The sequence below is a fragment of the Pistacia vera genome, unplaced genomic scaffold (genome assembly GCF_008641045.1).
Source record: "Pistacia vera cultivar Batoury unplaced genomic scaffold, PisVer_v2 Contig359, whole genome shotgun sequence".
Classification (NCBI taxonomy): Eukaryota; Viridiplantae; Streptophyta; class Magnoliopsida; order Sapindales; family Anacardiaceae; genus Pistacia; species Pistacia vera.
In genome coordinates, this window is record NW_022196178.1 from 389,853 (window position 1) to 450,800 (window position 60,948).

General features: G+C 34.2%; 7 protein-coding genes across 10 annotated transcripts; 4 read left to right on the top strand and 3 right to left on the bottom strand.

Moving 5' to 3' along the window:
• The first annotated feature begins 5,796 nt into the window (after positions 1 to 5,796).
• LOC116139729 (NADPH-dependent diflavin oxidoreductase 1) lies at positions 5,797 to 13,363 on the top strand. 4 transcript variants are annotated; one of them, XM_031425391.1, is made up of 12 exons: positions 5,797 to 6,222; positions 6,915 to 6,992; positions 7,110 to 7,214; positions 7,821 to 7,912; positions 8,851 to 9,035; positions 9,701 to 9,798; positions 10,153 to 10,227; positions 10,370 to 10,480; positions 11,315 to 11,434; positions 11,547 to 11,666; positions 12,127 to 12,343; positions 12,447 to 13,363. In XM_031425391.1, the coding sequence occupies exons 1-12, from the start codon at positions 6,067 to 6,069 to the stop codon at positions 12,974 to 12,976; spliced, it is 1,887 nt and encodes a 628-aa protein (XP_031281251.1). In that variant the 5' UTR covers positions 5,797 to 6,066; the 3' UTR covers positions 12,977 to 13,363. The 4 variants fall into 4 exon arrangements, with proteins under 4 accessions (XP_031281251.1, XP_031281252.1, XP_031281253.1 ...); XM_031425392.1 differs by lacking the exons at positions 5,797 to 6,222; positions 6,915 to 6,992; positions 7,110 to 7,214 and having other exon boundaries at positions 7,829 to 7,923; XM_031425393.1 differs by lacking the exons at positions 5,797 to 6,222; positions 6,915 to 6,992; positions 7,110 to 7,214; ... (2 more) ...; positions 9,701 to 9,798; positions 10,153 to 10,227 and having other exon boundaries at positions 10,378 to 10,487; positions 12,447 to 13,362.
• Positions 13,364 to 14,941: 1,578 nt separating this feature from the next.
• LOC116139787 (UDP-galactose transporter 1) lies at positions 14,942 to 18,457 on the bottom strand. The gene is made up of 5 exons (XM_031425442.1): positions 17,963 to 18,457; positions 16,861 to 17,110; positions 16,547 to 16,754; positions 15,780 to 16,011; positions 14,942 to 15,339 (listed from the first exon to the last, which is right to left on the bottom strand). The coding sequence occupies exons 1-5, from the start codon at positions 18,068 to 18,070 to the stop codon at positions 15,115 to 15,117; spliced, it is 1,023 nt and encodes a 340-aa protein (XP_031281302.1). The 5' UTR covers positions 18,071 to 18,457; the 3' UTR covers positions 14,942 to 15,114.
• A 4,813-nt stretch (positions 18,458 to 23,270) lies between these two features.
• Positions 23,271 to 24,480, bottom strand: LOC116139804. The gene is made up of 2 exons (XM_031425458.1): positions 24,088 to 24,480; positions 23,271 to 23,625 (listed from the first exon to the last, which is right to left on the bottom strand). Exons 1-2 carry the CDS (start codon positions 24,383 to 24,385, stop codon positions 23,573 to 23,575), a joined length of 351 nt encoding a protein of 116 aa, XP_031281318.1. The 5' UTR covers positions 24,386 to 24,480; the 3' UTR covers positions 23,271 to 23,572.
• A 1,380-nt stretch (positions 24,481 to 25,860) lies between these two features.
• On the top strand, positions 25,861 to 27,304 carry LOC116139739 (sister chromatid cohesion protein PDS5 homolog A-like). Its single transcript, XM_031425404.1, has 3 exons — positions 25,861 to 26,091; positions 26,732 to 26,965; positions 27,086 to 27,304. The coding sequence occupies exons 1-3, from the start codon at positions 25,996 to 25,998 to the stop codon at positions 27,302 to 27,304; spliced, it is 549 nt and encodes a 182-aa protein (XP_031281264.1). The 5' UTR covers positions 25,861 to 25,995.
• A 309-nt stretch (positions 27,305 to 27,613) lies between these two features.
• Positions 27,614 to 29,743, bottom strand: LOC116139740. Its single transcript, XM_031425405.1, has one exon. The coding sequence runs from the start codon at positions 29,741 to 29,743 to the stop codon at positions 27,614 to 27,616; it is 2,130 nt and encodes a 709-aa protein (XP_031281265.1).
• Positions 29,744 to 31,161: 1,418 nt separating this feature from the next.
• On the top strand, positions 31,162 to 54,598 carry LOC116139798 (sister chromatid cohesion protein PDS5 homolog A). Its single transcript, XM_031425452.1, has 28 exons — positions 31,162 to 31,392; positions 32,033 to 32,266; positions 32,387 to 32,568; positions 33,028 to 33,148; positions 33,392 to 33,613; positions 33,791 to 34,007; positions 34,108 to 34,250; positions 34,351 to 34,508; positions 34,586 to 34,732; positions 34,805 to 34,853; positions 35,255 to 35,443; positions 35,889 to 36,062; positions 37,168 to 37,307; positions 37,969 to 38,095; positions 38,923 to 39,063; positions 39,218 to 39,286; positions 47,607 to 47,743; positions 48,755 to 48,860; positions 49,557 to 49,694; positions 49,794 to 49,987; positions 50,101 to 50,248; positions 50,337 to 50,477; positions 50,551 to 50,637; positions 50,743 to 51,213; positions 51,606 to 51,692; positions 51,973 to 52,721; positions 53,634 to 53,707; positions 54,230 to 54,598. Exons 1-26 carry the CDS (start codon positions 31,297 to 31,299, stop codon positions 52,021 to 52,023), a joined length of 3,969 nt encoding a protein of 1,322 aa, XP_031281312.1. The 5' UTR covers positions 31,162 to 31,296; the 3' UTR covers positions 52,024 to 52,721; positions 53,634 to 53,707; positions 54,230 to 54,598.
• Positions 54,599 to 55,143: 545 nt separating this feature from the next.
• Positions 55,144 to 60,709, top strand: LOC116139793 (small glutamine-rich tetratricopeptide repeat-containing protein 2). The gene is made up of 10 exons (XM_031425449.1): positions 55,144 to 55,408; positions 55,610 to 55,851; positions 55,953 to 55,986; positions 56,493 to 56,629; positions 57,545 to 57,611; positions 57,991 to 58,090; positions 58,949 to 59,112; positions 59,314 to 59,360; positions 59,450 to 59,500; positions 60,130 to 60,709. Exons 1-10 carry the CDS (start codon positions 55,330 to 55,332, stop codon positions 60,508 to 60,510), a joined length of 1,302 nt encoding a protein of 433 aa, XP_031281309.1. The 5' UTR covers positions 55,144 to 55,329; the 3' UTR covers positions 60,511 to 60,709.
• Positions 60,710 to 60,948: the final 239 nt, after the last annotated feature.

A 60,948-nucleotide genomic window follows, 5' to 3' on the forward strand; every position in this document is an offset into this window, starting at 1 on the left:
CTTTCTCCCATCATGGACAACCTCCCTATCATATTGTCATGACCTCCCTAACCACAAGTTGCAAGCATCCATGGTATCACATCACATCTACCTTATCAATGTATCTCTTGCCTATGAAAAAGGGAACCACAACCTGTTTAGTAACATTTATTGTGCTCTCATTGCTCAACAATTTTAACTTGTAAGGATAACTACGGTTTTGGGTGAGAAGGTTCAATTTTTCAACAAAGGTAGTGGAGGCAACATTAGTACAACTCCCACTATCTACAATAACCAAACATACCTTCCATTTGATAGTGCAACGAGTTAGAAACAAATTTCCCCTTTGTTCTTTGGTGGAATCAACTTATGCATGCAAAACTCTCTTCAAAATCAATGCATCTCCAATATTGGCTTCTTCAATAACTTTTTCACGACTCTCATATTCTTCCTTTTCACTCTCTTCTCTTGGATAGCCTCTTCAATTTCTTGTATCTCCTTAATTGACATGACTTTCTTGTTAGGACAATTGGCTTGGAAGTGTCCATAGCCATGACATTTGAAGCACTTCTTGTCCTTTAAGTCTTCTCGTATACCTCTTCGAATCATAAACCATGGCTTCTCCTTGGTAACTTCACTCAAATTTTCATTACCCTTGTATTTGATAGTGTTGACATAGGGTTTGGAATAGGATAAAGAACCCTTGTAGTTGGTGCTACCTTTAAAGTATGTCTTTGGGGCCAAGAGCTTCAAGCTTTGTAATTTCTTCTCCACCTTGTTGGCTAACTTGCATACATCCCCAAAAGAATGGTAAGGTTGTAACTCCACCTTGTGAGTTATTTCTCTTTGCAAAACTCCCAAAAATCGAGTTATAGTTTGCTCATTTTCTTCTAGAATATCACTCCTCATCATAAGGCCTTCAAATGCCCTTATATACTCCTCTACTTTCTTTTCTCCTTGCTTGAGATTGAAAAACTCAAGTAGACATCTTGCTTGTAGTTCTTGGGCAAGAATCTCTTTTTTATTATTCTCTTCTACTTGTCCCAAGACCTCACTCTAACTTTTCCCTCTCTCTCTTTTTTTCTAACATTTTCCCACCATAAGGAAGCATATCCCTTGAATTTTAGAATGGCCACCTTATGTTTCTTTTCATCCAAGTAGCCTTTGAACTCAAACACCCTTTCAATCTCACTCAACCAATCATTGAAGTCATTAGGATCTAGACTTCCTCCAAATTTGGGTATATAAATCTCAAGTCCCCTATCATCATTGTCATTTATCCGCCTTCTTCTCACAACAACACCAAAATCATTAGAGTCATTTTGAAGACTAGTTTCATCTTCATGGGAATGAGGTTGATAGACTAGACATCTTATGTGGGGTGTGATTCTTCTTGGAGGTATTTCTTGTTCAAGGACAAGTAGTTTGGTTTCATAGGGAGATGGTTGGTTTTGAGAGGTGTGTGTAGGTGGTGTGTGAAGGGCTATGTGAGTCATAATGATTTGGGCAATTTGGTTCACTCTTTCTTCAAGTCTTTTAAAGTCTTCTTGGGTTTTGTTAAAAGCAACCTCGCAAGGGGGCATTGCAGAAGAAGATCCACTCTTGTTTGACATGAAGAATGGAGTTTTTAGCTACTGTGAACAATAACTCCAAGAGTAAACAGTGAAATTTTGGGTATGGAATAGTGATATTTGAGGTGGTAAGGGTAAAAAGGGGAAGTTTGGGTAATTTTAGTTTAGGTGAATAGTAATCAGTGAATAGTATTTGGGATTAGGGGTGATTAGGCAAATGGGAAGTGTTTAGTGTTTGGTTAAGGTTTAATGGTAATTTAGTTGAAATGGAATTGGTTTAGTTGGATTTGAACGGAATTGTTTAGGTTTGGATGAGGTGTAAAGTAGTTAGTTAGGAGTTGGTGAAGTGTTTGAGGAAAGAGAAAGTTTAATGCAATGGAAATGGAAAATTAGGTCATAGCCGATTCTACCATGCACTCAACATATTCAAGCAACCTTTTGATCTCCACAATCAACATTCAACACAAATTCCACTCCACAACTGTAGCTCTGATACCAAATTGATGTGAAATCAAGTCACCAATTCCTACTTCATCTCATGCCATCCATGAACACAACAAACTAACACTAAAGCACACAAGCATCACCTAGCAACCATTCGACCAAGGCAACCTCAAGCACAGATAATCCCTTTCAACAACTTAAATCTGTTAGTGTATATTATTGTATGCCCTAGAAACCATTTGTGTTGTCGGTTTCAGAGCATTTTGTCTTGTATCTATATATCATAAATAATAGAAGAAAGAGTTCTTCAATTCATATATATAAATTACTTCCTCTGTTCAGTCATGCATTTAAAATAAAGTATGTATATGAATTGTCCAGATAATTCATTTAATCGGTAAATGAATTATCAAAAAGGGTTCCCTACAGAAGCAATATAATTTGGGCAACTATATTGCACAGTAGGCATATCGAATGCTTCCGAAAGATATCATGAGTTGATATAAGTACGGATGACGATGATAGTCATGTCACTGGGGCATTGGTATGGATTAGCAGTTGGTGAACTGTTTTTTGAACGTGACCGAATAACGACAAATCACTTGGAAAAACATGTAGTCAATGATTTATCATTTGGTTATATCAGTGCACGATATAGTCCTTTGACCTGAGACATTGTAGTCAAATTCGATACGGATGCATATGGTTCATACGGTGTATAAGTACGAGACTAATCATGTTTCGAATGATAAAGCCTATTTGGCCATGCGTTGTTCATATATGAAAACGAACGATGGTCAAGAGGGGATCCATTAACTCGGAAATATAGGATCGGGAGTACCGCTGACTCCATCCGAATTCGAGTTGTTAGACGAACGTCGATAAATGTCAGAAATCAGAATCTCTGGCCAGAGTCTATTATTAGTCATACAAAAGCAAGTTTGTGATGACGAGTTCCGAACATATTGATCGATGATTCGGTAGAAGATCGAGTTTAGGATTTTGACATTCCATGAATCCGTGCTCGATCAGGATATCTCAATGGAGGAACTTTACCTGCATGGTACGTATGAACTGAAATGGGTTCGATGAAGTATTTCTTCATCGTGGTTTAGGGACTATGGCACATTGTTAGATGTTTACCATAGTCGTTGGGCCTCCGAATAGGTTTCTGGATTCATCCAGAATTGGCTCACGGCTAATCCATGGTGGACCTACAGGTCACACCAATAGCCTTGAGAAGTTAGAGAAGGATGAGAGAGAGAAATGATTATCCAAAGAGGGCTAGCACCTTCCAAGGGTAATGACGAGATTTCTATGGTAATAGTTACATAGAAAATTGTTTGTGACATTTTAAGGGTTAAAATGGTCAAGCAATAATTAATTATATTTAATTATTATATCTTAAACATTAAGATTAATGAGATGAACAAAAATAACCTTTTAATAGTTAAAGGGTAAAAGGGTAAATTTATGGGTTGTTAATGTAAACTAGTTTAGTTTACATGGGCCCTTGAATAATATTGATTATTCAAAGGGTAGCATAATAAATTCGTGGGGTCCCTTTTAAAATAAGATTTTATTGGGCTTGGAAGTGAAAAACAAATAATTGCAAAATTGCCCAAGTATATATAAATGCAAAAGGTTGCATTTTAGTTCATTCTTCACTTGTTCACTCAAAAACAAACTAAAACTCTCTCTCAAACCCAAGGTCACTCTCTAATCTCTCAAGGTGGTGTTAAAGTGTGGAGGTCTTATTACTTTGAGGCTAATCTTCATCAATCCAAAGCAAAGGAGTAGGTATAATCTATTTTCTATGCTTTGTTTAAAAACCCTTTTTTTTTAATCCATCCTTTCATGCTTTCTTCTCTATTTCCACCACTCTTCATGCATGCATGTTGTTCTTTCAAAATCAACATATCTAATATGCTAACAATCCCAAAAGAACAACCAACTCGAGACAACTCAACAAGTTAAGCAAGAAATTCAAACACAAGCCAAAACCGAGAAGAGGGAAATAAGGACCAACGGTTAGGTAACTTACTAGAATAAATGGCCAAGAATCATTCAAGCTTAAAGGAAACTCCACCAGCTTGAATTAATCCACCACTAAGTCTAGGCCGAACTTGGATAAAGGAAGAGCCAAAGAAGGTTTCAATCTCCATGGAAATGTTATTCATCATGTGTCCATTCATGGCTTTATAAAATGAGAGTCTTGTCTTTATACAGGCATTACAAATATTGGAATTGCCCTTTACAAGATATTAGAGGTTGTTACAAATAAAAATTAAGGGCTTAATTCTCTACCATACATTCAAAACATAAGGCCGTGACCATCTAATGGTAAAGGACAACCACTTTCTTAAATTAAAGATATATGTCTCTAACCTCTAATTGACTTGACTAACTTCCCTCAATTTGAATCAAATAACACCCATTTATTGGACTTGGGGCAAAGGGATCCCTCTACACATGAAGCTCACGGTTTGGGCCAATAAAAAAAGCTTGAGCAATATCTTGAACCTTCAGCACTCCATGGATAAGTTTGTAGACTTCCTTGAGGGAATTAGCTTATTTGTGCACTTCTTGCAAAGCCTAAGCTTTTTGGCTTTTCAATAGGAACTCTTGCACAACTAAGGCATTAATTTGGCCTATAATCTCATCAATTTCAATTCCTATTATTTATCAATGATACAAGACACATTCCAAGATGAGTTTGGGATGATAGGCAAGGCTAGGATCAAGTTTTGTAACATATAATACAAAATGAGTTTGGATGGAAGGCTAGCCAAGACAATAGAAAAATATATGGTTTTATTAATTTTATATTCATTTTTTAAATTAATGACATTAATCTCCCTTAAGCATTATACAACAACAAAAACTCTCCCAACATTTTGAAAACTAGAGAAATCACGTTGTCTTTAAGTTCTAGATGTTAAAATAATATAAGAGGACAGTAACATCTTCTTTTGTATGAAAAATTTTATATATATTGTATATAATGTATTACTGAATTATTTTCAGCTACAAATTTATCATTTATTATACATTCTTTCCATACAAACTATATCTATAGGCGTTAGCCCAATGGCTCTAATCTAACCGAAGCAGATAGTTTTCCTAAATGTTAATCATGAGAACGCATTTTTCATGTACCTCCTTATTTGAAAAAAAAAAAAAAAAAAAAAAAAAAAAAAAAAAAAAAAGCCTTTTGTAATCCTTGGAGTTTGGATATAGCTCCTCAATAATTTACGACTAAGACTCGTTTTTCACTCACAAATTAATCTCTAAAACTAACAGCCGTTATCTAAAACATATTTTTATATAAAGTCTAAACTACCCCTAGAAAACCATCCACCCTCCTCGCAAAAATTAAAACCACAAAACAGCCACTTTCACCACCGTATAAACTACCCAAACAAGTTTGTCTGTCAACCGTCTATTGCCACAGAGGAAGAGAAGGATCTTCGGAAAGGGCCCCTAATTCCGCGAGACCTTTCGATATGCTCTAACCGCTACTGCGCCTGTGAACTTGGAAGCCTTTCACCATTCCTTTCATCCAACTCAACACATTTCACCAATTTTCTTTAATCCAAAATCTGATTCGCTTAAAAAATTATGCTTGGGGTACTCATCTATTCAACAGACGGAGATGATGCGAAGTTGTAAAGTGGCTGGGCCTTCGACTCGACGTTGGAGAGTGCTGGATTGTCAACGATTGACGATTGAAGGGGTACGAAGGGGTTTCGTTTTGAAGTTACGGTGCTAGACTTTTTTTGATATTGTAATTGCGGGCTTGGTTTTTTATTTCTTCTTTCTATTAAACATTTTTTTTTATTCTTGTAAATTTTAAAATTTTTTGGCGGTTTTCTATTTTAAAAAGTTTTAGTTAATGATAAAAGTCAGATGTGTACTCGCTCCGTTTATTTTAGGCTAACCGCTAACGTTTGTCAGAGACGAGTTTACGAGTAAATATAATGGGGAACCAAATAGGGATTACAATGTAATTAACCCTCCTTAATTTGATTTTGGTTCTTATGCTAACTCGCATTTAATTTTTGCCTCAATTATGGAGCGAAGAATGGAGGATCAGAAGTCAAATAAGCTGCTGATACTCTACGCCTCGCAAACCGGTAACGCATTGGACGCCGCCGAGCGTGTCGGCCGTGAAGCCGAGCGCCGAGGCTGCTCCGTTGTTATTCGTTCCATGGACGACTTTGATGCTGTAAGTCTATTTTTCAATTTAGATTTCTCGGTATTGCTGAGAAAAATTTAGGGAAAGATTATTTTACTTTCTCTTTTGTTTCTAGAACTCTAGTAACGCAAGTTTTCTTTTGTATTTTGTTACATGAACCTTCACTTCATTTCATTTCATTTAGCTACAGCAAAGCCTGTCCAATGTATATTTTGTTAAACAGCTCATTGAATTAGGTTTTCGTTTTGGCCTCTTTTGAACTAATCACTCTGCATGCAACAATATGTACCGAATTTTCCATCCATTAGCAAAAGAACTATGATACTGAGATAGTTCTACACAAGTCTTACTGAAAAGACATGTCCGGTGTCCTATAAGATTATTATCAAACTCGAGAGGTATGAGATTGTTCCATTTTACAGAGGTTGGGATTAATATTTTATATTTATTTAGGCTTTTTTACTTTATACAAGTTTTATTGTTGTTTAATATAAAACAATTATTGAAATTTGTACCCGTCATCACACATTACATAATTTTTAGGACTCTTTACAGAAGTTGTTAGAGGTAATAGTTCCTTATGATAAAATAATCTACTAGTTAGATTCTTACAATTACCATTAACAGAGTGCCTTAAACTTTACTTTTTCTTTTTGGTTAATGATTGCCTGATAGTTCATCAATTCTCATATTTACACATTACTCATTTCCTTTTGTCTTAGGGATCCTTGCCTCAAGTGGACACTGCAATCTTTGTTGTTTCTACCACAGGCCAGGGAGATACTCCGGATTCAATGAAGGTTGGATAGAATTATATCCTGAATGCCACTTTCGTATACTTCCTTTTCCTTTGCATGTCACCCAAATGGTTGGGTTTAGCCCTTTGTCTTTACCAATGCCTTCCATTATATGTGTAGGTGTTTTGGAGGTTTCTTCTGCAGAAATCTTTGAAAAAGCAATGGCTTAAAGGTGTTCATTATGCTGTATTTGGATTGGGTGATTCTGGCTACCAGAAATTCAATGTAATAATTGTTTGAATTCTTTTTATAGTTACGAAATTACCGTATTTTTCCTGTGTTGGATTTTGAATACGTATAATTAAACTTGCATAGATATATGTTTCTGGTTTCTCCTCATTTTTTAATTTTATAATACAAAAATAGGTTCTTTTTCCTAAAGAAACAAAGAAAGGCTATATATGTCTGATTTCTGAATATCACACTATTATCTGCATAATGAGAGGAATCATTGTTGTACCAATAGTTTGTACATTCTTCGTTATCTTTTTATTCAATCTGTTTAATTGTTTGTTGAATTGGATTTCCTTTGTGTGAAAAATACTTGGATTTTATGCTTTCCATTTTATGATTTATAAATCATAATGTTTTAAATTTCTATGATGCTATACATTCCAAGTTTTTATCACAACTTTTATTTTCCAAGTAATGTGGCACAAGTCAATCATTGTCATATCCTTTCTCATATTATTTCATCATCTATGTGGCACTAATCAATTAATAACATATCTCTTGGGATCTAGAAATTGGGATACATAGTACTATTCAATTTGGAAACTTTGGTTGACATAACATTTCAATTTTGAGAAATCTGTTTGTTGATGGCTGCAGTTTGTTGCAAAAAAGCTTGATAATAGACTTTCAGATCTTGGGGCTATGGCTATTGTTGAAAGAGGTTTAGGAGATGATCAGCACCCTTCTGGGTATGGTTACGGTATAATTTATTTTAAAAGAAAAAGATATTGCTATATTGACAAGGTTCATGACTATTTTCATCTTTCAATTTTTTTTCCTGCTTACTTTACATGTTTTGGATTGAGTGATTATGATTAGCTGGCACTGATGCTTGACAATATGATTTGTCATTTGGAACGTGGGGAATACATCTTGTATTGGTCAATTGAATTGAAACCTATGTGTGTTCCTAATGATGATAATTGCATGGAATTGGATGCTCTTTATGATTAATTATCGACATATAAAAATTTGTTTCAATTTTCATGAAGTTATCCTTTCTGCTGTAATGATTATGCCCTTCAAGTTGCATAGAACAGTGCACATGATGACATGAAGACTGATTTCAGGACGAAGCAACAAATAGTTTCTTGATTGACTACTATATCTGACTATTAAGTGTTAGAAAACTTATAAAATGTTAAATTTTGTGCTGAAAATGGTTAAATTTTGAATGAGATGATAGTCATTTATGTGATCTGGGCAAATTTTGGACCTGTGTAATATTTTCTTGTTTCTCACTATTGCATTCCAATGTAACCATATAGAAGTTGAAATGCAGAGGTTATGATCTATTACATTGTTTCTTATAAATTATCTGAAATAGAGATCAAAATGAATTTTATGTTTTGATGTAAATTGAAGTGATGATATCAGATGATTGTGGACATAAAAGCTGCTCTATAAATTCAAATATATATTTTGTTATTTAGCTTTCATGTCCCTAGAATATGGTCGGCATTATTTTACTTGCAAAGGGAGTGGATATGTCATAAATTCCAGTTGTTCTTCTCTTGTTTCTAACATTTGCTGCAACAAAAATGTGTTTTGATTATTGTTCTCTCAAGTTAAGTGCAATGTCTTGGGATGAAAAAAAATTAATTGAGAAGTTTATTTACTTCCATAGGTATGAAGGTGCTCTGGATCCGTGGATGCAATCTTTGTGGAGTAGGTTGCATCAAATTAATTCTTCATTCTTCCCACAAGGTCCAGATTTTGTGATACCGGACACAAAATTAATTGGACAACCAAAAGTTCACATCACATATCATATCATTGGTAACGCAGATTCCCGATTATCTATTGCCTCAGGTAACTAAAATCTTTTGATTTTCTTGGTGATTGCCAACTTCATGTTTTATTTACCATGTCATTTGTTTCTTGTTTATAATAATTTGGTCACCTATTCTTATGAGAGTGGGCTGTTTCTTTTATTGTTTCTGGTAAATGATGTGTGTTTTAAAGTCATTACACATGTAAGGACAAGTATTGTGGTTTCTTTATTTGAATGTGTTGTTTGGAAGAAAGCAAAAAGATATTACATTTTGAGGTGCTGTGTTTTTTTAGCATTGTGCATCATTTTATTTTTGGTGGCAATTCAAATTACCACCATAATTTTGTGTGTCGATTTTTCATCCATCTACATTCTTGAAAATTGTGGCATGTCACTCTCTTTTTTATTATTTTATTTTCTTCTTCCTTTTTTCACTCAGATTGTCATTTATTTTTAATTTTAAGTGAATAAAAAAATGACTGGACTCTTTAGCTGTCAAACCATGTTATGACTGCCACTTTATGTTGGGGAGAGTTGTGATTAACTGTTAACTTTCTCCTTCACGGCCTTTCTTCAATATCTGTGAAGCTATTTTCTGAATTCGGGCAATGCTGTTTGATTTGAAAAATGTTTATATTCATTTTTTAATTTCTAAGTTACATAAGAGTAACTATTAACTTCTAACTCCTGTTGTTTATAACAGATTTTAAAGGTATCCAGACACAACTTGAGAGCGCACGTTCCATGTCTCCTGGAATATTCTCCAGTTACAAGAATAAGCCTGATTGCTTTCTTAAAATGGTATTGTAGTATGACCTATTTTGGTTATTTAACATTATGCTGTCATATTCCAGCAACTCTCAATTGTGTTAGCCGATATATGGTGTGAGATATATGGTGTGATGCTTTTTGTTGCTGAATTTGTGGTATATTTTATGTAACACCTTAATTTTGAGTATTATTCTTCTTGATTACCTAGTCTTGTGCGTTAGGAACATCTTTGTATATATGTGAAAGTGTGAATTATGTATATATTTAAAACCTGTTTGCTCTCTCTCTCTCTCTCTCTCTCTCTTTGTCCACTTCTCTCTTAATATCGGCAAACCAAATTAGTTTTCTTATATCTTTTTGAATTCTTTAATTTTGATCCTTTAGGTAAAAAATCAACCATTGACTAGAGAAGGGTGCGGAAAGGACGTGCGTCATTTTGAATTTGAATTTGTTTCAGAGGTCAGTTGTTTTCCATGTGGTCAATTTAATTTCCCTACTGCTTGCCCTTTAGGTCAAGCCTTTGTATACTGCTTAATGTTGAACAAATAAAATTAAATGTCAGTTTCTTCTTTGCAATTGATTCTTCATTCTATATTTTCAGGTCATTGAATATGAAGTTGGTGATGTTGTTGAGGTTCTCCCTTGTCAGGATCCTGCTGCAGTAAATGCTTTCATACAGTGTTGCAACTTAGATCCAGAAGCATTTATCACCGTAAATAGTACTTTCCTATTTGAGTGCCTTTTTCTTTCTTTTTCTTTTTTGTGAGGACAGGTCAACATATGTATAAATGCATGTTTCAGCTTTTGGCTTCAGTTATACGTGCAATTGCTGTGATGAACTTTCATGCAAATGTTTTATGGAAGGACAAAAAAGTACCTGACATTTTGAATCTCATTCATGCATTCATATTTTCATGTAATGAAAAGTTCTGTCTTCTATTCTACTGTACTAATCATACTTCAATGTAGAAGTAAGTCTTTACCATTGACATCCATCTACAATGCATTCAGCAGCCTTCATATTTTCTTGTTTGCATGCAAATTCCCTAAGAGATTATTCCATGTTGTCGTTTGGCCAGTAAGTGACTGTTTACTCAGGTACAGAGTCTACATGTATATTATATGCCTCCAGCAACTAAGTGGGATTTGTCAAGTTGTCATGTCTGTGTGTCTTTCTTCTTCAGATACATACATAACATCTGCATATGCTTTTCCATTTTTGCTTGGCCATGATATGTTACACATACAGAGTCAGTGCATTACAAATCTAATATATATACTTGTAAATGTATGTGCATGCATGTGTGTGACCAGTCCGATTGCATGGCCAAAACTCGTATATGTACATGAGTGCATTTGTTCGCACATTGACAAGCATATACACCCTCTATGTGGCTGTATATACACATCTAGTTTGATTATATATCTCTTTTGCCTCCTTAATGGACTAACTTTGTGGTATTCTGGATGTCATGTGTATAAAGAAAATGAGTGAAGTTGCTTTGCACTGTGCTAACCTGTTTATTTTGACATATGCTTATTTCAGGTTCATTATAGAGAGATAAATAATAATCTTCCTACTACAGAGATCCCAATAAAATTAAGAACTTTTGTGGAATTGACTATGGATGTTGCATCAGCTTCCCCTCGACGCTATTTCTTTGAGGCAAGAATCCTTGATATTTTGGACTTCATTCTAAATGTATTTGTTCTCATTCATGCCTTTTGAATGCCTGTTTGCATCTACTGATTTTGCATACTAGGAATTTCTTTTCTAGGTTATGAGTTTTTTTGCAACAGCTGAACATGAAAAGGAAAGACTTCAATACTTTGCCTCACCTGAAGGAAGAGATGATCTGTACAAATACAACCAGAAGGAAAGAAGAACTGTTTTGGAGGTAAAGTCGAGAATGTAGTTGATGCTTTTAGCTGTTCCCTGCCTTTTTTTTTTTCATCTATAAGCATCTTTTGTTCTGATTCTTCACAGATATGAAGACTTTTTGTGTAATTTGTTGTAATGTAGTGTGAGCAATCATTGCAGGAATTACGAAGAAAATTATTTTGAATGATTTTGAAGCTGTAGGATTTGTATCTACTTTTCATTTTGTGCCTTGCCTTGCATTATTAATTGCTGTGCCGATAGTCTTCTCCATGATAAATAGAAAATTGATTTTTCAAATGTTGTTTTGTTGATCCTTTGTTAAATGCTTCAGAGGAAATCCTTCACATGGAACATTTAAGCTTATTCTAGTATTGCTGAATGCTCTAAAGAATCCTATGAATTGTTGTTTTTCTTTTCTTTTGCAGACAGCATGCTTTCTCCTTTTCAGTATTTGAGTTCCTTTCCTTGTAATGTAGGTACTAGAGGATTTTCCGTCAGTGCAAATGCCATTTGATTGGCTGGTGCAGTTGGTTCCTCCATTAAAAACAAGGGCTTTCTCCATTTCTTCTTCCCTTTTGGCACACCCCAATCAAGTGCACTTGACTGTCAGTGTTGTGTCATGGATGACACCTTATAAGAGGAAGCGGGTGGGTCTCTGCTCAACGTGGCTTGCAGGTCTTGATCCTCAACAAGGTATGGATACAGTAAAATAATTGATCTTATCTAAAGATTATTTCAGTGAATCAAATATTCATCTTATCTATGGATGTGCAAAAATTTATTCTGCTGTAAACAGGCACATATATTCCAGCATGGTTTCATAAGGGTTGTCTTCCACGTCCAGCACCATCAGTTCCCCTCATTCTTGTTGGACCTGGAACTGGATGTGCACCCTTTCGTGGATTTGTGGAAGAAAGAGCCATTCAAACTTTGACTGGTGCAACTGCTCCAATTATCTTCTTCTTTGGTTGCCGAAACGAGAAGAATGACTTCTTATACAGAGATTTTTGGTTGTCTCATTCACAAAGCAATGGGGTACTTTCAGAAGCAGTGGATGGAGGGTTTTATGTTGCCTTCTCAAGAGACCAACCAAAGAAAGTTTATGTGCAGCACAAGATGCTGGAACATAGTCAGAGGATTTGGAATTTGCTTCTCAAGGGGGCATCTATATATGTTGCAGGCTCGTCAACCAAAATGCCCGCAGATGTTTGGTCAGCCTTTGAGGAAATAGTATCGGAAGAAAGTGGCGCTCCAAAGGACTCTGCTGCAATCTGGCTTAAGTCTTTGCAAAGGGCTGGTAGATACCATGTTGAAGCATGGTCTTGAACTATGCTTTTATTTATTAATTTTCTTTTGGTTACTGGCAATCATTCAAACAGGAAGGAGAAAAGGTACTCCAGATTAAATTTATTCCATTGAACTGCAAACCGATTACTTGAATTTGAATTAGATGGCCATTGATATAGGTAAAGGAGATATTATAGAGTGTTGGAGAAAGCTTGCGTAACAGTAGTCGAATATTGTAAAATGGCGGAAACTGCTTTATATTTACATTAAGGCTATGTTTCATCAACAGAGGGGACTGTCGGAGAGAATTAATGCTTAAGTATTTGTCTTTCTTGCGATGTTGTTTTGAAAGTGTTAGAGCAATAATTTATTAAGTTCAGAAATTGGAACCAACTCAGCATCTTGTTGTGTCAAGTTATAATTTATTTTAGTAATCTGTTATGATCTCAGGATTTGGACTGACATTGAAGTTTTTGTCTTCTGTATCATTTTAAATTCAGCCACAAGAGTTGGCAGAAGGAAATGCATCACTCGATAAGAAAAATGTTAAGGAAATCGTTTAACACACTAATACTTCAAAACGAGGCGGTTTTGTCGTGCATTGCATTTAAGATTGTTAGGAGTTGTTTGAGTAACACCATTTTAAATGTTTTAAAAAGCACAAAAGCACTTTTTTTCTAGGAAAAAAAAAATAGTACATAATATTTTTTTTCTTTTAAATTGCTTTTTAAGTAAGGTTTGATACTGAGATAGAAACTAACATTTTTAAGGCAGGGATGGCAAAATGCCCCACGGCCACGGGTTTTGGTACCCGTGAGGAACCGTTTCTAATGGGGCGGAGGTGGGAGAGTTTACACGGGGATGGGATGGGTTTGAGGAGAAAATTAATTCCTCATGTTAAAATGGATAGGGGATGAGTTTAGTACTCCCCACCTCGAACCCGCTCCATTCTCCATTCTCCATTACAAAATTAAATATAAAATATTTTTTTATCATAGAAATGTAATTTTATAATAAATTGACAGCATTTTATATTATTTTGTTTAATATTTTATAGGAATGAAGAGTTACTGATTCCTGAGGAAGAGAAATCAAGAAGAAGCGGAAAAATAAACAATGCCATGACACATTAGAAATTTTTTTTTTTTCGTAATTTTTTTGGTTATGATTTATTTAAATTCTTACTTTGTAATATTGCTACAATAAGTTATGTTTATCTTTATTTAGAACACTAATACTATATACTAACGATTTACTTAATTATAATGCTACTTATTTTTAAGAGATTATTTGTATAATTTATATATAAATAAATTGGAGAATGGAGTGGGTTTGGGGAACGTGCTCCCGTCCCATGTGGGGATTCCTTATTCCCGCCCGGCTTAAATAATTTGGGAAACAGGGTGGAGAATGGAGGAGCCTCCCCGCCCCGAACTGCCGCATTGCCATCCATAGTGGATTGTGTTCATACTTAAATATTTAGTGTAAATGCAGACAAGAAATGCTTATTCTGGAACTTACTGTTTTTGCTCAAATTTATTTCTAAACTTTCTGCCTCTCTTATTTCTGTTCCCTTTTGTAAGTCTTAATTAAGGCTATAATTAATTTATTTTATTATTTTATCAACTATAAAAAAAAGTAACCTGTTATAGACCACAATAATCTCATGCTTAGTTTTTATTTTGGTTAATTGTAATAAATGTATCATTATTTAAATTTTCTTTTATAATTTAAGAAAAGCAAAAAAAGTACATTGAAATCAATTTATTATCTTCCTACCAAATAAAACTCAAGGCTCCACATATTCATCACATTTAGTGAAACAGCCCTCAGCTTTTCTCCTTTAACTTGGACATTAGGCCTTCAGGTGCTGCAATTTGATAGAGAGGTTGAACTTGAGCTTATGTTATAAAAATATTAGCCTGCTACTTTCACGACATCGGAAAAATTGGAGGCGGCAATGGCAAATGCGAAGTTCTTGCACATTAAATCTCAAGAACCTCATTTTTTTTTTTTTTTTCTATTTCTGAGCAAGAAAAAAATATATAGTAAAAATTCTCAGGTGATCTGGTGTATGGTCAAACATACAAAGCTGTGGTGTTTGGTTTTCTGAATTTTCTGTGTCATGTAATACCCCATTTCCATCAGCTGAGAACCTCATGTATGCCCTCTTAAAACTAGACCTTATCATCTAATTTATCATTTACAAGGGGAAGTAGTTCCATCCTATTCCTTGGCGTTCGGGGTGTACGTGGTGTTCCGGGTGGTGGCTGCTGAGCAATCAAGTGTCTCACATATCCATAGAACGTACATCCAACAAGCGTAATAGCACATCCAACAGCATTCAAACCTGATATCGGATTCCTGAATATCAACCAGGAAATCAAGACGGCAACTGCAACCTGTACAGAAATAAGCATTACAGAATTAAGAAATACTCAGTGTGAAACATCATAATCAGCTATCACAACATTAAATCTTGTTTGCATCATACTACAAGCACATCTGCACATGTACTTAATGCTATCCCACAACTTATAGGTTTCAATAGAATAATGTAGGGAAATAAAGAAAGCAAGAAAGTCAATGCAATGTGAAGAATAGTTAGAAACATGCTGAAAGATTAAAGAATTCTGCAGGTAAACAAGGAATATAAGCAAGTTTGGGAAATGAAACTTATTAATGGTGATTTATATGTATGCCTACCTACGGGGTAGGATAATTTTTTAGAACTAAAGTAATCAGAAACGCTACCCCACAATTACTGAGAGGTTATACTTATTAAGCAATGAATCAGTAAATCAAAAACTATGAAGGATCACATCCTTCCCATTCATCTCACCTTAAGATTTCCGGCAACATTAAATGTGACGGCAGTTGTGGAGTGAATCACGTAAAAGATGGAGAAATTAAGACAGAATGCCAACACCCCAGAGCTGAAAATTATGAGGAGAGAAGACCAAGGTGCTGGGTGGGCGTTAAGCCAATCCAAAACCCCATTACCTTCAAGTAACAATGCTGGAATTCCCAAGATCATAGTAGCAAATGGTGCCATGTAGTACACTGTGTTTATGCTTAAGTGGTTCAAAAAAAAGAGAAGGAATAAAAGAAATCAGTATAAATTGTTCAATGATAAACATGACAGAGAGCTTTACGCAAGCACAATTCCAAAATAGAATGATCTCAGATAACCATTTCCAATAATCGGCAATTGCATAGCTGTCTTAAGTATCAAACAGAATCTAAGCAAGCACCGGAAACAAAGATGTATGATTTCTACACAAATAAGGCTATATTTTAAAAATTCTTTATTTCATTATACTTCCTCCTAATTCTACCTATTTTAAATTTCCTCCAGATTAAAATTGGCTTCCCTCATCTTCATTAAACTTACTCCTAAGTGTACCTATATTTAATAGTGAATATTCGGCAGATGATACAGTCCACGATCACACAAACAATAATACAGTCTGATAAAAATAATAGGGGCTAGAAAAACTTGATCTAAACAAAATGAAAAAATTCAAGGGAGGCTTCTCCCAGGCAGCAAAGAAAATAGAAGAATGAAAAGGAACAAACTTTTATGAAAGCAGAAGATAAAGGCACTACCTGTCAAACTTGTATCCATGAAGCAGAGACTCTGCAAGGATAGTCTTTGTAGATGTAGCCAAACATCCAAATAATGCAGCACAAAATCCAAACATATTAAAACTCAGCTCTGTGACGGATGTGAGAAGTATTCCTCCAACTATGGGTACCAAAGAAGCCCAGATTCGCCAGTCAAAGTACTTTCTCCAAACCATCCACTGCAAAACAACTGCAAAATCCAACAGATAAGGAACTATTACTAAGCAATCACATGAAATTTACTAGAATGCATAGAAGAAAGATAATAACTCATGATACCAATTTTAGAATCAGACCTGTAGTTGCCGGAGTGAACGACTTAATTGTCTGCATAAAAGAAACCGGAATGTAGCGTAAACTCACATTCCCAAGCACAATGTTGATACAAAACACAAATGACATGGGAAATATCCTTCTCCATCTATCTTCAGGGTCAACTGTTATCAAGGGTTTAAGTTTCAGCACCTTGATTACTGTATATGCTCCAATGGACGAGCATATGAAGTGAACACATGACACTGTTAGAGGAAATTTGAAGTCCAATTTCTGTAAAAGAACCAAATGGAGAAAAAAGATATCGTCAAATTAACGCAGGTCCAACAAATTTTACACATAATAAGCAATCCCCTTCCCTAACTATCAACATTTTTAAGCTATAGTTTAGATCTGAAATTCTCTCGAAGATAAATTGCTCATAAGCGAACAAAATAAACAGCCTATCCATAAGCTGTTATCTTCCATATACAGAAAAGTGATTTTCGGGAGAAGATCCCATGTGCAAATGTGAAAGAAATTCAACAATAAAAAAAAAAAAAAAAAAAAATTAACTACAAACGGATCAACTGATGTTTCATGGTTTTTCAGTAGATTAATGAGCTTTGATAACATACCTACAAGAACTCAAAGCAGCAATAGAAAGGAAACAATATTTTCCTCTATGGATCCAAACAGACAGACTGTGTTTGGTCGCATGCAGTTAATGCTTTGGCGTCATAAATTGAGAGGAAATGGAAACGCCATCCCTCATTTAAAATAAAAAAAACAAAAAAAAAAAAAAAACAAGAGAATCATAACAGCCAATCCCAATGAATTCAAATTCCGTGCAGCCAAACACAACCTTAGATCAATTACCAAACTTAGAAATCAAAGCCAACAAAAAAAGGAACTCAAACATGATGATCAACACACACCAAAAATTAAGCTAACCCCTAAAAAAAAAATCAAGATCACCGTACAATAACAAGATAAAACTTGGGAATTGAGAATTACAGCAAAATCAATCTGACGCACGAAGCAAACTCCACACCTGAAGAAAATTAAACCGACTCGGTTGAGCCGGCGCCTCCCAATTTAAAAGAACTCACACAAAATTACACATAGAGAGACGGAAAAACAAACCTGAAAGATCCACTTGTTCATGATAATCACGGTAACGTTGAAAGCCCACCATTGAAGAATGGCCGACAGAGATCTGAACATACTCCACTGACACAAACCCTCCTCCATACCTCTCTCAAACTCAAAACGCAGAAACCAGATCAACCCAGAAATCAAAATATCAGGGTAAATGTAAGTAGGAGCAGCTACAGGCAAAGCTGCTGCCAATAATAACTTAATAAGCAAGAGGGAGACAGAAGAGTGAACAATTGTGTAAATAGAGAGACGAATATATAAATAGATATTAAACGAAGGTGAATTTTAATTAATTAATTTAACTTAATTAGAATAATTGACACTGATTTCTATTTACGAAAAAAAATTAGAAACCCTAATTAAATACGCAAAGAAGAATTAAAGAGGGGCTGGCTCCACTGTAACGGTTTAGGCAAACCGCCTTCTTCCACGTGATTTGTATTTGTTTGTTGTTAGTCTCCCCTCAATTCCAAATCCAAAAGTCCCCCTCTGTCTCTGTGTTTTGGACAATTACGTTTAACAAACAGTAGCTTTTTGTTTGTGAGTTAAATCAAATCAAGGCCGCGCTTGGCTTGGGCCGGATTAAGACTTTACATCGTTAGAAACGTTTCCAAAAGCATTTCTTTCCTATAAATAATTTTAATCTTATTATTATTATAATTCCACTCATATTAAATTTATTAGATTGAAGACATATATCATGGATTGAAAGGGCAACCAGAAATGTTTATAGTTTAACCCAAGGACGTTAACAAATTTTTATTTTTATTTTTAATTGGGTGCATAAATAATTAAATGGGACCCCTGAAGAGGAGAGGAAAATTCTGCTTCTCCGAGGTATTTGGGAAGGATGGGGTCAGATAAATCGCAGCCATTCATGAATGTAGCAATTTTATAACATTGATCGTTGACTAGAATTTTCTACAAATCCGATGGCTGGGAAAGGTCAGTATGGACCGGCCTAATTTTATAAGAGTGTACAAAACTCATCGCTGTGAGCGTTAGTTCTGTCTGTACCATGTATCATGGTAGCCAGATTCAGAATCGGAATCGGAAGGTTTTTTTTATTGGTGTCATCAGTTATGTTTTATCTTCTCCCCATTAAAGTAGAGATTTTGTATAGGTTTTATTAGTTGGGTTTATTAGAGATGATGATAATATATAAAATTAAATGTATGTAGTTATATTTGGTGAAGGGTTTAAATAGTGTCCTTAATGGTCTATTTAAATAGATGAATGATATTAAGATGACTTTTCAACTCTCTATTAAGAAAGAGTTAGGTAAACCGTGAATGAAGGGTTGCTTTTGAAGCCTTTTTTTTTTTTTTTAAAATCAAAAAATATTTAACTGTGCGTTAAAGTAATTAACAGTATAGAAAGAGTAATCATTTTTAGTACAATTACTCTGAAGCTTCTTGGAAGAAGCTATGTACAGTTTAGTCTCCCATTTAGCACAAAATAATATGCCAAAAATATGCTTTTCCCACTGATGCACTTAAAGACAAAACCTTTTAACATTTATTTACACAAAAAAATAAACTGTTTAGAGAAATTTAAATCAATTCAGTAGTTGCAATTTAAAGGATAGGCTTATAATATAATTTTTAAAAAGAAATAAAAACGTTTTATGTTAATATATGTGGAGCATGATTGTTGAAACTGTTTTTTGACTTTTTTCTTAATAATTGAAGAAGGTATTTTCCATTAAGATAAAAGAATTATTTGTTTTTGATAAATCAGTTTTAAATCAATGTTTTCCATAATATAATTAACATAGACTTTTGTGCCTCTCACGTATATAAATATTTTTTCTTGCGTAACCTTCCTTCCATAAATCAAAACGTAGAATGCATGACACTGAATTGAAGCAAAAAAATAAAATAAAAAAATATGCAGTAAACATCTGATATGATAATGTACGCAGTAAGTTAAGCTTAAAATGATAAAACTGTTAATCCTACAGGGATAGGCAGCGGCGGATCCAAACAAATTTTGTAGGATAGACCAAAATAAAAACTAATTACATATTAATATTTTTGTTAGAGTGGGCCGAAATCTAAAAATTATGTATATTAATATTTAAAAAAAATAAATTTAGGGTGGGCCATGGGCTGGATCCGCCCCTAGGGATTGGTGTGACAGTTAAAAAAGTTTGTGAACATTGGAGTCACCTACCACAAATATAATATGTGACTTACCTGAAATATTAGGTTCCTCAAGTATTTAATGAACTCTACAAATTAATCGAGGTATGCGTAAACTGATCCGAACACTCCGATTAAAAAAAAAAAAAAAAAAAGGTGAAAGAGTGGTGCAGAAGCCATAGGTTATTTTAGACTATTTCATGTGTTGGGACAAACAGGGCACATGGGGTAGCTGCTAAACCATTGAAAAATAGATGTGCTTTTTTCCTAACTCGTGGGGATTCTCCTCATGCTCAGATTACCCATATAAATAAATTATTAGTTAAGATAAGACCATTTTAAATAAAAATAATACTTTACTCGTGCTCAGATTACCCATATAAATAAATTATTAGTTAAGATAAGACAATTTTAAATCAAAAGAATACTTTAATAATTTGATACGTATACTATTTCCTGGACAAGCTTGAAAAACGTTGTTGTCATAAATTATGCTTTCACTGTAAATCATTTTTTGTAAGAAAACACTTGTAAAATGCACTCCGACTAGAGATGAGATGATTGATTGATTTTGATATTAAACCTCAATTTTGTTTTAAAATTTGATAAATAATTAAAAATATTAATAAATGCCCTAAAAATTAAAAAATGTGCCATTGGATACAAATACTAGTATGAAACCATTGATCCAATCCCAAATTTGTGGCATTAATAGCTGCCCACGTTAGTAATACTAAAATTGATGCCTAATTTCATTTGAAATTGGTCTCTGTTAGGTTTACCGTCACAAAAAATTCAAAAACTAACTTTGATTCCACATTAATGATGGGATCTTTAATGCCATTTGTTAAATGCCCCATACGAGATACCATATGATTTCCACAACTGCAATAATAATGATCTAATTTGGGAATAATATTATAATTACATTAGTGTATTACTACAATTATACGAAAATTATAAGGTATAGTCTAAGTCCATTGATCTACCATTACTTTTTTTCTTTTTTATTGAAGTATATTTTACCAACAATCATACGTACTATCATTGGACTGAAAGTCATGATAGGGAACTAACTTTGGATGGTAGAATAGTTTGATAAAAACTTTTGAGTGTATTACTTAAAAATTTCTAAGTCTGAATCTCTCATTGGTTGTTAATAGGAATAACTATTGGAGCTCTTATCCGATTGATAGTTATACGTAAACTGGTCCGAACACCGTCGGTCATAAAGAAAAAAAAAAAGGTCATAGTAGGGCATTTTTATATTATGAACTAAAAAATAACAATCCCAAAAGGCAATGAACATTTTACAGACCAAGTACGGGGTGACAACAAAAGCATTGGTTGGATTTTAAATTTCATTACCCACTGGCCACATAGTTTATTTGGTAATGGTAGATAACTCCATAATTTAATTTCCCTCTTTCTATCTATATATTATGGCACATTGGATAATCGAAAGAAGGTCGGGTACACATGGATTACAGCCAAACACTACACAGTACATCACATCGCAATCCATGTGCCTGCACCATTGATTTATAAACAGGTAATGAAAGCAACTTGTTCATTTTATGGGTCACTTTGTCTTACTCACCCAAACAAAAACTTATTGCTTGCAAGACTAAAATCAACTTAGGCACTTTTGGGTTATTTTATACAAGTAAATAATACACAAAGCATAGAGTGAAAAGCACTTTTTTTGTTTTTTAAAATGTTATTCTTTGTTGAACTCATATTTAAGAGAATGTGGCATGAAATATAGCACTAAAAATCCAAGTGAAATTTTCAATAGATGATCTAGAGTGGAAAATGACCAGACATAAAAAAAATTGGGGGACATTAATCTTGAATTCAACATCTAAACTAAAAATGAAAACAACTTGTTCAATTTTCTACTACTCTTTCAATGCAATGTTGATATGACAATGGAAGATGGGTATATTAGAACGTGAACTTGAATTAACAGTCATTTTGTCAACTCAAAGCAGCAGATATAAATCATGGCTATTTAGATTTTGAAATGAGTAATGGGACACTGAAGTTTTACATCGAATTTTTGTATCGAAGGACATGACAACCAATCAGACGTGACTACACTAGAGTCTTTCGTGAATGATGTCATCCAATATTTATGGACACCTACTTATATTTAATGGACTTCTGCTCATATTATATGAACAGTTGTTCATTTACTATAGACAGACGTCCATCTTTATTTATCCTCTTGCTCCATTCAATAATCTATTTTTATTTGTCCTCTTCCTCAATTCAATACAGTTTTTAATTTTATATTACACTATTACCACAATATTCAGCTCCAGTCCTACTTGTGCCCGCTCTTATTCAATGTTAACTCAATAGGTCAAAGTGATACAATTAATGCTCTAGTCCTGCTTTGCTTGCCCTTATTCAACACTAACTAATCACAATTAATGCATTAAATAAATTAAAAAATTTTAAATTATGAAGGGCACCCATTCTAGGTGAACGACAGTTCATATAATATGAACGAGAGTCCATTTCAAATGAACAACTATCCAATAACAATACTATTCATTCGTTAAATATTTGTTAACGTGATACGTAGCTCATCTGATTCAATAGATACGTTGTTTAGTTTAAAAATTCGGTGTAAAACGTCGGTGTTCAAGCATTTTTCTTTTGAAATAGCTCAATATGAAGAAAGAAATGAATCTAGCAATTAAACATATTCAACCAGCCATTCATTATAAACTAGAGAACAGCCCATGAGGGCTGTCTAGAATAGGTTGAAGTCCATACATAATATAATCTCACCAAAAAATAACAAAAACGATTTTTGGTTTTGTTATCTTTATACTTGATTTAAAAGTTCTAGTTTGAAAACAAAGAGTTACATATTAACCGCATATCAAATCAGCATTTACAGGGATTTATATTGGTTACATTCCAGTATAAATGTTTGCATAATTAACTTTTTAAAATTGCCATATTGAACACAGATTAAAAAGGTTGAATCTAATGAAGGTCTAATTGAAGTTGACTAGTCATGTTGGGTAGAGTCAAGCAAAGATGGTGCCATCCATTTAGACTCTCAACTATCAACAGTCAACACGCTTTTAATTTAGAAGGTGCATAACTCAATGAACAAGTCTAAAACGGTGAATGCAAATGCCCACAGAGTCAACTGTCAAAGTTTCCCCTGTTGTACACAATATTACCATCATAAACGCTGTATCAATCTATTTCATTATTTGGCATTCGCACTGAAGCTAGAGAAGGATAAAACAATCACATTACTATATCACCAAGAAATTAATTGGCATTGGTTTAACATTTGTTGTAACATTAAGAATTCTTAGGTAAAAAAATCTTACATTTCTTCCTTAAAGATGATCTATTCTATTTCCTCTCAGCTTTGGAGGGACAGCTCCAATGTCCCTTCACAAAAATTAGTAACATAACTTCAGACCACAAATTCGGTTGCAGAAGATTTTGCATCTTCATTCAAACCTCCTCCTGGCACAACAAAAGAGATTCAAATGAATTACAGTGAAAACAAGCCACGAAAGGATCAACAATCACAGAACCAAATAATCACATCACCCATTAAGCCTACTGGAAGCAAACTAGTTATATGTTATTAAGCTTTCTTCACCTAATAAAAATCTATACATAGCATTTCCAGAGAAGAATTTAAACACAGCTATTTCTGATACAGGGCAGCCAGTGGTTAACCATCAAAGAAACTATATACTGCTCAATTGCAGATTCGATACATTCATAAATGTTATATCGAGTAATAGTTTGATAATGTTACCTGAACAATTACATTGTGAAAATAATAACATTTTACTTACGGTAATCTTGTGTTGGAATTCAAATTTCGTTACTAAAATCATTACTAGTTTTGCATATAAATATTAATTAACAAATGCAAACATAATATAAACAAGTTACAAGATTTATATTAGAGATTACCAGGTGAGGGTGCTGGGGCTTCGCCGTAGATGGATTTGAGTCTTTCAAGTGGAATCAAAGCGGATTCGGAGGCGGCTTCGGCGAAGAGTGTTTGTTTCCAATCCCACATGGTCTTTTTCATGGCTTTGTTGGCCTTCACCAGTGACTCCTTTTCCGATTCCAGAGCTTCTATGTCTTTTTGCTGATACATCGATCTCACGGTTAAGGCCGCGAACGACGCACCCAGGCATGTGTTAACTACTGCGTTGCTGTTTACGGCTTTGATCGCTGCATTTGCTAGTTTGTTTGCAAACTCCATTCTTCAGGGTTGGAGGCTTCGGCTTTGTGAAGGGGTTTTTGGAAGAAGAAGAGCATTTGTTTTGCTGAAGGTGAAGAGATGGGGATGGATCATGGGCTTGGAGCCCAATTTCTCACGAGTTGGCCTAGTTAAGCAATTGTCTTCAATTTCACCGATCCATTACTATAAAACATTAAAATGTAAATACTAAATACATATTACAAAATTTCATTAATGCAGTTACTGAATAGTAAATACTGAATACATATTAGTTACGGCAACTTATTATTTTGTGATCGCCTCAAAATTATAATAACCATATCGATATTTTTAGAAGTTTGTTTTAAAAAGTAAGCAGTTTCGTGGAGGACCAATCTCTATGTATAAAATATGATTTAATGTACATCAAATCCTGAAATATATGTAGAGAATACTTAGAGGATGCGATGCCTCTTTTTATGAAACTTAGTAAAATAACTCCATCACTTTTAGAGAAGGGGTGCCTTTGAACAAAACAGATTGTAATAGTTAGATTTAAGCGTCTGTTTATCGAATATACAAATATGTAAAGTGATAAGACAACCCTAAAGGGTTGGTTTGACAATGAAGGATATTTTCTTTCCTCCTTGAGTTATTGACTTCAAATATTGGGACCATCAATCATAATAACATTGTAACTTATTTGATCTTATAAGCTTGTAAAGTGTTAAATGAATTTTGGGCATTAGTTGAGGTATGCGCAAATTGATCTAAACACCCCAATTACCACAAAAAAAAAAAAAAAAATACAAATACATAAGAGTTAAATCTTGTCTAATGTTCGAAGGTCACGGAAGTTCATGACCCAAGACGATAAAAAAGTTGACGATTGAAGCCTTGGTGAACGAAAACCATAAATTAACATATTATAGATCACCCTCTTTACATTATGGTATTTGAATCATTTGAAGAATGGACTTTAGCAAACAACATATTAAAGCATTGAGTTATGAACATTTTAATTCTTGAGGACCAATGAAAGTGAATTTGTCCTCCAATTTTTAAATAAAAACTAATTAGTGAAAGATAAAGTTGACTGTTAATGAATAAGTGCCACATATAAACATCAACTCATTTACCTTTCATCTTCTTCATTTCACCAATTTCTGAAAGTTAGGTATGGTGCCGAACTAAGAGCAATAATTTACGATTAATCTTTTATTTTTTGTTTTATTATTATTTTTATTGTAATAATAGGATAAAAAGATGATTAAGGGTATTTCAGTATTTTGACATGATTCTAACAGATTTAGACGGTAAGGAAGTAAACGTCACCATCCTAAAACTGTTGGATTAAATGTAACCATCACTTGAGGATGGCGTGTATTTTAAACTTTTAAGCACCCCAACCTCATCAGGCGCGTGAACACGCGCACAAAAGGCGGGATCCTGCCCGCTTAAAGCACTTTCTCTCTTTCTCAAATCTCCCTTCACTCATTTCTCTGCTCTCACACTTTCCTTGCAAATTTCAAACACAACACGACAAACCACTCCCAGAACCCCCTCACTCTCCACTGAAATCAGTAAATGCTTAACCACTAACCTTAAATTTAAAATAGGGTTTCTTCGTTTCTTCATTGCAAAAGAATCGAATGGCCGAGTCACCGTTGCAACTCATCTCCGAAATCGGTACCGAACTAGTTCAACTTACTCGCTTCAACAAGAGCGTATTTCTCAAATTGCTCAAAGTGAGCCATTCTTCCTCATATTGGTTATTGTGTATTTTTATATGTACATAAAACATGCGTAAAATTCAATTCAGTTTTGTTATAATTTTGGAGTAACTAAGCTTCGTGACTTGTTAATTTGTAGTTGCGGGTTAATAAATTTAGAGTGGTTTAATCCGAAGTAGTTGTTACCGTGCAAATACAGAAAAAAAAAAAAAAAAATTCAATCCAATTTTTTCCTCACATGCGGTTTACAATTGTGAAAATGCTATAGACTCGCTGATTAAATGAGTGGAGTGACAATCTTTGGTGGCTACCGCTTATCATGTAAGCCATAAATAGATTCAATTAATTTCTACCGCCTATGTATTGTAATGGTGTTGGTTTGATAGACGATGAAAATAGATGTGGTATGTGTATATGTAATCAGTTATTGCGCTTGGAGTGGACTGGGATTCAGTATTCCTTTAAGCTGAATGTAATGAATTTGTAACCATATATTGTTTTTAGGAGTTTAGTTTTCATGCTGCACATTACTAATGGGTATTCTTGATAGAGATGTTTTTATGATGTCTATAAGGTGAGTTGAAATTCTTTTGGTAGCAACTTGTGATGTAATTATTTTTCTAGTTATCTATGCTTATAGAATTTTCTTTTGCAGCAAGCTGTCAGTGTTTTGTCAGAAATTGAACAGCCTGTAACACTGGAAGCTTCCAAAAAGCAAAAGGCTCTAAAGGAGCTAGAAATTGCCACAAAGCCTCTGAGGAAATCTATCCTTAAGCATGGCCTGATTCGAAAAAATGATAAAGAAGTTAGACTCTTTGTGGTCATATGTGTCAGTGAAATTTTTCGGATCTTGGCACCTGAACCACCCTTTGAAGATAAATATCTTAGGGTAAAAGTTTTTAAGCACGAGTGTGTTTAGTTTGCTTTCCTCTACCTAAGTGGCAGAATTATTGTTTATCCTCCTCTGCTTTCTGCAACTTGATTTTTGTATTTTTAATTTAAATTTCAGGGATTTTTTGAAGTTGTTGTTGGAACTTTTAAGGAGCTGGGTGATACTGCGTGCCCCTTTTTTTCGAGGAGGGTTAAAATATTAGAGACTGTTGCTCGATGTAAATGTTTTGTGATAATGCTGGATATTGACTGCAGTGATTTAGTTCTGGAAATGTTTAACAACTTTTTCTCAATTGTGAGGTCGGTTTCTTTTCTCTCTCTTTTCTTCAATTACTGAACTCACCTTTGTTTAAATTTTGATCCTTGCTTTATCAGTTGACCATTTGTTACTGCTGTTCATTTTATTCACTTGGTCTCTTTCATCTTGATGCATTAGACTTGGGCGTACCCAGAATTTGACATTTAGAACCAGCTTAATTGTATTAATTCCTTGATTTCTTAATAAGTTGGAAACTTAGTAAAATAACCCCATCACTTTGGAGAAGGGTGCCTTTGAATAAAACGGTTGTAATAATTATATAATCATCTGTTTATCAAATATAGGAATAGCAAAGTGATAAGACACCCTAAAGGGTTGGTCTGAAGGTCAAGGATGTTTCTCTCTGTGTCCATCATGTGTCCTGAAAGCAGTTTTATGGACATCATTGGGGTTCACACGAATTTGGTGATAACCAGCCCTTAAATCTAGTTTGGAAAACACAATAGCTCCTTGGAGCTCATCTAATAACTCATCAACAGTGGGTATGGGGAATTTATCTTTTATTGTAGCTTGGTTCAAAGCCCTATAGTCCACACAAAAGCGCCAAGTCCCATCCTTTTTCTTAACTAAAAGAACTGGAGATGAATATGAACTCTGACTCGGCCTAATTACACCAGTGCGTAACATTTCTGAAACTAGCTTTTCAATCTCTGTTTTTTGAAAGTAAGGGTAACGATATGGTTTCACATTAATGGGTTTAGTTGATGGGGCTAAGTGTATGTGATGGTCAATTTCTCTAAATGGGGGTAATTCTTTTGGTTCTGAAAAAACCACAGCAAAATCATCCAAGAGTTTAGAAAGATCTTTATTAAGAGTACTTACATTGGTTTCTTGAATCGGAGGAGGTAAAGCACAGAGATGAAAATAACTTGCCACTCCATCAGTCTGGGTTAGTTTCCTCAACTGGGACATTTGAATCGGCTGACATTGCAGTAGGGGTTCTCCTTGTAACTTCACAGTCTTCCCATGCCATTGAAACTCCATGCACAATTCCTTGTAGTCCATGATGACTCTTCCAAGAAGCTCAAGCCATTGGACCCCCAAAACAGCATCCGCACCTCCCAAATTCAGAACATAGAAGTCAACTAGGAATTCTTGATTATTTAACTTCAGCGATAATTGAGGACAATAACCTTCACACTCTAAGGTATCACCATTGCCAATCAAGACCTTGAAGTGCTTAGAAGGCATGATAGGAATATTCAAGTACCTTGCTACCCTTTCTTGGATGAAGTTATGAGTACTTCCACCATCGATCAAGACTTGTACATTCATGCCTTGTATAACCCCAATCATTCTCAAAGTTCTTGGATAGTGTTGACCCGCCAATGCATGTAGACTAATGGCTGGAATATCAATAACCTCCTCTGTAATAGCTAATTCTCCAGTAGTGATTTCTTCGTCCCTAGACATAGAGTCTTTATCTTCCTCATCAGTTAATAACAACAAAAACACTCTTCCCTTGCACCTATGACCCTTATGAAATTTTTCATCACAATTATAGCAAAGCCCTTTTTCCCTTTTTACCAAAATCTCACTTGGAGTTAGTCTTTTGACAGGAAAAGAAGAGGATTTTGAAGCATCATCAGGGGCTACTTTAGTACTGGGTGATGGAAGTAGTGGTGGCAAATTCCTATTCCCAAAAGTATTACTCCTGTAAGTTGAGGCTTTCTCATTCCAAGATTTGTACGCCACTCTCTGTTCTTCAAACTTCTCCTCTTGCATCCTAGCCAAATGCATGGCTTGGACCAAGGAATAAGGAACTTGGATCTGTACCTCAGTCTTTATGTGTGTTTTTAACCCAACCACCCAACAGCTAATTAAGGCTATCTTTGGTACACCCTCTACTTTTGTAGTGAGTTTCTCAAACTGACTACGATATTCCCTTACCGTCCCAGTCTGTGTTAGCTTGGTCAATTTGCCAAAAGCATCTTCATACTGAGAATCCCCAAATCTGTGCTCAATTGACTTCATAAAATCTTGCCAATCCCTTAGTAGATGATTTTTATGCAACCATTGATAATGTTCTAATGCCTCTCCTTCTAAATGAAAAGAAGCAATAGACAATCTTTGATGTACTGGAGTGTGGTGAAAGTCGAAGAAATTCTGAATTTTCATCAACCATCCTGAAGCATTTGCCCCATTGAATCTTGGAACCTCCACCCTGATCGATCGCATCCGAGGTTGGGTATCCTGTTGTCCGTGACTCGAATTATGAAATTGATGCTCATGATGACGAACTGGTGTTTCTTTGTGTCTGAAGCTCTCTTCAATTTCAGTAATTCTTTTGGCAATATCCTGAAGAGTTTCCTGTAACTCTGCGATAAGTTGAGTCTGATTCGCAATCTGCGTTATGCGTTGATCTTGAAGGTCATTGTGAACTCCAAAATCACGTCGTAAAGTCGCAACGACATCTTCCAATCTGGCGACACGAGTTGCTCTAGTTTCGTCCGCCATTAAATCAACGAAAGCACCAAATTGATAGACAAAAGGTGTTGACTTGGTTCGAGATAGTCAGTCTCCAAGAAGATGAGTAGAGAGAAGAGAAAAATTGAAAGACAAACTAGTTATCTTTTTTATTCCCCTCTTATTACAATTACAATCAGTTATATATCCATATCAAAACTAACTTCAGTTATCTCTAACTGAATATAGGTAATTTGTTTGAACTATGGTTAACAAACTCAACTTAGTTCTAATATCTTATTTCTCTTTAGTTGAGACTACACATAGTCTTCCAATGCTTTGGGTTTCTTCCTTAGTCTTCTGAGCTGACGTTCTACAAGCTCTTTGACTCTATCATATATGTAGAGAATACTTAAGAGGATGCGACGCCTCTTTTTAGGAAACTTAGTAAAATAACCCCATCACTTTGGGAGAAGGGGTGCCTTTGAATAAAACGGGTTGTAATAATTATATTTAATCATCTGTTTATCAAATATAGGAATATGCAAAGTGATAAGACAACCCTAAAGGGTTGGTCTGAAGGTCAAGGATGTTTTCTCTCTTCCTTGAGTTATTGGCTTCAAACATTGAGATCATCAACCATAATAACATTGTGACTTACTTGATCCTTGGGGCTTATAAGGTGTTAAATGAATTTTAAAGATTAGTTGAAATACGCGTAAGTTGGCCTAAATACCTCAATTACCACCAAAAAAAAAAAAAAAAAAAGAAAGAGTTAAATCTTGTCTAATGTTCGAAGGTCACAGAAGTTCATGACCTGAGACAATAAAAAAGTTGACGATTGAAGCCTTGGTGAACAAAAACCATAAATTAACATATTATAGACCACCATCTTTACATTATGGTATTTGAATCATTTGAAGAATGGACTTTAGCAAACAACATATTAAAGCATCGAGTTATGAACATTTTAATTCTTGAGGACCAATGAAAGTGAATTTGACCTCAAATTTTTAAATAAAAACTAATTAGTGAAAGATAAAGTTGATTGTTAATGAATAAGTGCCACATATAAACATCAACTCATTTACCTTTCATCTTCTTCATTTCACCAATCTCTGAAAGTTAGGTATGGTGCCGAACTAAGAGCAATAATTTACGATTAATCTTTTATTTTTTGTTTTATTATTATTTTTATTGTAATAATAGGATAAAAAGATGATTAAGGGTATTTCAGTATTTTGACATGATTCTAACAGATTTAGACGGTAAGGAAGTAAACGTCACCATCCTAAAACTGTTGGATTAAATGTAACCATCACTTGAGGATGGCGTGTATTTTAAACTTTTAAGCACCCCAACCTCATCAGGCGCGTGAACACGCGCACAAAAGGCGGGATCCTGCCCGCTTAAAGCACTTTCTCTCTTTCTCAAATCTCCCTTCACTCATTTCTCTGCTCTCACACTTTCCTTGCAAATTTCAAACACAACACGACAAACCACTCCCAGAACCCCCTCACTCTCCACTGAAATCAGTAAATGCTTAACCACTAACCTTAAATTTAAAATAGGGTTTCTTCGTTTCTTCATTGCAAAAGAATCGAATGGCCGAGTCACCGTTGCAACTCATCTCCGAAATCGGTACCGAACTAGTTCAACTTACTCGCTTCAACAAGAGCGTATTTCTCAAATTGCTCAAAGTGAGCCATTCTTCCTCATATTGGTTATTGTGTATTTTTATATGTACATAAAACATGCGTAAAATTCAATTCAGTTTTGTTATAATTTTGGAGTAACTAAGCTTCGTGACTTGTTAATTTGTAGTTGCGGGTTAATAAATTTAGAGTGGTTTAATCCGAAGTAGTTGTTACCGTGCAAATACAGAAAAAAAAAAAAAAAAATTCAATCCAATTTTTTCCTCACATGCGGTTTACAATTGTGAAAATGCTATAGACTCGCTGATTAAATGAGTGGAGTGACAATCTTTGGTGGCTACCGCTTATCATGTAAGCCATAAATAGATTCAATTAATTTCTACCGCCTATGTATTGTAATGGTGTTGGTTTGATAGACGATGAAAATAGATGTGGTATGTGTATATGTAATCAGTTATTGCGCTTGGAGTGGACTGGGATTCAGTATTCCTTTAAGCTGAATGTAATGAATTTGTAACCATATATTGTTTTTAGGAGTTTAGTTTTCATGCTGCACATTACTAATGGGTATTCTTGATAGAGATGTTTTTATGATGTCTATAAGGTGAGTTGAAATTCTTTTGGTAGCAACTTGTGATGTAATTATTTTTCTAGTTATCTATGCTTATAGAATTTTCTTTTGCAGCAAGCTGTCAGTGTTTTGTCAGAAATTGAACAGCCTGTAACACTGGAAGCTTCCAAAAAGCAAAAGGCTCTAAAGGAGCTAGAAATTGCCACAAAGCCTCTGAGGAAATCTATCCTTAAGCATGGCCTGATTCGAAAAAATGATAAAGAAGTTAGACTCTTTGTGGTCATATGTGTCAGTGAAATTTTTCGGATCTTGGCACCTGAACCACCCTTTGAAGATAAATATCTTAGGGTAAAAGTTTTTAAGCACGAGTGTGTTTAGTTTGCTTTCCTCTACCTAAGTGGCAGAATTATTGTTTATCCTCCTCTGCTTTCTGCAACTTGATTTTTGTATTTTTAATTTAAATTTCAGGGATTTTTTGAAGTTGTTGTTGGAACTTTTAAGGAGCTGGGTGATACTGCGTGCCCCTTTTTTTCGAGGAGGGTTAAAATATTAGAGACTGTTGCTCGATGTAAATGTTTTGTGATAATGCTGGATATTGACTGCAGTGATTTAGTTCTGGAAATGTTTAACAACTTTTTCTCAATTGTGAGGTCGGTTTCTTTTCTCTCTCTTTACTTCAATTACTGAACTCACCTTTGTTTAAATTTTGATCCTTGCTTTATCAGTTGACCATTTGTTACTGCTGTTCATTTTATTCACTTGGTCTCTTTCATCTTGATGCATTAGACTTGGGCGTACCCAGAATTTGACATTTAGAACCAGCTTAATTGTATTAATTCCTTGATTTCTTAATAAGTTGCTTTTATCTGATAATAGCCTTCACTGAATTTGTTCAAGATTTACAGTTAGAGAAATATTTTAGGATAAAGCTTTGATCATACAAATTTCATAATATTGGCTTAAATTTTAATCTTTTTATTTTGCTGTTGCATTTCGTGTACCACGGGTATCCTCTGTAGCTTTGTTGCAGTTTAATTTGTACTTAAATAGTTTCCTTGTCATTTTCATTTTAAAACAATAATGATTGCCTTATGTTTCATCCCCTGCAGTGAACATCATCAACCATGTTTGGTTAATGATATCTTGTCTATAATGATGCATATTTTGAATGAGGAACCTTCTCTGCCGCTTCTGGAAGTAGTTTTGCAAAATCTTGTAAAGCAGGAAAAGGTAAAAGTGTCTGTTTACACTGTCCCTTGGGGTGCAGGACCAACATAAACTTTGCTTTGTTCCAATTTTATGGACATGTTTAACACACACACACACACACACACACACATATATATTTTTGTCCTCCTTGTTTTATCTTGTTGATTCCTGTTAGTGAGAGTATTTTATGCAAATAGCATGAAATTTCTTTTTGTTGGTTGAAAATTGTTAATACATTCTTTTTGTTGTTTCCCTCCATCACAGGGTGCACCTTCTGCTGCTTCACAGCTTGCTGTTTCTGTCATTCAATGTTGTGCAGAAAAACTGCAGCCCTTTGTTTGTGGGTTCTTAACATCTTGTTTTCTGGACAGAGATGCCACATGGAGTGAACTCAGAGAATTGTATCATGAAATTATGTTTAAAATTTTTCAATGTGCTCCTCAGATGCTTGTTGCTGTCATCCCAAACTTGATTCAAGAATTATCTGTATGGCTTCCCTCTTTTCTGTTTTCAACTTTTTGTCTTGTCTATTACTTAGCATGGATTGAGCATTGTGGGTCTCATGCACTTCTTTTCAAACTACTGCTTTTTGTGCTCTTCTTTCTCATACTAAGAATTGTGTCCTTGTTTGTGTGTTTACTAAATCTTTGAATTTTCATGTAGATTGATCAGGTTGATGTCCGGATAAAAGCGCTTAATTTAATTGGAAAACTCTTTGCCCTACCAAAAAATGGTGTTGCAGAAAGACATCGTGACCTTTTTGTAGAGTTCTTGAAAAGGTTCTCTGACAAATCTCCTGAAGTTAGGATAAGAGCTCTGCAATGTGCTAAAGCCTACTACTTGGCCAATCCATTTGGGGCAGAATCTCATGAAGTTCTCAGTAAGCCATTCAGGATGCCTATATATTTTTGAGTCCAGTTTCCTGATTCTAGAGTCTTGAAAATTTGATTATACATCTATATTTATAACTTTATTAGCAGCTGCCCTTGAAAGTCGACTGTTAGACTTTGATGACAGAGTGAGAACAGAGGCAGTGATTGTTGCTTGTGATCTTGCCAAGTCTAACCTGAAATTTCCACCTGACCTAATATTTAATGCTACTGAGAGACTTCGGGATAAGAAGGTAACTACGCTGTGGAAAGTTTATGATTTCACTAAAATGCTGAAGCTTTCTGACATTCTTTTATGGTTTTTCATTATTTTATTTTTATTTTTAAATGAAGATAGCTGTTAGAAAAAAGGTCTTGCAAAAGTTGCTGGAAGTATATCGAGATTATTGCAGAAAGTGTTATGAAGGCCGCATGACAATTTGTGATCATTATGAAGAAATTCCATGTAAAATCCTGATGCTTTGCTATGATAAAGATTGCAAGGAGTTCAGGTATGCTCATGTGCAGCCTCTGGCTGACCAAAACCAGTGTTTATAATGTCTAATGTAGTTAATATTCACACATGCAGGTCCCAAAACATTGAGCGAGTTCTTCTGGAGGATTTATTTCCCGTTCTTGAAATTGAGGAGAGGACAAGGCACTGGGTTCATTTATTTTCTCTTTTTGAGCCACTTCACATGAAGGCATTGAACTCTATTTTATCTCAGAAACAGAGGTATTGGTATATGGTTATTGGTATGATCTGGCTGAAAAGTGTTTGATTTCTTACAAGTTCTAATGTTTTCAGGTTACGAACTGAAATGCGATGTTATTTGTCTTTACGAAAGAAAGAGAAGGTATAGTTTTGAATGTTTAAAAGTAATGAGAGGACAATATTCTTACTTCATATTATAATTGCATTTTAGCCCTTGCACTATTAACAGCTGTTGGCAAACACTTAACTTTATAGTGATGTTTATGTCTATAAAGCCATATGCCTAAGCAATTAAATTAATGTTACCTGCAAGAGTTTGCTTTTTCACCCACCAAAATTTTCTTTCTTGGTAAATATTTGGGCTTTTTGGAGATTTATTCTTTGTGATATGCATTTGGATTTCCATTTTTTTTCCAATGATATTGTAAAACAAATAATTAGTGTTAATCGGTTATGCTCTAATAGTTTTGAGGTCTGCAGCTTTTTGGGTTTTAGTTTGTTCTTGGTTGTTTTGATTAATGAAGCATCATATATATGTTGCAGGAGAAATCTCCAGAAGAAACACAGAAGAGAATTAACAGTTTATTTATGAAAATGTCGGCTTCCTTTATGGATCCTTCTAAAGCAGAAGAGTGCTTTCAGAGGTTAAACAAGTTGAAAGATAATAACATTTTCAATGCTCTGGATGAATTATTGGATGAACTGACAATTGAAAATGCCAAGACTGCTAGAGTGCGTTATCTACTTGTTCCCTTCTTTAGTTTAATCAAATAATTTCATGTACTTCCCACATGGTCTTTCAGATATTTTTCTCATCACCGGCAGAGCACATTAAATTTTCCATATTGTCTTATTACATGCTTTAAATTCTTTTCATTTTGCATTTTTTGTCATTAGATAGAGTGGTCCAAGTAATATACAGAACAAGAATATCCTATTTGACTTATATCTTATTGCTTTCCTGAATATCTGTCAGGCCTATATTTGATATTTGCCAGAAAGCAAAATTTTATTTAAAGTGAAAAATTGTTTGGATTCTCACTAAGAGGATGGTGTTTTGAAATTGATGAACTTTAAAGTTCTTATGAACATTTGTAATATGTCATCCCCCATGTTTTTCCATTTCACTCAAATCTGCTTTATTCTGTACTTTAATTTCATGGTGCTTCTCTTTCAGGATAAACTTCTAAAATTGATAGGAGATAAACATCCGGATTTTGAATTTTTGCAACTGCTCTCCTCAAGATGCTTGTATATTTTTGATTCGGATCATGTTCACTGTATTGTGGATGGTCTTTCCAGCAACAGATTCAGAGATAATCAGTTGGAGGCTGCTCTTAATCTTCTTCTGGTAAGAACAACTGCTTGGTGGATCTAATCAGGTTCTTCCTTTCAGTTTTCTAAACAGCATCAAAGTTTACACTTAGCTTGGGATCCAACAGTTATGCTAAGTACTGAATTCAAAACCTAACCAAATAATCTGCATTTTATGCACTGATCAAGGATCGTCAGAAAGTGATAAATTCATGGAGAGTGAGAAATAAAATAAACTAAGTTTGAGTGCCTTGATATTGATAGCAAACTAGGTGTGTGGATCCTGAGTCGATCACTCATTCTTTAATTTTGTAATCCTTTTGTTAGATATAATTTTTTTTTTCAAGATTCTTTTTGGAAAAAAGGTTCAGATATTGATAACCAACTGTATGAGGGATATCATCATTTGTGATCATTTCATAATAAGTTAATAACAATGAATGTTGCAACTCTAATTTGAAGCCAGTATCATTGGAATAGTTGTAGACACTCCAGATGCATATAGTTTTGTTGTTGCTGCAAGATACTCAACTAGTTTTAGAGCCTGAATCTGGTAAAAGTTGTAAACAGAAATGAACTTGCTAGATTGAGAGGAAAACTATGGAGCTGTTCTTGTTGGGCTTGCACAAGAGTTATGTGTCTTTTGCATAGTATGAATCTATGGGCATGCAGTTTTTAGTTAATGGGTCTCTGACCTTGGGATTTGGGCCTTTGGTTGCATAAAAATGTGAGTCAGAGCATAAACCATTTTGCTTTGTGAAAATAATGGCGCAATTAGTTGTTGCTTGCTGCATCAACTTAGTTATACAATGTGCATTTCCTCTGCTGCCAATTGTTATAACTTTCACAGTGTAGGTTATATATTGGAAGAGGGCAAAATATTTAAAATTCTTTTGAACATCAATAAGAAGAACAGGACTGATTTTTGACAAAAATGTAATCTTAAATATTTTACTTAAGAGAAGAGTGTAGAACAGAACATCGAGTTTGAATGAAGCAAGTCATGTGAGGCAGCATGATTTTCAGGGGGTGTAATGGTATTTCAACAAATTTCAAGTATACTCTGTATGAAGGTTACTCCTGAATAAGTATTATAAATTTGACTTGATTGCTAACTGCTGCTGTTATTTTACCTGATGTAGGCTATTGTCAGTGTGTTTCCTTTGCTTCTGAGAGGTTCAGAAGAGAAGTTCCAAAAGTTGCTAAAAGGGAATGACATGATTAATGATAAGCTGATTGAAGTCTTGGCAAAAGCCGGCCCTCATATTTCTGTCAAATTTAGGTAAACTTCTGGAGTCTTCTTTATATTGGTTGTGGTGTTTTTTTTTGTTAGAATGGTACACGGAGAAGTATGACTATGAAGGAAGTTAGTTGTTTATGCTTTTTCTTCTATATATTTTTGTTTAAGCCAAGGCTTGAATGGTTTATGATGCTCACACTGTTGGATGAAACATTTTAGTTGTTTATTTTTTCATCTTCTGAGAAGTATTTATCTTTTTTATTTGTAATAAGGGTTTATCATACTACTATTTTTCTTCTTGGTTCATTTTTGAGCAACCAAAATTGTTGGGGAATAGGTTTCAGAGGTACTTTTTCAGCTTAACCCTCTCCCATCCCTTGAATTCCTACTGTGAAGGCAGGATTCAATCTTACCTCCTTGATATGACATTAAGAAATTTTAACAGATAAGCTAGCTGGGCTTTAAAGAATAGAGCTAATCAATGCTGATAATAACATTAAACACTTCTTAAGAATATAGTCTTTTAACCTCAAAGGTATAGGCAAGGTTATGAATGATCACATATATTTTTATTATGTTTCTTTTTGGGGAACCTTTTTCACATTTTGCTTCATTGAGTTTAAAGCTCATTTTGGGTTTGGTTTTATTTTCTTAAAGGCTCTTATTTACTGTATGATTGTATATCTATTTTGTTTCTGTGTAGTGACATTTACCCTTTGTTGGAGGGGTTGTGTCTTGAGGGAACTCGTGCTCAGTCCAAATCTGCTGTTTCTGCAATTGCTTCATTAAGTGGCACTTCTGGGCAACTTATTTTCACAAACTTATGCAAGGTGTACTATTCTCAACTTCTTTGAATTAATTGCTATTGGATGTTATTTTATCTATATATTTTCCACTCCTAAAATCTTGCTGCATTACACTTATTCCTATTTTATATATTTTGCTTAGTGTTGATCTGGCTGTACCATTGTCTAAATTGCTACTACCTCTTGAATGTACTTTTCTTGATATTTTTGAATGGTGTTGCGATTCTTATGAAATATTTCTTATGTGGTTACATGTCATCTCTTATGCTACTAAAAAATCCTGAGATTTGCTTCCTTTTGATGGCAAGTTTTAGTTGGTGGCAGTTTTTGGGGTTTGGGCAAGCTGTTGGTGATCTGTATCATGTATTTCTTACTTGATTTTCGAAGAAAGTAAAGGAAGATGAATGACAATTCTTTTTCAACTATATCCTTCTTTAGGGAACCCACTTTCCTTTATAATTTCCTCTATATGTTTGTTGTTTACACTCCGTTACTTACTCTTCAATCAGAATGATAGCATGCTTTCCTTTAATTCTGTAATTTGTTCCTATATGAGTCATGTATTGTTCAATGTGCATTGATTAGATGCTCCTCCTCAAAGAAGCAAACTTTCTTTACATTTTTTAATATAAGTAGGTTACAGAAAACTTCTAAGGGTGCAGCTCTCTTTCTGGCCTTTTGCTAACACCATTCCACTATAGTTTTATATGGAACTTGTCAAAATGTTTTTTCTGTTCTTGTGTGTTTCAAATGCCCAGCGATTTATTTAATTATTTTTGCTGATTTTGCAAGCTCATAGAATATGCTTGTTTGAAACAATAATCTCACTTCATTTCTGTCTATCTCTTCAGAGACTTGTGGAGTCTCTACATAGGGGGCAGAAAATTCCAACTGTCTTGCAATCATTGGGTTGCATTGCACAATATTCTTTCTCAACTTTTGAAACTCAAGAAGAAGACATCACACCATACATATATAAAAACATTATTCAAGTAAGTAAGATATGTCAACTGTAATACATTTCCGCTTCTATGTTTTCTACTTTGCTATAGATCAGTGGATGGAGAGATTGTTGCAGATTTTCACGTGTGTTTCATATGCTTGTTAATAGTTGTGTGCTGAACAGTGTGAATTTTATCTGTGCAGGTGGAACTCTTAGATGATCTAGCTTTATTCAATGAGACTTGCCAGTCTGATGCTTCTTGTGATTTGAAGGTCAGTTTTGGACCATGGAAGCTAAATTCTAAATTATTAATTTTATGTGTATTGTTAAAATATGATGATTTTTTTTTTTAATCTGGAGAGTATTATACCTATCAACGCCTGGACTATCATGCGTATGGTTGGACATAATCTAATAAAACATGACAAAGTGAATGAACATGGGACATATGATATTCAAGCAACTTAAAAATTTGTCAGCATATGATATTCAAGCAAGTTAAAAGTTGTTAGCATATGATATTCAAGCAAGTTAAAATTTGTTCATAGATGGAAAAACATTGATTCATTATGAAAGCTAAACAACAATCAGTACAAAAAGGAACAGTTTTTAGGTGTTAACTAGTAGTAGAGCCATAGATATCTCTCTGCATGGTTATTTCAGTTTTGTTTCATGTGTTTGGCAGATTTTTGGGCTCAAAACCCTTGTCAAGAGTTTTTTGCCACATTGAACTTTAAGTTCTTATGAACATTTGTAATATGTCATCCCTCCATGTTTTTCCATTTCACTCAAATCTTGCTTATTTCTGTCTTTAATTTCATGGTGCTTCTCTTTCAGGATAAACTTCTAAAATTGATAGGAGATAAACATCCGGATTTTGAATTTTGGCAACTGCTCTCCTCAAGATGCTTGTATATTTTTGATTCGGATCATGTTCCCTGTATTGGATGGTCTTTCCAGCAACCGATTCAGAGATAATCATTGGGCTGCTCTTAATCTTCTTCTGGTAAGAACAACTGCTTGGTGGATCTAATCAGGTTCTTCTTTCAGTTTTCTAAACAGCATCAAAGTTTACACTTAGCTTGGGATCCAACATTTATGCTAAGTACTGAATTCAAACCTAACCAAATAATCTCATTTTATGCACTGATCAAGGATCGTCAGAAAGTGATAAATTCATGGAGAGTGAGAAATAAAATAAACTAAGTTTGAGTGCCTTGATATTGATAGCAAACTAGGTGTGTGGATCCTGAGTGGATCACTCATTCTTTAATTTTGTAATCCTTTTGTTAGATATAATTTTTTTTTTTCAAGATTCTTTGGAAAAAAGGTTCAGATATTGATAACCAACTGTATGAGGGATATCATCATTTGTGATCATTCATAATAAGTTAATAACAATGAATGTGCAACTCTAATTTGAAGCCAGTATCATTGGAATAGTTGTAGACACTCCATGCATATAGTTTTGTTGTGGCTGCAAGATACTCAAGTAGTTTTAGAGCCTGAATCTGGTGAAAGTTGTAAACAGAAATGAACTTGCTAGATTGAGAGGAAACTATGGAGCTGTTCTTGTTGGCTTGCACAAGAGTTATGTGTCTTTTGCATAGTATGAATCTATGCATGCAGTTTTTAGTTAATGGGTCTCTGACCTTGGGATTTGGGCCTTTGTTGCTAAAAATGTAGTCGGCATATACCATTTTGCTTTGTGAAAATAATGCGCAATTAGTTGTTGCTTGCTGCATCAACTTAGTTATCAATGTGCATTTCCTCTGCTGCCAATTGTTATAACTTTCATTGTAGTTATATATTGGAAGAGGGCAAATATTTAAAATTCTTTTGAACATCAATAAGAAGAACAAGACTGATTTTTGACAAAAATGTAATCTTAAATATTTTACTTAGAGAAGAGTGTAGAACAGAACATCGAGTTTGAATGAAGCAACAGTCATGTGAGGCACATGATTTTCAGGGGTGTAATGGTATTTCAACAAATTCAAGTATACTCCGTATGAAGGTTACTCCTGAATAAGTATTATAAATTTGACTTGATTGCTAACTGCTGCTGTTATTTTACCTGATGTAGGCTATTGTCAGTGTGTTTCCTTTGCTTCTGAGAGGTTCGAAGAGAATTCAAAAGTTGCTAAAAGGGAATGACATGATTATGATAACTGTTGAATCTTGTTGATTCCTGTTAGTGAGAGTATTTTATGCAAATAGCATGAAATTTCTTTTTGTTGGTTGAAAATTGTTAATACATTCTTTTTGTTGTTTCCCTCCATCACAGGGTGCACCTTCTGCTGCTTCACAGCTTGCTGTTTCTGTCATTCAATGTTGTGCAGAAAAACTGCAGCCCTTTGTTTGTGGGTTCTTAACATCTTGTTTTCTGGACAGAGATGCCACATGGAGTGAACTCAGAGAATTGTATCATGAAATTATGTTTAAAATTTTTCAATGTGCTCCTCAGATGCTTGTTGCTGTCATCCCAAACTTGATTCAAGAATTATCTGTATGGCTTCCCTCTTTTCTGTTTTCAACTTTTTGTCTTGTCTATTACTTAGCATGGATTGAGCATTGTGGGTCTCATGCACTTCTTTTCAAACTACTGCTTTTTGTGCTCTTCTTTCTCATACTAAGAATTGTGTCCTTGTTTGTGTGTTTACTAAATCTTTGAATTTTCATGTAGATTGATCAGGTTGATGTCCGGATAAAAGCGCTTAATTTAATTGGAAAACTCTTTGCCCTACCAAAAAATGGTGTTGCAGAAAGACATCGTGACCTTTTTGTAGAGTTCTTGAAAAGGTTCTCTGACAAATCTCCTGAAGTTAGGATAAGAGCTCTGCAATGTGCTAAAGCCTACTACTTGGCCAATCCATTTGGGGCAGAATCTCATGAAGTTCTCAGTAAGCCATTCAGGATGCCTATATATTTTTGAGTCCAGTTTCCTGATTCTAGAGTCTTGAAAATTTGATTATACATCTATATTTATAACTTTATTAGCAGCTGCCCTTGAAAGTCGACTGTTAGACTTTGATGACAGAGTGAGAACAGAGGCAGTGATTGTTGCTTGTGATCTTGCCAAGTCTAACCTGAAATTTCCACCTGACCTAATATTTAATGCTACTGAGAGACTTCGGGATAAGAAGGTAACTACGCTGTGGAAAGTTTATGATTTCACTAAAATGCTGAAGCTTTCTGACATTCTTTTATGGTTTTTCATTATTTTATTTTTATTTTTAAATGAAGATAGCTGTTAGAAAAAAGGTCTTGCAAAAGTTGCTGGAAGTATATCGAGATTATTGCAGAAAGTGTTATGAAGGCCGCATGACAATTTGTGATCATTATGAAGAAATTCCATGTAAAATCCTGATGCTTTGCTATGATAAAGATTGCAAGGAGTTCAGGTATGCTCATGTGCAGCCTCTGGCTGACCAAAACCAGTGTTTATAATGTCTAATGTAGTTAATATTCACACATGCAGGTCCCAAAACATTGAGCGAGTTCTTCTGGAGGATTTATTTCCCGTTCTTGAAATTGAGGAGAGGACAAGGCACTGGGTTCATTTATTTTCTCTTTTTGAGCCACTTCACATGAAGGCATTGAACTCTATTTTATCTCAGAAACAGAGGTATTGGTATATGGTTATTGGTATGATCTGGCTGAAAAGTGTTTGATTTCTTACAAGTTCTAATGTTTTCAGGTTACGAACTGAAATGCGATGTTATTTGTCTTTACGAAAGAAAGAGAAGGTATAGTTTTGAATGTTTAAAAGTAATGAGAGGACAATATTCTTACTTCATATTATAATTGCATTTTAGCCCTTGCACTATTAACAGCTGTTGGCAAACACTTAACTTTATAGTGATGTTTATGTCTATAAAGCCATATGCCTAAGCAATTAAATTAATGTTACCTGCAAGAGTTTGCTTTTTCACCCACCAAAATTTTCTTTCTTGGTAAATATTTGGGCTTTTTGGAGATTTATTCTTTGTGATATGCATTTGGATTTCCATTTTTTTTCCAATGATATTGTAAAACAAATAATTAGTGTTAATCGGTTATGCTCTAATAGTTTTGAGGTCTGCAGCTTTTTGGGTTTTAGTTTGTTCTTGGTTGTTTTGATTAATGAAGCATCATATATATGTTGCAGGAGAAATCTCCAGAAGAAACACAGAAGAGAATTAACAGTTTATTTATGAAAATGTCGGCTTCCTTTATGGATCCTTCTAAAGCAGAAGAGTGCTTTCAGAGGTTAAACAAGTTGAAAGATAATAACATTTTCAATGCTCTGGATGAATTATTGGATGAACTGACAATTGAAAATGCCAAGACTGCTAGAGTGCGTTATCTACTTGTTCCCTTCTTTAGTTTAATCAAATAATTTCATGTACTTCCCACATGGTCTTTCAGATATTTTTCTCATCACCGGCAGAGCACATTAAATTTTCCATATTGTCTTATTACATGCTTTAAATTCTTTTCATTTTGCATTTTTTGTCATTAGATAGAGTGGTCCAAGTAATATACAGAACAAGAATATCCTATTTGACTTATATCTTATTGCTTTCCTGAATATCTGTCAGGCCTATATTTGATATTTGCCAGAAAGCAAAATTTTATTTAAAGTGAAAAATTGTTTGGATTCTCACTAAGAGGATGGTGTTTTGAAATTGATGAACTTTAAAGTTCTTATGAACATTTGTAATATGTCATCCCCCATGTTTTTCCATTTCACTCAAATCTGCTTTATTCTGTACTTTAATTTCATGGTGCTTCTCTTTCAGGATAAACTTCTAAAATTGATAGGAGATAAACATCCGGATTTTGAATTTTTGCAACTGCTCTCCTCAAGATGCTTGTATATTTTTGATTCGGATCATGTTCACTGTATTGTGGATGGTCTTTCCAGCAACAGATTCAGAGATAATCAGTTGGAGGCTGCTCTTAATCTTCTTCTGGTAAGAACAACTGCTTGGTGGATCTAATCAGGTTCTTCCTTTCAGTTTTCTAAACAGCATCAAAGTTTACACTTAGCTTGGGATCCAACAGTTATGCTAAGTACTGAATTCAAAACCTAACCAAATAATCTGCATTTTATGCACTGATCAAGGATCGTCAGAAAGTGATAAATTCATGGAGAGTGAGAAATAAAATAAACTAAGTTTGAGTGCCTTGATATTGATAGCAAACTAGGTGTGTGGATCCTGAGTCGATCACTCATTCTTTAATTTTGTAATCCTTTTGTTAGATATAATTTTTTTTTTCAAGATTCTTTTTGGAAAAAAGGTTCAGATATTGATAACCAACTGTATGAGGGATATCATCATTTGTGATCATTTCATAATAAGTTAATAACAATGAATGTTGCAACTCTAATTTGAAGCCAGTATCATTGGAATAGTTGTAGACACTCCAGATGCATATAGTTTTGTTGTTGCTGCAAGATACTCAACTAGTTTTAGAGCCTGAATCTGGTAAAAGTTGTAAACAGAAATGAACTTGCTAGATTGAGAGGAAAACTATGGAGCTGTTCTTGTTGGGCTTGCACAAGAGTTATGTGTCTTTTGCATAGTATGAATCTATGGGCATGCAGTTTTTAGTTAATGGGTCTCTGACCTTGGGATTTGGGCCTTTGATTGCATAAAAATGTGAGTCAGAGCATATACCATTTTGCTTTGTGAAAATAATGGCGCAATTAGTTGTTGCTTGCTGCATCAACTTAGTTATACAATGTGCATTTCCTCTGCTGCCAATTGTTATAACTTTCAGTGTAGGTTATATATTGGAAGAGGGCAAAATATTTAAAATTCTTTTGAACATCAATAAGAAGAACAAGACTGATTTTTGACAAAAATGTAATCTTAAATATTTTACTTAAGAGAAGAGTGTAGAACAGAACATCGAGTTTGAATGAAGCAAGTCATGTGAGGCAGCATGATTTTCAGGGGGTGTAATGGTATTTCAACAAATTTCAAGTATACTCCGTATGAAGGTTACTCCTGAATAAGTATTATAAATTTGACTTGATTGCTAACTGCTGCTGTTATTTTACCTGATGTAGGCTATTGTCAGTGTGTTTCCTTTGCTTCTGAGAGGTTCGGAAGAGAAGTTCCAAAAGTTGCTAAAAGGGAATGACATGATTAATGATAAGCTGATTGAAGTCTTGGCAAAAGCCGGCCCTCATATTTCTGTCAAATTTAGGTAAACTTCTGGAGTCTTCTTTATATTGGTTGTGGTGTTTTTTTTTGTTAGAATGGTACACGGAGAAGTATGACTATGAAGGAAGTTAGTTGTTTATGCTTTTTCTTCTATATATTTTTGTTTAAGCCAAGGCTTGAATGGTTTATGATGCTCACACTGTTGGATGAAACATTTTAGTTGTTTATTTTTTCATCTTCTGAGAAGTATTTATCTTTTTTATTTGTAATAAGGGTTTATCATACTACTATTTTTCTTCTTGGTTCATTTTTGAGCAACCAAAATTGTTGGGGATTAGGTTTCAGAGGTACTTTTTCAGCTTAACCCTCTGCATCCCTTGAATTCCTACTGTGAAGGCAGGATTCAATCTTACCTCCTTGATATGACATTAAGAAATTTTAACAGATAAGCTAGCTGGGCTTTAAAGAATAGAGCTACTCAATGCTGATAATAACATTAAACACTTCTTAAGAATACAGTCTTTTAACCTCAAAGGTATAGGCAAAGTTTTGAATGATCACATATATTTTTATTATGTTTCTTTTTGGGGAACCTTTTTCACATTTTGCTTCATTGAGTTTAAAGCTCATTTTGGGTTTGGTTTTATTTTCTTAAAGGCTCTTATTTACTGTATGATTGTATATCTATTTTGTTTCTGTGTAGTGACATTTACCCTTTGTTGGAGGGGTTGTGTCTTGAGGGAACTCGTGCTCAGTCCAAATCTGCTGTTTCTGCAATTGCTTCATTAAGTGGCACTTCTGGGCAACTTATTTTCACAAACTTATGCAAGGTGTACTATTCTCAACTTGTTTGAATTAATTGCTATTGGATGTTATTTTATCTATATATTTTCCTCTCTTAAAATCTTGCTGCATTACACTTATTCCTATTTTATATATTTTGCTTAGTGTTGATCTGGCTGTACCATTGTCTAAATTGCTACTACCTCTTGAATGTACTTTTCTTGATATTTTTGAATGGTGGCGTGATTCTTATGAAATATTTCTTATGTGGTTACATGTCATCTCTTATGCTACTAAAAAATCCTGAGATTTGCTTCCTTTTGATGGCAAGTTTTAGTTGGTGGCAGTTTTTGGGGTTTGGGCAAGCTGTTGGTGATCTGTATCATGTATTTCTTATTTGATTTTCGAAGAAAGTAAAGGAAGATGAATGACAATTCTTTTTCAACTATATCCTTCTTTAGGGAACCCACTTTCCTTTATAATTTCCTCTATATGTTTGTTGTTTACACTCCGTTACTTACTCTTCAATCAGAATGATAGCATGCTTTCCTTTAATTCTGTAATTTGTTCCTATATGAGTCATGTATTGTTCAATGTGCATTGATTAGATGCTCCTCCTCAAAGAAGCAAACTTTCTTTACATTTTTTAATATAAGTAGGTTACAGAAAACTTCTAAGGGTGCAGCTCTCTTTCTGGCCTTTTGCTAACACCATTCCACTATAGTTTTATATGGAACTTGTCAAAATGTTTTTTCTGTTCTTGTGTGTTTCAAATGCCCAGCGATTTATTTAATTATTTTTGCTGATTTTGCAAGCTCATAGAATATGCTTGTTTGAAACAATAATCTCACTTCATTTCTGTCTATCTCTTCAGAGACTTGTGGAGTCTCTACATAGGGGGCAGAAAATTCCAACTGTCTTGCAATCATTGGGTTGCATTGCACAATATTCTTTCTCAACTTTTGAAACTCAAGAAGAAGACATCACACCATACATATATAAAAACATTATTCAAGTAAGTAAGATATGTCAACTGTAATACATTTCCGCTTCTATGTTTTCTACTTTGCTATAGATCTGTGGATGGAGAGATTCTTGCAGATTTTCACGTGTGTTTCATATGCTTGTTAATAGTTGTGTGCTGAACAGTGTGAATTTTATCTGTGCAGGTGGAACTCTTAGATGATCTAGCTTTATTCAATGAGACTTGCCAGTCTGACGCTTATTGTGATTTGAAGGTCAGTTTTGGACCATGGAAGCTAAATTCTAAATTATTAATTTTATGTGTATTGTTAAAATATGATGATTTTTTTTTTTAATCTGGAGAGTATTATACCTATCAACGCCTGGACTATCATGCGTATGGTTGGACATAATCTAATAAAACATGACAAAGTGAATGAACATGGGACATATGATATTCAAGCAACTTAAAAATTTGTCAGCATATGATATTCAAGCAAGTTAAAAGTTGTTAGCATATGATATTCAAGCAAGTTAAAATTTGTTCATAGATGGAAAAACATTGATTCATTATGAAAGCTAAACAACAATCAGTACAAAAAGGAACAGTTTTTAGGTGTTAACTAGTAGTAGAGCCATAGATATCTCTCTGCATGGTTATTTCAGTTTTGTTTCATGTGTTTGGCAGATTTTTGGGCTCAAAACCCTTGTCAAGAGTTTTTTGCCACATCGAGGATCTCATGTCAAAAGGAAGATTGATGAATTGCTACATGTTTTGTCAAAGATGCTCCTAAGGGCTGACACTTCTGATGCTCTCCTTTTATGGTATGATTTTTTAAATCTTTGGGGGTTTTAGTCACCTTGACTTTTGCTGACAGAGCCTTTCTTTCGAACACTTTTAACTTAGTATTTACTGGATCTTAATTTTCATTACAAGTTATAGCTGGAGTTCTATTCATATTTTGATGTTTGAACACTAGAGTTAATTCTTCTGAGAAAACAAGTATGCTCTAGTCTGCATGAATCTTGTTTTTTTCAAATTGCACATATGAGGATATATTGGGTTTGGTAGAAATCAGTAGGTTTTAATGATTAATTGCGATTCATGAATGTTTAGTGCTTTCATTTGCTGTTATAGTTGTGCGAAACTGGGAAATGAGTCATAGCAGTGTTGTGTTTGGATTCTTACTAGGATCTCATAGGATGTCATAATTTCTTTTTTGTTAAATATTGGAAGGATATTGGCTTTATTTGTTGTTGGGATCCATTCTTTTCCCTTAATATCAAAGTGGACTGGCTATTTTTGAGTCTCATTCATTTTTTTATGGCTTGGTGTTTCAAACTAAGCCAAATGTCATGTCAATGCTGGAATAGAGTTTGGTTATATGCAATTCTATGTCATGAGAAGTTTTTATGCCTGGGTGTTTGATATTACACATTTATAACGTAATTAAATATTTGATATTCATGAATTTTGAGTTGATAAAAGTATTAAAGGAGGATGTAATATTTACTTTCAATGATGCATGATTCTGAACTCCTTAGACATAGCTTTTTATGGGAAAAGATGGTGAACAATATCTGATCCTTGGCTTCTCAATTGTGATTAATTGAATTATTTACTATAATTAAAAGCATTTAGCTGCTTATGAGAAAAGAAAAGGAAATTTTCAGCATAAATAAGGAATTGCACTTCTAAGGATGCCTCACTTTCCAAAATTATGTTGCATTTTTTAATGTTGTTAGTATCATGGCTTAGGTTCTTGACAGCTTGCTTTTCAATATATTAGTAGACTTATTTTCTGCTTATGCTTGTAATTATAATGGGTTATGCAGTGAAAGTTTAAGATTAGCTGCTGCAAAATCTGTCCTCCGGCTTTCAAGAAGATGGGACTTGCATATTTCGCCAGAGATTTTCTCTTCTACAATTTCAGTGGTCAAGGTAAGCATGTTTATTTGTGCATGAATAGATCAGCAGGCTAAAGAACAGTTGTAAATATTTTTATGAAGCTTCAGTTTTATTGGCTTTAGCTTAGTTGTGATAAGCCTTTTTAATACTAGTAGGAAGTTTATCTCAGATTGACTGTTGCATATGGATTTTTAAATTTATAGTCTATATGGTGAACACTTCACAACAACTAAATGTTTTCCAATATAGATTGGTAGATAAAAGGTAAGAGAAAAACATTCCAATAGGACTATGTTCAGGCAGCAGTAATGGAGGTTTGATACTTAGCTTTTTTTTGGTTGTTATTTTATTTTCTTTCAAAAGTTTCATCTTCTAATCTTTGTCGTTTTGTAGTTTATTCCTTAAAGTTGATTGCTGATGTCTGTGGCAGTACATGTAAGCCAAATGTTGAGGTAGCACAAATTCTTGATCTAAGAAAATGTGTCTCTGCAGAAGGGCTCAAAACATCTGTATATCTCAAAGTAATTTTTATGAATGTGTTTAAGAAAACCATTGTAAATCAGGTTAACTTACTACAAGACTATTACCTCTTGCTAGAAATTTGCATTGATTGCCTTTGATTTTCTTTTCTACTTGGCTTTTCGTGTATAACTTTTTTATTCAGTTCTCTCTCTCTCTCTCTCTCTCATAATATAATTTATCATTCTGTTCATTCCTGCCATGTTCCAGGACCTGTCTGCATCTGCTTGCAAATCATTTCTTCATAAAACGTACAAGTGGCTAAAGGCACATCTTCTACCCAGTAGATATGCATGTGCTTTTGCATTTGCCAGCTCTGATTGTCCGAAGGATATGCAAGATGATGTTGTATGTTTATATCTATTATCTATGCAAATATATTATATTATGCTTAGTTATTCCTGCTGTTGCTTCTATTAGATTTGTATTCTGACTTCTTTCTTTCAGTCCAATTATATGGACAAATTCATCAATCAATACATTAGAGAAGCTCGAATTCGCCAGAATTCTGCAGTGCAAGGGGTATCAATTACTGATTACCCAGCATATGTAGTGGTATTCTTGATCCATGTTCTTGCACACGATAAGAACTTCTTACTTGAAGACTTTCAAGATGAAGGGAAGATTGCTAAGTTTTTTTGGTAAGTTTACTTCTGCAGACAGTTTTTCTATTTTGGAGGATGGATTACCTAGTTCGTCATGTGAATGTAATTACTAATAAGGTGATGCTACTTGGAATTATTTCTATCTGCAGTCCACTTTTTTCAATACTGAAGGCATTAGTCAATGCTAGTATTGTTGACGGTGACACGGATCTTGTTAAAGATGCTATCTTATATTTGCTTTGTATCTTTCGTGCTATTAAAAAAGCCGAGGATGCTGTTGATGCTCAGAAAACTCCTGTAAGCATTGTGTTTCCTCAGATGTCTTTTTCCCTCATGATTTTTTGCTTTATCTTATGTTTGATTGTGAGGTTCTTGTACAATGCAGAATTTGCACATTCTAGCGGACATTGGAATCTCCATTGTGAATGAATTAAATCATAATGGCATGCCTTCCTCACGTGCCCCTGGACTGATTCTTTTGCCGTCATCATTATATCAAATTAGTGTTGCTAGGAAGAGTGAAGAGGCAAGCTCTCAAATTGATAAAATTGTGAAACGTGAATCATTATAATATGTTCTTATTTAGTTGTTATGTGCAGGCTAGTTTAAAACATATTTCTCAGCGCAGTTCCGGACAAAGTTTTGTTGAGCGAGTAGTTCATATTTTCAAATCTCATTTTTCTCTGGTATGCTAGCAAAAGCTGCCTTTCACTGTGTTGATCATATGCTTATCATTCTGAATCATTTTCTGAACATTCTTTTTGGTGAAAATTGTTTCTGCTATATTTCAGACTTTGAGGAATCATTTTCCTAAACGTAGTCAAAGGCGTCAAGTAGGTAGCAGAAAGCCAGCTATCACTCACAGCGAATTGGACATGGTGGTGGGCAAGCAACATGATTTGCCAACATGTGCAATGGAGCCTAAAAACAAATATGTTGAGAAGGAAACCAGTACAAGATGTAAACAGAAAGTGGCTCATTCCTTTACTGCACATGTAACGAGTGGATTGCTCAATAAGTGTTTTACTGCAGAGGAGCGCAAAAATGATGCAATTAAAAGTTCTGCATCATTTCTGGAGAAAGGGCTACTTTCTTCCTGCGATTCTGTAGCTATGGAAAGTATTACTGAATCACAAGTTTTATCTCAGAATAATGAAAAAAGTGCTGATTCTTTGAAAGAGAATATTGCGCTGGTTAGTAGTTTTACTGCTGAACCTTCAAAATACTCCACGGCCAAGTTCAAGGATCCTTGCAGTTCAAAGGTATGATTTAATGAGTTAAATAATGGATCAGGGGGCATGAAATTCTACTTCAGCAATCTTCCATCCCAGAATTTGTTCCTGATTATGAATATCTATCTTCTGAATTTGTGAAAGTGAATCATCATTTGACAGACAAGTATAAACATTTTGTGTTGCTGTTTTATTTGAACAGAAATAGTGCTTTATATATATTAAGAAACCACTTGACCCAAAAGTTTAAGCTATGGGGTGAGGGTTCAACATTAATATTTTTAGTCTAACAGGTCATTTTACATGAAATGTGAAAATGATTGCATAGTAGGATCGAATGAGAGACATGCATTTTTAGACTTTCCTTCTCTCTCTGTATTTGGCTCTGATTCACAGTTAATATTGCATTTCCGAATTTGCAGACCACATATGATGGTTGGGAGGTTAACTTATTATGCTTGGACAGTGAGGACTGTGTGACTAATGGTGGTGACTCCTTGTCAGAAAGGGTAAGAGTAAAAACATCAAGACTTCTTAATTGGTTTGCAACTGTGAATTTTTAATATAGCTGCCTGGGATTCAGAGAAACTGGATCTTTTGTGGAATTTATAAAATCCTAATTCTTAATTTTAAATTATTATTCAATTTATTTTCTGATTTTTGATTGTTTCATCAATTTCAATCTCGATAAGGCTATGTTTGTTTTTTAATCAATGATTTGTATATTGCAGTCAAGTGTTTTATCGATTTCACTTGTTATTTGATTCTCTGTTTTCTCTCTATTGTAAGGACGCTTTGTTGGAAGAGGATTCAAATACCATTCATTTACGGCATGGGTGAGTTCTTAATAATCTCTCACTTGAATTTTACAGGCATGTTAATGGGATGGGATCTCAGTAACCCTTTTCTGTCACATAATGGGATGGGAATCTCTCTCTCTCTCTCTCTCTATATATATATATATATATATGCAAGTGCGTGTGTGTATATATATGTGTATTATTCTTGTAATTTCTGTCATATTTATCTCTTCCTCCCAGTTAAAAGGAGAGATTTTTCATTTTTTTTTAATTTTCCCTGTAAGTTCTATTTTGTCATAACTCGCCATTCTCATAGTTATGTTAATTTACCATCTCTTCCCCTGTGCCCAAGTAAGCACCAAATAGTTCTTGCTGCTTTTTGTAATAATAATCTCTCAGTTTTAGAGAATCCTTCCTCTTTAACCACATTGGAAACTTTGAACATATATGACCTGAGATTATTACCTAAGGACATTAGTTTGATCTTTGTGGGTTTGCATTACTAGGAACCTTACACCTTCATCATTAAAGGCATTTTTATCATTTTTATGTATCATTCATTGTACTTGGTTGTCTATAAGCTCAGGTATATCAGTTCCAGTGATTGTGTGTCACATTCATCTCTCAGTAATCTGAACAAATCGGTTGATACATTTGGGGATGCTGCTGCCCAAGAGCAAAAAACTTCATCAAAACGAGAGTGTGGAAAGTTTTCTAGCAGAACAGTCACTTTGGCTGGTAATAATTTGTTCATTTATTTATGTATCCTCAAATTTCCTGTTGTCTTTGGCAAAAGTAGGTTGCTTCTTGTATGGTAATTTTTTTTTTATTTTTTGATATGGACGTGCTATTATCATATAAATTTTTCTTTCGTCATAAGGAGGTATAAAAAAGGATTCAAAATCTATATCTATTGTTTTATTCATCTTTATTTTAAAGCTATGCCAACATATTATAGTGGTTGTTACATCTCATACATTTGGTTTTATTTTTATTGCAACAAAAAATTTGGTTTTGTGGGAAGTTTTATTGCTGTGGACCTCAGTCTAATGCATAAGCCACTTCGCAACTCTTCTGTGGGATGATAGCACATTGCCTCAATACTTCCTGGGATGGTTGATATACCTAAGAACCTCTGTAGAACACAAACCCAATTGTTAGGCACCATTGATAATAATAGGTTTTTTCACTCAGAATCCTTTATGAGCATTTTTTTTTCTTCAATTTTTATATTTATGAATATCTTACTCTGGTTTGCTAGCCAAATTATTAGAACATGTTTGGATGGATCCTTTGAAGCCATAACATTGGCCTTTTAGTGGTTACTGTGATAGTTTTCCTCAACATTGCGCTTGCACCTATTATAGAAACTGATAGTGGTTCCTTTTAATCATGGAAACATAATCCAGTTTGTTATGCTTTACTTTCCAAGAGTAAATTATGCACACTTTGTGAAACTTATTTTTGTTTATAACTTATTTTTGTATTGGCTTCCAAATGTTCTGCGGTGTTCAATTGCTTCTGTTTCTTCTCTGGATCAGTCGCATGTCTTAATTCTTCTAAAGATACCATTCCACATTATCTGTATATCATCCCACTTTTAAGTTGATGATGATGCTTGAATTTTTTGTAATTGGTTAACTTCTGCAGCAAAGGGAAAGAGGGGACGAAAAAATTTGGAGGAGATGTCGGTCTCAGAAGTCATCCTTTTAAATGACGATGCTGTAAGCCTTACTCTTCTTTTTTATTTACGTTTCATATGCTTTGAGGAAATCAATCAAAGAGGCTGGATTTGTAAAGTCAATCCCTAATTAAAACCTTGTGATTTGCAATATTAAACTTATTATTTTGAATTAATTGTAGTTCTCTCCTTTTATGTTGAGATGCTCACAAATTGCTGACCTTTTTATATAGCGAATTACTCTGGTTCTGGTTGTATGGGTAAAAGTTAAAGGAAACATGTTAGTTTATGATATACGGACAGATATGATGCTTAGACAAATTAGTGAAATTTCTCAATATGCCAATAATATTCAATGGAAGTTCAGTGGTGCATGTTAGTATCCTTCATACTTGAGAACCCTCTCTTACAATTTACAATGTGAATCAGCAGTAACTTTAGGTGTTTTATTGGTATATTCTCGTGGCTGAATCTTAACCCTTTCCCACTTCCATGATAATAACCCTTTTATGATAATTATTTTTTTAGTTTCTTATCAAAATAAAAAATGTTTCACTCACTTCAGGGTCTCAGAAGAAGTCGGAGACAGAAAACTAAAGCAGCTGCCGTATAATATAGTTTTCCTTCTGTCAAGAAAACTACCTCTGGTTATTGGGAAACAGAAAAATTGTTTTAAGTTAGGATTATAACTAGCTGAGAAGTCAAGTTTGTTGACTCTTGGCTGTCGTCGGAGTAGATAGGTTCCACAAATCCCGCCTATATTTTTTCTTTTCTTTTTTTCTTTTTCAGCTTCTGTAAATCCTTTCTCTAAATTTACTTCTTGTACAGTCACTTCATGTTTTCATTTGTAGAAGGGAACATTGTATCTGGGCAACATTGATTATTATTAAGTTTCCACTTTCTCATTGGAGTTATTATATAGCATGTTGGAATCTATCCAGTCTCTTTACAGTTTGTTCAAATTCTATGTAATGGTACTAATATGACTGTTTTCTTTCATTACAGAAATATATGAAAAAAAAGGTTTCATTATACTGTGATTTATCCATGGTTTTTATTTTTAGTTTTGGTGATCCGTTAATTCTAATTAATCTATTGGTGGAGCAGTCTGGAAAGTATTCAATTCAATAGATAGAGATCAGGGTACTTTATAGCAGTTAATGAAATATGAAGTAGTTATGTATTTTCATATATATCGTTTGCCATAAGTCTGAAATAAATGTGTTTAAAATCAGGGACAGTAATTATTCATATTTTGTGTTATGTTAATCTTATTTTGATTGCTATAATACTTCTATAGATTTTACATAATAATTGACAATATTTTTATGAAAAGTAAATTTAATTAGTTGAAGATTTTATAATATAATTAAATAAAAAATGAGAAAATTATTTTAATATTCGATTTAATTAGATAATTTTCACTTCACCTATAAATATATATATAAAAAATACAAATACTAACCGTTTAACCAAACACCAGCTCTAAAGAGTCTAAACAAGAACAAGACTTTGCTGACTGAGAAAGAAAAGAAGAAAGGAACACAAACACAACACAAAACCGTCTCTTGTCTTGTCTCGTCTCTGAGTCTGAGATACGCCGTTGCTCTTCAATCTCTTTAAAGTTGTAATATGCACAGCTTCAACTAAATAACTCTCCTTCAAATGGCTAACTCAAACTTGAACTCCGATTCCCCTCTCGCTCGCCGTATCGTTCGCTCCTTCCTCCACTTCCTCGACTCTGGTCCCGCTCTCTCCCTCTTTCTCTTTCTCTTTCTTTTATTATTATAATTCGTCAATTATATTGTCTTCATCTTCTCGTTCTCATATATCTTTGTTTCTGATTCTAATCAATTGATGTGCTCTGGATTGACTAGGGATTGATTTTGATTTTGATTTGATTACTAAGATTTTAACTTCTTGTTTTTTATTTGGTGCTTGATAGTTGAACCTGCTCCCGGGGTTGATACTGAAGGTCTTGAAGTTGTTAAGGAATGTTTGACTGAGGTGTTTAAGCTTCATTCTCATCCTGTTGAAGCTCAATCAAAACCCGAGTCGTTGATTCATATTTTCAATTCTTTGCAAGATAATGATCATAGCGACAGGGTAGCGCCTGTTGATGCTCCCAGTTCATCCTCTGTCCACAATGTCGATGATTCCAAGTTTCCGGATGCTTCGAAATCTATGGTTATTAACTCCGAACTCCATTTTTTGAAAAACCACTGTTTTTGTGATATGTATGTCGATTTTAAGTTTTGACTTCAGTTCTTGTTGTTGTACTTGATCAGGATGAGGACTGGACTAAAGAACCTTGCTCTACAGGTAGGTTTCTGTTCAGCTAGTTGTTCCTGGATATCATGCTTATTGATTTTTTTTCTTTCTAGCTGGTGGAATGGTCCAAGAAAATTACTATTTCTCACATTTATATTTAGCGAGTATTGTTATCTTTTACAATCATCCCATTTAATGATCTCAAGGGCTGCATCTATATTCCTTTTTTTTAATAGATTGTTTTACTATTTTGTTAGCCTCTTTTATTGAGAATATGCCATTTTGTTGAGTAAAGGACATGCATATAATGGTCTTTTCTTTTTCTAGTTTTCAATAACTTACTGAAATTGTTTAGAAGTTATCTTCTCAAATTTTCTTGAAGAGTTAGTAGTGATATATTAATCAGTAGGCATCAAAATCTGTGGACTTCCACTTTGTAATGTTGTTGGATTGCAGATGTTTACGCAACTTTTAAGTGTTTGAAATTGTTTATAGACATTTTAATTTTCTAGGTTATCTGCATCTTAATTATTTATCAATGGCCCTGTTATTTGCAGGGGTCTCTAAAGATGAACTCTTTGGGCAATTCTTTGGTGCACTTGAGAAAATTCACTTTTTTAAGACCATGCCTGATGGGAATGATGACCCTTCCCAACTGGATAAAGCATCACATTTATTTCATGATGCTCTAAGTGTACGATTTATTGTTTTTCTTATTTACAATTTTTAATTTTCGTCATGAATTTTTAGTTCACGTAGCTTTAATTGCATGAATAATTATAAAAATATCATTATCATTTGCCCTTCTGTACTTTTGGGTTTTAATGTATTGTTATCTATTTTCCATGAAACTACTATTCAAAATGCTAGAAAATTGTATAGCTGAATGAAATAGGATAAGCGGTCAGAGCTATGAAACCGCTCTCTTTTAGAATTTTTAAGAACTTCGGTGGTACAAGAAGAACTCTCTTTCTAAAGAATGAAAGGCTGGGAAACTGTATTAGTTGGATATTTTCTGTTATAAAATAAGCACTCTTGAAAAAGTGGTGCAAACTTTTTGCTTTGAGATAAAGTTAGTTGAGTTATGGCTTTGAAGCCTGAAGTAATGTAAGGATTGAAGAACTGAGAAAGAGAAAGTCTTGGGCTGGTGTTCTTTCTGAGCGTTTCTCTTGAAGTGGATGGATTAGAGCATGCTTTAGAATTTTATTACATCCTTATGGTTCTTCTGAGATTAGCTGCTTAGATATTTTGCTGAATGGTGGATTTAGCTGTTGTTTCCAATCTCTGTATATTTTCCTTTATTATAGGACCAGCACTTGTTATTGTCCTGTTTTCTTGTACCTTGTCCTGTTCATAGAACATTGTAGAGCTACTAGAACATTGTTGTAATTGATCTTGCCTTTCAACCTTTTCTGTTCTCTTTATTGTTTGATTTTTTCTTATTGGTTTTGTCTAATACTTGCAAGTGCAACATGGAAGATGTTGTTGCTATATTTTATTAATGTGAGGGTTGTATGTGGATTTTATGTTACTACTGAGTTCTTGCTATTTATGTATCATTAAGAACCTTTGTTGACAAGTAAAAGGTTAATATGCTGAATAATATCAGGAGATGGAAAGATCTGGATCTCAGGTATACAACCAGAAGAACTTGGCTGAGACCTTCAAGGGTCAAGGTATAACCTTAGTGCCTTTAATTGGTTGGAAGTTAATGCTCCTAAACTATATGTTTTATGCACATGTATAGATTTTTGAAAGTATGGGAAATGTTTTTTATGGTTTATGTGTTTTTATGTCCTTTATCATGCTTTCTGCTATGAATTCTTCTCTACTAAAATTTTGACTTGAGATATCATATTGCCTTAATAATAATAGAACAGAATGGATCACTGTGGCTAGAAGCATCTAGATCTTATTTATGAAACGGGCATAGATTCCTTCATACTCATGAAGTCATGGCTAGTAGAGCATCTATACAATATGTAATATTCTGATTTGGCTTTTTGTTTGATATACAAGCTATTTCTGCCGTGTAATTATCTTCTTCTCTTATAGGTAACAAGGCCATGCAGTCAAAGCAATACTCCGATGCAATTGAGTTTTATTCATTCGCTATTGCACTTTGTGAAAATAATGCGGTTTATTACTGTAACAGGTGTAGTGCACTAGTACTGACTTTCTACATATTTATTGTATGCTGTATGGGCTAATTAGATTAGTTATGATTGATTTCAGTTGAATGACTCAGATTCTTACTAAAGTTAAGAAGAAAAAACAGCAGTGGGTGCTTTAAATGTGTGTAGGCTAATTAGATGAGTTATGATTGATTTCAGTTGAATGACTGAGACTCTTACTAAAGTTGAGAAGAAAAAACAGCACAGTGGGTGCTTTAAATGTGTACTTTGCAAATATAGTTGTGAGAGATCTTTTTTTTTTTTTTTTTCTTTTTTTTTTTTTAAATTCTGTTTTCCATTCTTTTATCACATTCCCATGTACTGTTTCAGCATTGTTTCACTAACATCCCAACAAGTAATTTGGCTTTGACCTTTATAGACTAGGCTTTGTGTTTACTGCATTATGTGTTGATTACTAGTTATCTGAAAGATCTTTTCAATTGTTATGATTGCTTGTTTATTTGTAATAAGTAATACACTGGACCACAGGTATTTCGGAAGTTTAAATTAAGCAATTGCTAATGAATTTTGCATTTGATTTCTTCTTTCAAAAATTGTGATGCAAAGAAGGGGGAAACCCTGTCTCATGAACTCCTGATATTTCATATAAATCAGCTGGGGAAACATTGATTATAGTTTTTGTTTTCCCTATAATATTGGTTACAAATTGTCATCTAAAATTTTTAAGGAAAGGCTGTTGTTGCAAATAATTTGTGATTTTTTGCTAGTAATTTTTCGTTTTTATTCCTTCTTTCTGGTTTTGTTGATATCATCCTTTTTGGATATTCATTTTCATGAATTTGCAAACTTTAATTTTTCTGTATGATGACGGTTATCAGGGCAGCTGCTTACACACAGATCCACAAATACACTGAAGCAATCAGAGACTGTCTCAAGTCCATTGAAATTGACCCTAATTATAGTAAGGCATACAGTCGCTTGGGTTTAGCATATTATGCACAAGGGAACTACAGTGATGCTATTGAAAAAGGATTTAAGAAAGGTTTGTGTGGAAATTAACATGAATGTATTATTGCCAGTGAACTGAAACCTGCATTTAATCTCTCAATCTTTTTGCTCCATTTATGCATACATAGGCTATTTTAACAGTATCCTTTGCTGGATGCAATAAGGTGGGCATTATCTATGACAAATTATTTTAGTATACAAGCTTATCTCTAATATTTGAGATTTTATTTTGTAGCCTTGCTATTGGATCCAAATAATGAATCTGTCAAAGAGAATATTCAGGTTGGTGCTGCTTTATTGTTACTGCTGTTGTTGTTGATATTATGTTTATCTATTGTCATTTTATGATTAAATTGTCATTTGGAACATAGGTGGCTACACAGAAATTGAGAGAAGAGATGCAACAGACAGGGCTGGATCAGGTAATACTAGTCACTAGCTTTTATATAAGAATGAGAATATTTGTTTCAAAAGGGGGGCATATTTTATAACAAAAAAACAAATGCAAATTATGAAAAATCATAATTTGAGGTCTAAAATACATATAGATGTTCTTCTTATAACTCTGTGGGGTCTGTCCCTAGGCCCCCGTCTTAGCTCTGCCACTGAAGAAGGTAATCTAATCATAATACTGATATACTTTCAACTTGGTTTTCACATTCGGAAAGGATACAGCCACCGAAGGTTATACACCGAATTTATGCACCGAATGACGTGACAAAATCCTGACTGTCGATTAATATTAAGTTGAAATTAATAAACGGTCAGGATTTTGCTACGTCATTCAGTGCACTACTTCGGTGACTGTAGCATTACCCGTTCACATTACTTCTTTATTTTTTTCCCAAAATGTTGCTTTCAATTGTTCATGATTTCTTCAACTTTAAAATATTTGTGCTTTTACGTTGTAGGAGGTTCAAACTTTTCATCTTTGTTCTTCTTTTAAATGAAGAATAAAATGTTGAGCCTTATTTCTTTCTTCAACCTAAATATTCAGCCTTATCCCAATATACGAATAATAATAAAACTTATTGTTTCTCTCCCCATACAGAATACCAGTTCTAGTCGTAATAATCAAGAACCGAACCAGTCAACAGGAGGGTTCAGAAGTCACGGAACATCATCTTCCTTTACAATGCCTTTTAATGCTAATGCTCTACCCGGTGATTTTGCAAGCATGCTTATGAACATGGCTACAAATATGCAGCAGGGGCAGCCTTCTCAGAACAGACAAGAAGAAGATAGTAATATCGGTGGAACTGATGAGCCTGGCATAAGACTTGGTGGGAACATCAATTTGAATTTTGGAGAAAATGTGCCTGAGGAGGTAACAGGGGCATTGAGATCAATGATGGAAATGTTTTCAGGAGCACCAGCCCCTGGAAATCCTCAAGATACTGATACCACAAATGGAAGAACACCAACAAACTAAAATAATTTACAACCTTGTACTTCCACCTGGCTAGCGAGGGTTTTGTTTCGAAAATTTTTCAATATTTGTGCGGTCACAGATGATCATCAACCGTAAACAAGAACAGAAATTGTAATATATTGGATCTTTTGCCCATGATTTTTTTTTCGGCTATGTTAAATTATTTTGTGTTTTATGGGTGCTGATACAGTGTTTGGTTAAAGAGTATTTCAAGCATTGTTTTAAAACCCGGACCGGAGGGTAACCTATTTTGTTGCTCGGGTCACGGGTCAACTGGTTGGAGTGATGGTGTAGAGACAATTTTATTTTTAAAAAATTACATATTAATCCTTAAATTTTAATATATCACAAAAAACTTCCTGAAAAAGTTATTAGTCCTTAAAATTTTTATTTGTTTCAAAAATACCCCCAAAAAATTATCAGTTAATCTTTAAACTT

Bases quoted from the DNA above. Each gene is read 5' to 3' on its own strand.
- LOC116139729 (XM_031425391.1), top strand. From the start codon at position 6,067: ATGGAGCGAAGAATGGAGGATCAGAAGTCAAATAAGCTGCTGATACTC. The intron at 7,913-8,850 runs GTATGGTTACGG...TTACTTCCATAG, and splicing joins GATGATCAGCACCCTTCTGG to GTATGAAGGTGCTCTGGATC. The intron at 9,036-9,700 runs GTAACTAAAATC...TGTTTATAACAG, and splicing joins CCGATTATCTATTGCCTCAG to ATTTTAAAGGTATCCAGACA.
- LOC116139787 (XM_031425442.1), bottom strand. From the start codon at position 18,070: ATGGAGGAGGGTTTGTGTCAGTGGAGTATGTTCAGATCTCTGTCGGCC. The intron at 16,755-16,860 runs GTCTGATTCTAA...TGGATTTTGCAG, and splicing joins GTTCACTCCGGCAACTACAG to TTGTTTTGCAGTGGATGGTT. The intron at 15,340-15,779 runs GTGAGATGAATG...ATTTCTGTACAG, and splicing joins ATGTTGCCGGAAATCTTAAG to GTTGCAGTTGCCGTCTTGAT.
- LOC116139804 (XM_031425458.1), bottom strand. From the start codon at position 24,385: ATGGAGTTTGCAAACAAACTAGCAAATGCAGCGATCAAAGCCGTAAAC. The intron at 23,626-24,087 runs GTAATCTCTAAT...TTGTTGTGCCAG, and splicing joins AGCCCCAGCACCCTCACCTG to GAGGAGGTTTGAATGAAGAT.
- LOC116139739 (XM_031425404.1), top strand. From the start codon at position 25,996: ATGGCCGAGTCACCGTTGCAACTCATCTCCGAAATCGGTACCGAACTA. The intron at 26,092-26,731 runs GTGAGCCATTCT...TTTCTTTTGCAG, and splicing joins TATTTCTCAAATTGCTCAAA to CAAGCTGTCAGTGTTTTGTC. The intron at 26,966-27,085 runs GTAAAAGTTTTT...TTTAAATTTCAG, and splicing joins TTGAAGATAAATATCTTAGG to GGATTTTTTGAAGTTGTTGT.
- LOC116139740 (XM_031425405.1), bottom strand. From the start codon at position 29,743: ATGGCGGACGAAACTAGAGCAACTCGTGTCGCCAGATTGGAAGATGTC.
- LOC116139798 (XM_031425452.1), top strand. From the start codon at position 31,297: ATGGCCGAGTCACCGTTGCAACTCATCTCCGAAATCGGTACCGAACTA. The intron at 34,251-34,350 runs GTAACTACGCTG...TTTTAAATGAAG, and splicing joins AGAGACTTCGGGATAAGAAG to ATAGCTGTTAGAAAAAAGGT. The intron at 49,695-49,793 runs GTATGTTTATAT...TCTTTCTTTCAG, and splicing joins AGGATATGCAAGATGATGTT to TCCAATTATATGGACAAATT.
- LOC116139793 (XM_031425449.1), top strand. From the start codon at position 55,330: ATGGCTAACTCAAACTTGAACTCCGATTCCCCTCTCGCTCGCCGTATC. The intron at 55,852-55,952 runs GTTATTAACTCC...GTACTTGATCAG, and splicing joins CGGATGCTTCGAAATCTATG to GATGAGGACTGGACTAAAGA. The intron at 57,612-57,990 runs GTATAACCTTAG...CTTCTCTTATAG, and splicing joins TGAGACCTTCAAGGGTCAAG to GTAACAAGGCCATGCAGTCA.